Source organism: Physcomitrium patens, chromosome 5, assembly GCF_059467195.1.
Source record: "Physcomitrium patens ecotype Gransden chromosome 5, ASM5946719v1, whole genome shotgun sequence".
In the NCBI taxonomy this organism is placed as follows: Eukaryota; Viridiplantae; Streptophyta; class Bryopsida; order Funariales; family Funariaceae; genus Physcomitrium; species Physcomitrium patens.
In genome coordinates this window covers 17,377,485-17,449,573 of record NC_143414.1, presented here as the reverse complement: position 1 = coordinate 17,449,573, position 72,089 = coordinate 17,377,485, and the positions used below count along the sequence as shown (strand labels likewise).

The window sequence follows — 72,089 nt, the reverse complement described above, 5'->3', positions numbered from 1 at the left end:
ACATTCGAAAGTAGAGGATATGCAAATTGATGCAGTACGTTTCAAACCTCTTACTGAGCAAGAAAAGACTCGTTGTCGTCAAGAAGGATTATGTTTATATTGTGGAGAACCAAAGCACACTGCTCAATATTGTCCAAAGAAATGACGCAATCACAAAACGAGGAGTATGGTTGTGAAAGAAGATAATATGTCAGAAAATGAATTTGTCCAGCTACAATAGGAACCGTGCGGCTGGAACCTTGCACAACTTCTAGTAAAGGTCCTATTCTCTCCTCAGAGCCCTCTCCTTGTTTTATATTAAATGTTATTTTAGGACCTAAATATTACAAAGTCTCTGCCTTGTTAGATTCAGGAGCCTTAGCGTGTTTTTTAGATGAAGAATTTACTAAAAGACATAGCATATCTTTAGTAAAGAAAACTAAACCTGTTCATGTAGAAGTCATAGATGGTCGTCCATTATCTTCTAGAGATATTACTCACAAAATCCTTCCTATAGAAGTAATAACCATTGGTCATAATAGTTTTGTAGTATTTAATATCATTAGATCTCCCTCTAATCCAGTTATTTTAGGTTTATCGTGGTTAAAAAAATACAACCCTCAAATAGACTAGATTTCTTGAACTCTTACTTTCTCTAAAAGTATAACTAACAGTGTAGTTAAGCAAGTAGAGAGTCATAAGTCCAGTTCAATTAAACCCATATTTATAGGTGCAAAAGCTTTCTTGCATGCTGCTATCAAAGAATCACCATACATTATTTATGCTACACTCGTTTCTATTGATGAAAAGACTTCAAGTGGCATTCCAAGCCAATATCAAGAATTTCAAGATGTATTTGAAAAAAAGAATGCGGATACACTCCCGGAACATCGTCCCTATGATTGCTCAATTGACCTTCAAGAAGGAGCACAACCGCCATTCGGACCAATCTATAGTTTATCACAAAATGAGTTGGCTGAACTCAAGGAGTATATTGAAGAAAATCTAACCAAGAATTTCATACGCTATTCTAAATCTCCGGCAGGAACTCCAATTCTATTTGTGAAGAAAAAAGATGGAACATTGTGGATAAGTGTTGATTATCGAGGACTCAACAAGATTACCATCAAAAATAGGTATCCACTACCTTTAATATCTGGACTTCTTGATTAGCTGAATCAAGCTAAGATCTATACAAAAATAGATCTTTGGGGAGCATACAATCTTGTACGCATCAAAGAAGGAGATGAATGGAAGACTACGTTTCGAATTAGGTATGGACATTTTGAATACAATGTCATGCCTTTGGACTTGCAAATGCACCAGCAGCTTTTCAACACCTAATAAATGATGTTTTTTGAGAGTTTTTGGACGATTTTGTGGTATGTTATCTAAACGACAACTTGATCTATTCTAAGAATCCAAAAGAACATGAATTTCATGTTCGTCGTGTGTTACAAAAATTAAGAGATGCAGGACTCTATGCCAAGATAGAGAAGTGTGTATTCCACACTACTCAAGTCGATTTATTAGGTTACATCATTTCAAATGATGGACTTATGATGGATCCTAAGAAAGTTCAAACTATTATAGATTGGAAGATCCCAAAAACGGTAAGAGATGTCCAATGTTTTTTGGGATTTGCCAACTACTATCGGATCTTCATCAAAGACTTCTCTCGAGTTGCAGCTCTACTTACACGTTTGACTTGTAAAGACAAACTCCAATGGAATCAAGAAGCAGAAGTTGCTTTTGAATCTTTGAAGATAGCATTTGTTTCTGCACCAATCTTGTATTGTGTTAATTTTTCCAAAGCATTCTTTATGGAAACAGATGCATCGGACTTTGCTCTGGGTGTGATTTCTATCACAAATGGGAATAGATGAAAAACTTCATCCAGTAGCCTTTCATTCAAGAAAATTCTCATCAGCAGAAATCAATTATGAGATCCACGACAAAGAACTTCTTGTAATTGTGGATTCTTTTCAAGAATGGCGTCATTATCTAGAAGGCGCTTTTAGTCTAGTCACAGTGTATACGGATCACAAGAACCTCGAATATTATATGTTAGCACGTGTATTAAATCATCGCCAAGCTCATTGGAGCATGTCTTTATCAAGATTCGAGTTCATCATCACTTATCGACAAAGAAAATAACAAGGTTTATCCAATGCCTTGTCTAGACATTCTTATCTTGCACCAAAAGAAAGAAATGCAGCTTTTGAGCAACAAAGAATGGTTCTCTTGAAGCTGGAGCAATTTCATCTTCGAGCAATAAAATCAACATTGACTGTTGATTTAACTTTCCTTAAGCAAGTCCAGTTAAGTATGTCTTCAGACCCTCTTGTTCATGATATCAAGAACAATTCTTCTAAATCTCATGATCTATCTAAATTTGAATTCAAGAACAACCTACTCTATTTTGAAGGACGCCTATATGTTCCAGAAGGAGAAGCATGTTTACGTGTTCTTCAAGTTCGTCACGACTTCCCAGCAGCAGGACATTTCGGATATAATAAGACTTTGGAGCTGATATCTAGGGATTTTTGGTGGCCTCAAATATGGAAGGCAGTTAAAGATTTTGTACAATCATGTGATATTTTCTCAAGATCAAAAACTCCTCATCATCGACCTTTTGAACTTCTTCAGCCATTACCCATTCCAGAACAAGCATGGTCTTCTGTTTCTATGGACTTCATCACAGATCTTCCAATCTCAAGTTCTTATGACTCTATATTCGTGATAGTAGATCGTTTTATCAAGATGGCACATTTTGTACCATGTACAAAATCTATCACAGGTGAAGAAACAGCTAAGCTCTTTCTTGACAATATCTATCGCTATCATGGATTATCCAAGGATATTATATCAGATAAGGGAACTCAATTTGTATCAAGATTTTGGCGGACTCTTTTCAAGATTCTTAAAGTGGATATAAAACTATCTTCGACATTCCATCCTCAAATTGATGGACAAACGGAGCATGTTAATCAAGTTTTGGAGCAATATTTAAGATGTACCATTAATTACCAACAAGATGATTGGACAACTCTTTTGCCATTGGCAGAGTTTGCTTACAATAACACGGTACACTCTTCTACAAAACAAACACCTTTCTTTGCTAATTATGGTTATCATCCACGACTTGATACTTTTGACTTTTCAAAAGTTGATAATCCTGCTGCAAAAGATTTGGCAATTCATTTATCAGAGCTACATGCAACGATGAAGGCGTAGTTAAAAGAGGCTCAAGAACAACAAAAGGCTAATGCGGATGTCTATCGAAAAGAACAACCATCATTCGTCTTGGGTGATAAGGTATAGCTACTTCATCACAATATCAAGACCACTCATCTTTGTGACAAGTTGGACTATCGAAGGTTGGGACCATTTTCTATTTCTGCACAAATCAATCCAATTACATATCGTTTACATCTATCGGAGTCAATGAAAATCCATCTAGTATTCCACGTGTCTCTTCTTGAACCATACAAGACAATGGACATACCAAGAAGATGACAAGCTCCACCTCTTCCTATAGAAGTGGACAATAATGAAGAGTTTGAAGTAGAAGAAGTCTTAGATTCAAGGCGACGCCGAAATAAATTAGAATATCTTGTCCATTGGCACGGATATGGTATTAGTGAACGCACATGGGAGCCAATAAAGAATCTTGCAAATGCAGCAAAGGCGGTGGAGGCTTTTCATCAACGACATTGATCAAAATCAAGATGAAAACCTTCTTTATAAAAGAAACAACATTTAGGCAAGATAACATTCTACTTTCAATTCTTGTCTGTAGCTTCATTGTAGTAGTGGTGCTGATGAGATGGAGAACCAACAATCAGCGGATTCAACTCAAGAGCCTTTATTTGCTAATCTGTCGGATGAGACATTACGATTGTCACAACTTTCAAGACGATGCAACCGAGATGAAGATCTTCAAGAACGACATGTTCTTCCTCGAATAGATGGTGAGATACAATGCGTTTGGTATCACGATTTGGGAAGGGACTCCCGATGTTTGGTGATTTTGCTAGAGGTAGGAACAACTCCTGATGGTGTTCCAAATATTCTATTCGAAAGAAGTTACGAAGGCCTCAACAATGATCAAATAATTGGGTGGTCTTCCAGCCCTGGTATGGGACACTACCGATGGTTGAGAGGCCCTATCAATCATCTTCGAAGAGAACAGAGATCAGAGTATGTGGCGAATACAATTCGTCGCATCATAGATTTTCTCAACATATGATGACCGCTCCTCGTAGAACTCGTCTCTAGAAGGGGGGGTTATGTCATGGCCATAATCATGTAAGCTAATAATTACATATAGAAATATGTAGAAGTAAATAAAAGTAAGTAAAAGTAAGTTAATTCTATAATATTTAATATGAAAGCTTCCTAAAAACTTCCTAGATGCTGCTTTGACTTCATTGGTGTCTTTAATTGACTTTTTGGATTAGAAACGTGGTCAATAAGTTGGCCATGTACCACAGATGTTGTTAGCTTGAAGATCAAGCTAACTATGTGGCCCACACGTAGAAAAACTTACCTTGTAAGTCAAGGCATGTGCCCTACAAAGTCAACACATATTGGAGGTCCTATAGAACGTCGCCATGTAGCCCCTAGTTAGATAGTATATATAGAGACAAGAGTGAAGGCATCTTCACTCTTGTCAACTCCTTTCTTGCTTCTAGTCTAGTTTCAAGGGTCTCTAGTTTTCTTGTCTTTTGGCAATAGCCATTCTAGTTTCTCTTTCAATATATATACTTGTTTATTTATATTTTGTTATCTTTCTTTGAGTGAAGGCTCACTTATCTAAATTGCTTTTTCATCAAGTTCTTGTCCTTGTCACATGGCTTGACTTATTTCTCTGAAATCAAATCTTTGTTTTTGGCATCTTTTAAAAAATTGATTATTACATATAATAGTTTGAGCAATAGTTTATTTTCATGAATCTGCTCTCAACATTATCAACAATAAATTTTTGATATTAACTTTTAATTTATTTTAAAATTTATTAATAAGGATTTTGTGATTTCATTTCATATTAGAAGCCAAATTTTCGAATTCAACAACATATATGGTGGCTAAACATAATCTTTCTTAAAGATATATAAACTTGATCTCTATTATCTTTTTTTAATAATTTTTTTTAAATATAGTCATAAATGTTTATAAAAATGAATTAAAATTATAGAACAATTATAAATCCATTTTTATTAAAGGTACAAATCAAGAAATGACACTCTTAGAAAAAAATTCTCTTATGAATCCAACTTGAATAAATCTCTCAAGATATTAAGAAAGATGCAAATTTAGTCAAAACTTTAATATTCTAAAAACCCTTGAAACTTTGATCTTATTCCATCAAACTTTTCAAATATACTTATTCTTGCTTCTCTTATATTTATAATAAATAAACTTATTGGATTTAGTTTTTAATTTGATCTACTTCCTTCTCTAAATTATATAATTTCTTAATGTAAACTTTGAACTTTATTATTGACTTCTTTCATAGGCAAAGAAATAATATCTCAATGATTTGTATGACACCCTATTTGACCTTAGGTTATTATTTTGATGGCTAGAAGTTTGATTTTGACCTTGTCTCAGAAACAATTGATTCTTGAGTACCAATTTAACCTATTCTAGGAGTTTTTTAATCCAATCTTATCCTCAACTTAATTGTAGTATCAACTATACTATTTATTTACCTTTTTTAATCTGATTTTATCAATTTATGGTCTTTTAAAGGCAATAAAAGAGTTTCTACAGCCTAGATTATAAAATTATTAATCAATCTTTAATCTACTAACTATTAAGACAAGAAAACTAACTAAGAGGCTTTTATAAAAGCCATATTTAAATATATTGAATTATTATTGAACCAAGATAATTAAATATTAATTAAAATTTTATTTTTTATTATATTTTTACCATGTGGTTGTATTACATCATCACATCGAGCACCTAGCTATAGAAGGTCGAATAGAAATTACAATACTAAAATCTAATTTCTAAGAGAATATTAAATAATTTTAAATAAATCTTAATGATACTAAGCAAGCTTTAATAAAATTCAAAAGAAACCTTAAAAATATTACAAAAGAAATAATAAAAGTAAATCCTAAATCCTAAATCTTAAATCTTAAGCAAATCTTAAACCATAAATCCTAAGCAAATTCTAGATCTTAAATCCTAAATCAAATTCTAAATTCTATTCCAATCCTAAATCCTAACCAAATCCTAAATCCTAATCTAATCTTATATCTTAACTAAAACTTAATTAAAATTTAATCAATTCAATCTAATCCTAGTACAATTTAGAACCTTAATATCTATTGATTAAATTATTGATCTTACTTTAAATTTTACTCAATTTTCAACAATTAAGTTGGCAAGAAGTACACAAAATTTGAAAAGAATCAAATCTACTAAATAGAAAAAAAGTATCAAAATCTGCTTGGGTATTAGCCAACCTCTTTCTTTAATCTTGATGTTGGTCTTCTAGTACCAATATCTCCTTTTTATACCATTCAATTGTTCTTGAAATTTATCTTTGTATAATAAATCAAGTCTATTACTTTTATACAAAAATTTCACTCTAATCCAACTAGTAGGTTACCAAAGATCCTAGATATTCCAACTATCTCTCAAAGTCCAATTTTTGAGACCTCAACCTACTTGAAATTCAATAATCGTTAGTTCAACTATTTGATTAAGCTCAAATTTATAGCATAAACTTTAAACAACTATTTTCATAAGTCTTCAAAATTTGAATTGTAGATCTATGACCAAACTTACAAAAAAAATTGTCATCTGTAAGGTATATACTTTTTCCTTTGATTACCTTAGTTTTAATCCCAAGTTGGTCAACAATTTCAATCAAGTTGTAATTTTTTTGTAAAGCCACAATCTACAATTATACAATATGGATTATGTCTTAATTATCTTATTGGATACATTAATTGATCCTATTAATAGTTATTTGATGCCATACCATTTATTTTTGAGAAACAATAACTATTCCTAATACTAGTCTTTAACACCTTTATTAATAAGCCCCATTTTTTTCATCCATCTTATTATAAATTTAGTGAAACTTGAGACTATAAATCTACTTGCATTTGTTGGTGCTTGAATTTTGATGTTTTAGAAAACTTTGTCATCTAATAGCTTAACTTTAAATAATAAAAATATAATTTCTTTTGGGTAATATTTGATGTCTTTGTGGTGTCAATGATTCTTAGAAGGCATCAATCTCCATTGGCATTGGTTGTTATGCCATAGTATTAGATAGTGGCATAAGACTTTATGCTATAGGTCGTACTCTATAATTTCTAAAATTTATAGCATCGACCCTCTCTGCAATCCTAATTGCATCTTCAAATATTTATGGATCTCTTAGTTCCACCTCTCACTTGCTCTCATATTTCAATCCTTATAGAAATTGATCGATCATCTCTGCCTATAAAATATTTTTAATTTCAAGACATAGGAACTTAAATCAGGAGACATATTTTTGCACCAACCTAGATTGTGTAAGATTTTTCAACTAATTGCATGCTATCTTCTCCCTATTGATGAGCCAAAATTGATTCTTAAACTTAGTTTTAAACTCCTCTTAATGACAAAATCCACCTTACACTCCATAGCTTTGAACTCAATGTCACCACCAAATGATTGCTGCATCTTTCAAATAATTGATTACATATATAATTCTTTTAGTGGTATTTGTCCTAGATAGTTGGAGGTATTAATATATACTCAAGAGCCATTGGCATACATCTTCTTACCTTAAAGTTCTACAATATGTACTAAACTTACTCAATTTTAGCCTATCAATTATCAACTCTCTTATCCTAGAGGCTTCTATTTGCCCTTACAGAGTAGCAATCTGACTTAGGATTTATTGTATCTGAGCCTCCATTTAAAATTACTCCACAATATCTTCTATGCTATAATTTCTCTATTGGACTCTATTATTGTAATATCTTCTTTCTTTCCAGCTGATTTCTTAAGAGTAATTCATGGTAGCTTCAATACAATACTCAGTATGACAACAACAAGTGACCTTGAACTAAGTAGTGGCTATTGATATGCTACTAAAGAATAGTCTTAATTTGCTTTGATATCAATAAGATAGAACTAAACTATCTCAAAAATCTAAGATTTTTTTTAACCCATAACAATATAAATCTCATAATAACATAAGACAAAGCAAACTACCACAAAAAATAAATAAAATAGAATAGAATTTTAAAAAAATCAAAATCAAACTTTACTTAGAAAAAGGATCTAAAGCTATATATGACCAAATGTCCAAATGGCCCTACTTATTCCTATTTATACTTTATTCAACTATCTTGGAACTTTTTAGAATGTTCTTAATGATAGATTCCACCTAAATAACCATCCTAAGCTCTTTTTAGAATATTCTATGGTAGATCTTATCTAAATAACTGTCTTAAGCTCTTTTTAGAATGCTCCGTAGTCGTTCCTATATAGTCTACTAACCTAACCCCAATTCTAGAAACTTCAATAAACTTTTCAAACATGGCTCCAACTATCTATTTCTATGTATCAATAATATAAATATCTTATCTATATTCCATTACAATCTTTCTTATATTGTAGTTCTAAATTTTTATGTTCCAATTTATACTTTAAAACTTAGTTGTAATAAAAATATAATCATGTTTCTATAATAGGTTACTTCATAGATGATTATAGTTGTAAAGATTTGTAAAATACATGGTAATACAATAGAAATTGTAAACTTCTATTGCCATGGCAAAGGTAGGAATGCTCCAAAATATTGTCAACTGCATACTTCTATTGTTTATCAATTACAACCGATAGTGGTAGTAGTGATTAGTATTGATCTGAAAGCACTTTGATTCAATGTAAAATCCTTTGAGCTATGAAACATGGATGATTAGATGGACTCTAATATGTGGCAAAAGCTTGAGGCGATATATAACATCAGAAATTATTGTAAAAATATAGAAAGATCCAAGCTATTGAAATACTAGCTTATGAATTTGGATTGATGAAGTAAGTAGAAGTTTGGCATTAGAGAGTAATACTTAGTCCAGCTCCTGAAAGATCTTGTGTTACCAATGATTATCCGCATATAGCTTCTGTTAGTTTTGTGTAGTAAAGAAATGATATTGTGTCTCTTACAAGGCCATTATAAGCTGTTGTATAAATTCTTCTATTAGTGGATTGTTGGTATGAATGGAATAATCGAGAGTTGCTAGCATAATCAAATGCTCGTGGATATTAAAGAAGAATAGTGAATAATTAGTATTTGCTTCAATATTATTATTATAGGCAAACTCTAAAGACATCAAATATTCATCTTAGTCATTATAGTCAATTGTTTTGAATGCATGTAACATATCTATTAGGATCTGATTTGCATATTTTATTTATCCATCTATTTGAGGATAGAAGGTCATAGACATAGCAAGTCTTAAAATAGAAGAAGCTATCATCAAAATGATAAATTTGATATTATATATTATCCACCTTCAATTGATCAATAATCATCTTAAAATAAGCATTAAAATACGTAGTCTATTTTTTATTTTATTCTTTTTTTTAAGTCTAAAATGATATTATTAATAATAGTAAATTTTACCTTCTCATCTCATTCAGATTTTAAGTCAGATCTAGATGATAAAGCATCTGATATGGTATGTTCTTGCCCTTATTTGTATTCAAGCTGAATGCCAAAGGGCTACAACTACTCTTCCTAATAATAATGTTATGATTTTATATTTTTTAAATACAAATTGTATAGCAAGAATCTGAGGTTAGTCCAAATAGTCATTGGTTTTTTCAACAAATAATGTCGCCCCACCTTTGTGGCATATGCAATTGCTAATTGCTCTTAATCATGTACAAAAATAATTACACTTTCTCTTTTTGAGCTTGCAGAATTCATATGCTATAGGTTGAAGGTTCCTACCAAAGTCCTATTAAAGAACTATACCAATAGCAAAGTTGGAAGCATCAATGTAAAGTATACATGAAAAGTTGAGATCATACAATTGCAATATTGGAGCAATAATTAGTGCTTCCTTCAATTCCTTGAAAGCCTTTTTTTGTTCTAGTTTCTATTCAAATAAAGCATCCTTCTCCAATAAGCTTATTAATAAGGTAGCAATGTGTACAAATTGCCAAACCAAGTGGCAATAATATCTAATAAGGCCCAAGAATGAGTAGATTTTAGAAGAATTCTTAAAAGTTGATTAATCTTTTTTTGCTTTTATTTTATCTTGCTCTATGTACCTATCTTTAGAAAATACTACATGCCTTAAAAAAGTGACCTCTGTCTTTCAAAGTTCATACTTTGATTGCTTGCAATAGAAGCGACTATCATGTAACTAGTATAGTGCTTCTCATAGATGTTGCTTATGCTCTTCAGAGGTTTTACTACAAACCAAAATATCATCAATAAAAATAACTATATACTTATTCAAAAGGTCCCGAAATAATCTTTTCATGTAATCCATAAAAGAGGTTGGAATATTATAATCCCAAAAGGTAATATAAGTCAAAGTATCCATAGCATATACAAAATTCTATCTTTTCTATATCCTCTTTGGCAATTGGTGTCTGCCAATAACCACTTCAAAGGTATAATTTCCTAAAGATGGTTAGACCTTGAAGTTGGTCAAAAAGATCATCTATATATCAAAAAGAATATGCATTCTTAACACTATTTATTAAGGCCTTGATAATCAATACAAAGTTGAAGTCCACCATCTTTTTTGGGTGCAAAGAATATAAGTGCCCGCTATAGCGATGTGCTTTTTTGAATGAGATCCTTCTCCAAGAGTTCATCTGTTAACTTTTACAACTCTTGAAGTTTACTTGATGTTAGGTGATAAATTGTCGATTTGGCTCCAAAAACTAATTCTATTTAGGAGGTACCTCAATGAGGTGGCATGCGACTAAGTAAATCAGTTGAAAAGATATTTTGATATTTTTATATGAATTATTCTATTTATTTTCTTTTTTTTGTTATCTTTTTTGCCATTAAGGTAAGATTCAAAACCACCACATATATCGATTGTTTATGTTGTATTTGTTTCTTTATAAAGATCATTCCTAAAAATAAGCTCTTAGCCATAGATTGTTTTGTTATCCTATTTGATACATAGATACAAAGAGTTATTGTACATCTTCTATCTTTGAAAGAGATTATCCTTGCTTACCAATCAACTTATTTATTCTCTGCCTCTAGCTATGTCATCAAAAATAACATCATATTTAAGCTTTGTTACTTTGAACTTCTCCCTCAAGACATAGGTATCACTTAGCCTTAGAATTTCTTCTTCACTTGTCTCGCTCAATACATTCTCTCAATCATCTGGTAGGTATATACTCCCTCTTTTGATTACCTTTATTTTAATCCCAAATAGATTGACAATTACAATTAAGAAGTAATTTTTTGTAAAATTGAAATCCATAAGCACTCTACATAGCTATCTCTTTAGTCAATCCATTAGACACACTAGTCGACTTTTTTGATAGTTATTCGAGGCCATGCCATTTATCTTTGAGAAACAACAACTATCTCTAATATTGGCCCTTGGTGCTTTTATTGAAGAGCTTCATTTTTTCACTCTATTTCTTCATTAACTTGGTGGCTTTCGAGATTTTAAACGAGCCGTAATTTATTCATGCTTGAACTTTGACATTTTTGACAATCTCTAGTATGATGGTCTGGATCTTGACAATAAAAATGTAATTCTTTTTGTACCAATATTTGTTGTCTTTGTAGTATCAATAGTCCTTACAAAGCATCAATTTCCATCGATGTTGGTTGTTACCTCATAATATTGGCTATTGCCATAAAACTCCATGTTATAGGTCGTACTCTACAATATCTAAAATCTATAGTATTGATCCTCTTTGCAATCTTAATTGCCTCTTCAAATTTTTGTAGATCTTTTAATTTCATATCCTGTTGTATAACAGATTTCAATCCTTGTACAAATCAATCCATCATCTTTGATTCTAAGAAATTGCTAATTTTGAGATATATGGACTTAAATTGAGAGACATAATCTTACTTTAATGTAGATTGTGCAAGGTTAGCTAACTAATTGCATGCAAATTTCTCCGCATTAATAGATTGAAATTAATTTATAATCTTAGTCTCAAAATCCTTCCAATCACCAAATCCACCTTGAGCTCCAAAACTTTGAGCTTGATGTCACCACCAAATGACTGTTGTACCTCTCAAATAAGTGAAGACATATGTAATTCCTTCACTAGTATTTGCTCCAGATAATTGGAGGTAATATTGCAGGTTGAAGAGCTATTGGTATACATCTTCTTCCCTTGAGGTCTTTGAATATGTATCAAGCTTGCTTAATTTCAACTTAGCAAATATCAATTCTCTTATCTTAGAAGCTTTTATTTATCCTTATATAGTAACTACTTGGCCTAAGAGGTGTTGTATCTAAGTTTCCATCTAGAATTGCCTTGCTATATCTCCCATGCTACAATTTTCTTGTTGAACTTTTTTATTGTGATGCCTTTTCTCATTCCATTTAATTTCTTAAAATATCTAGTTATAGTCCAAAAATAATACCTAATGTCATCATAACAATTGACTTCCAAGTAAATGGTGGCTATCAATATACTACAAAAAAAAAAAAACTAATACTTGCTCTGATACCATTAAAACAGGATTGAATTTTCTAAGGTCTAAAATCTTACCAAATCCATAAAAACTAAGATCTCAACATAATATAAGTCCAAGCTCACCAAAATAAAATTAAAAGTAACTAAATGGAATGGAACTTGAAAGAGAAGACTAAATAGAAGAGAATATAATCAAATAGAATTAAACAAAACCAAATAAAATAGAAGAAGAAAACCAAACTTTACTAAGAGAAGACTAAATAGAAGAGAATATAATCAAATAGAATTAAACAAAACCAAATAAAATAGAAGAAGAAAACCAAACTTTACTAAGAGAAAGAGTCTTAAGCTATACTTGACCAAATGTCCAAATGGCCTCAATTAATCTCATTTATACTTTGTTCTTCTATTCTATAACTTTTAAAAATATTCCTAATGGTGGATTCTACTATGATAATCATCCTAAGCCTTTCTAAAGATTCCATGGTGGATTCTACATGAACCACCATGCTAACCTAAATTCTAGAAATTTCCAAAAAATAACTCCACCTATATATTTCTATGTACAAATAATACAAATATCTTATTTATGATATGTTACAATTATAGTAAGTGTTTTTTAAGAAATAAGCTATGTAAGCTTAATAGTCAAATATGTATTCAAAATTAAGTAATATTATCCTTAACTAATACTATATCTTTCTAGCAATGGTAATATCTACAATATTTTTATCCTCATTGTCTAACTAAATCTACCTTTGGCTCCTACCATAGAATCTTTTGTAATTGATTACATTGCCATGTAGTATTCAATCTTAGATATACCACATCCAATGTTAATTCAAAGATAGTTTCTATTGTATTTTTTAGAATGATGTCTATATAACATTTAATATAGTTTCTACCATATCTTTGAGAAAAGGTGTCCACAAAACTTAATGTATAAATTTATTACTTAATTCAAATAAGATGGCAGTTATAGTACTTAAAGGATTTTTTAGAGATTGCTATTAATTTGGATTGGCAAGTATTTTTTAGTACAAATTATCAACAACAGAGTCTTCATATAATAGATAAAGATGATAAATTGAGGTTGTAAATGCCAAATTTAAATAGATCTCAAACTTGAGCAATAGTACATCTCTAAAGATATCAAATGCCATAATATCTAAAGAGATTGTAAGTTGGTGATATAGAAACAAAAAGACATATTGATTCAATACAATAGAAATCAATTAATTGCATCAACAAGTTTAATTTGGAATTAGAAATCACACCTAATAAGATCTTGCTTATTGAAAGCATAAACTACTCTAATAATATCATCAAGATTTTTTTTATTTAAATACAAATAGTTTAATTGGTGCTGGTTATTTTGGCACAATACAACTTAGTAATGATGTGTATAGAATGGCAATAGTAAAGATATTTTCAAGAGGCTTTAATTTTTTTATTCAAGTTACATATCTGAAAGGAGATCAAGTAGAGTGTTGTTCTACAAAGAAAAAATATATTGTTTTAAGTCAAAGGATGTCAAGCAATAAAGAAGACTATAAAAAATTATTTAAATTATTGAGGAAGATAATAAGTTTTAGATGTTGTTTTTGGAAAATCTCAAGTTGGATGTTTCTAAAGACAACAAGGACATGACAATGCTTACGGACCTTCAAAGATATTACTTAACAAAAAGGTGATAAGTCTAAAGCACTATGTGATATTGGTGATGGATTTCAAAATGACCTATTACATTACAAGAGAATAAAAGGGGTCGTTCTCTCTCAATCACCAAGGTCTCTATGTCAAAACGACATATTACATGAGAAGAGAGATTAAGACCCTTTTTATTTTAATTTTAAACTTAATTAGATGTTTTAATAAATTTTAAGGCTATCTAATAGTGTATGGATTAAATACGTAAATGTGTATAGATTTATACATGCCTAATATATAGCATTTGTTATGAGACATTGTCTTCAATGACTATGGAAGACCTATAAAGCATATTTTTTAATGTATTATGGATATGTATTTTAGGTTGGAGTGATGTAATTGGATATAAAAATATATTAATAACTCAAGTTTAAATTTTAATTTTAAATCACATTTTATTAAAATTTTAATGATTAAATTTTTTATAATATTAAAAATAGGGATTTAAAAAATAATAATAATTATTATTCTATATATATAGTAATAAACTATTAAATATAATCTATATATATATATATATATATATATATACTTAAATACTCATGAAATGTACAAGAATTCATGGAAACTTAGAAAATACAAGAGAATGTACAAGAATCCATGGAAAGTTGGAGAATTTACAAAAACACAGAAGAATACTTTCTTATGCTCAATAGCATGGATTTTTACTTCTCTATATATGATTAAGATATTATATCTTGAAAATAATGAAGATGAAAATACCACCATAAATGTAATTATTTTAGTTGTTGTAGTAATTAAAAATTATATTTATCAATTACACTCAATCTAAATGCATCATTTTTTTCATTTCCATTCTTTTTTTTATCCTATTATTTGAAAATTTTATAAAAAAAATTAATATATTTCTATTCATGAACTTTTTTCTACCAATATATATTCAGTTTTGCTTATTTAATTTGAATGTAAAATAAAATGATGTAATGAATAATAATAATAATAATAATAATAATATCTAAATTTTATCTGCTTTCTATTTAATTCTTCTTGTGTATGTCTATTAACATATTTATTCATGATTAATTTGTGCCTTTTTAATTTATGAATAAATATAATATTATTTTATAATATAAAATATAAGTCATTCAAATCTACTTAAATCTGATGGTTTGAAGTTCAACAAACATATTAAAACATTCATTATTATTTGAGCATGTGTTATGTTTTGATTTAATACTTTCACTACTTTGATTCAAATGATTACCTTTTTTAGTGTGAAATTCAAAACCCTTAAATAAAATTACATCTTATACAACAAAAATACAGAATGTATATGTTGAATTGTTTGATACATCAGAACACCAACATTGATAATACTTTAACACCCATGTAACAACCAATTTTATACAAAAAAGAAAAAAAAGAAAAAAAAGAAAAACAACACAAAGAAGTAAACCAAAATTATATATTATCAACACGGCAATTCAATGAAAAAAGAATGAACAGAAGCATTCGTGGATGAAAATCAATCAGATTCCCTCAACCTTGTTTAAAACGAGGCTTGGCACCAAGGTACGTGCGAAGGCAAGGGAACGGGGGTTTTGGGCGTTCGCAGTTCGAACGATAGTAGTGAACGCGGAGGGGAACGGAGCAGAGGGGGGTGTGTGTGTGCGCGGGGACAGGGAGCACAAGTAGAACGTCTCGTCTAGGAGGGGAGAGGGGGAGTGATGAGCACAGACAGTGTTGCAGCGGCATGGTGATGGCGATGGCGATCATGTCCCCCATTATGGATTGATTGAGCTCTCCCACTTGTCTCACGTATCGTCCCTCTTCCCTCCTCTGCCGCCGTCTCTTCCTCTCTCGGATTCCTGTACCCTTCCTCGTCTCCGTCTAGCTCTTCTTTTGCGATTCATTTCAATGCTTTCCATGACGAATTTGGTGCCGTATGTCGTCGGCAGGGCCAGGTGAAGATCATGCCTCAATTTCCTTACCGGAATTATGATGTTTTTCGAATTCTGGATTTTTTGTTGTTGTTGTGTTGTGTTGTGTTGTGTTTTTTTTTTTTTTTTTCGTGGATTGCGATGCTGTCGTGACGAGGTTTCTTGACTTGTCGTAGGTCATTGCGGCAGGTTTAAGGATGTAGAGGTTATCCCTAGGCTCGTGGTTACTGTCTTTGCAGTCCTGGTTGAATGCGTGGTGTGGTTTGTGTAGAGAGGCGTGTTGTGAATTTGTATCGCTAACATGAGGACCAAGGCATCGGCAATGGCCGTCTCGGAGAAAGGGAGGGGGAAGGGGATTAAAATTGATGACTCGGACGAGAGGAGAAGAGGTGTGTCTGGAAAAGGGAAAAAGGTCGTGCTCGGTAAAGGAAAGAAAGTCGTGTCAGACGATGACGACGAAGGTAGTGTGAATTTGTTTTGTTTTGTTTTGTGTTTGTTTTTGTTTTTTTGTTCTTCTCTCTCGCTGCTTCTGTACATCTGCAGTGTTTTTCGTGCATTTCCTTGATCCTCAAATCACTCGCATTTCCATGTTCGTGTTCATTGATTACGCGATTCTTATTTTTTTTTGGTGTTTCTGGTGCAGAGGATTATGATAGCGAGGAAAGCTTAGCTGACGAGAAAGAAGAAGACGAAGCTGAGCACAGTAGCGGGGATGACATCAGGATTACGAGGAAGAAAATGCACAAGAGGCTAGTCCTTGTTTACTCATGTCTGCGCTCGAATTCTGAAGGACATTACTTGAATGCTAAGCTGTCAATGTTCGTGTTCGATTATTGTGTGAGGATTTCGATTGTATGCTTTTCTTTTTCTTTTTCTTTCTTTTTTTTTTCTTTTTTTTTTTTTTTTTCCCCTACTTGACACTATCTTTGAGATAAATTTGGCAGAGTCAAGGAGCAATTTGAGCTTGACGAGGATGATTACGATCTACTTGAAGAAGCAAACGTGACTGGCTTTCGTCATCCTTCAAACCTGGTGAGATCGCGACTTTCATTTTCACCGCATTCGACAACGAATATGGAGTCCACCTGACAACTCTTGCTCTCTTTTAAGCTTGTCACAAACTTCGCTCATCTGTGTTTGTTCATAAACATCGATTCCATTGTCCCAAATTACCTTGACATAAAGTGTTCGCAGTTCGCTAAATGGATTGTTTCTTTATTGAAGCACCAGTTTCTCATATGAGCAGGGAGGTAAATTCAAGCGGCTCAAGAAAGCTGATCATGTTCATGGTAGAAAGGATTCAGGTAACACAAGTTATTTCTTTTATCCTTGTAATTCCCTTGAAGAGGAATTCTCTTCGTGAAGTTGCATACTGAATTGAAAAAATCTATTCTCCTTTGAATGAGCACTTAGGTGATACTATCTGCAGTGTAATCAGTATAATCCTTGCTTGAAATGCAGTGCAACAGTTAGAGTATTGCTGTGATTTTTTTTCCGAACATTAGGTGCAGCAGTTGAGGAGATGTCAGAGGACGAAGAAACAGAAGAAGATGAGGATGGGATGGTTGATGAAGAGAATGAGTTGGAAGATGAAACTGGGGTTGACGAAGATAGGTCATTTTTCAAGTAAGTTGTTTCTGGTCTTGTATGTGACCTCGGTCCTCGGTCACCATTTAATTCTCTTAAGAGCCTACAATCGGATAAGTTCAAAGGACACTGCTGGATACCATATGGTGTGAGTGGGAGGAATGGAACTGACTCTGCAGGTTTTTGGGATTTAGGTCGAAAAAACTTAAGTTGAACTTCTCTGGTTATTTGATTCTTTACTCTAGGTCGTGAAATCCACTAATAAATCTTGTAGAATTCACTCAAGTTGCACAGCGTCTATCATGGTTGGATATATTTGTTGACTCTTGTCTACTTGAGAGTAGTCACAAGCCTCACAGCATTTCGATCTAGTTTGTCTTTCGGAACTCCATGTCTGTATCAGCTCGCCCTTTTCCTGAACGACTACTACTTGCTCCTGCTTTGTTATTTTGCACATTACGATGTTCTGGATTATTGTTGTCGAACACAGGTATGGACATTTGCAAAAGAGGAGGGCCAGAAAAGTCCAATCGAAGAGTACAGTATTCCAAAAAGGAGCTCAGTGGATATATAAAGGTTCAAGACCATCTGTGGGGAGCAGAAGAAAACGAGATAGAAATTCATCGGCTGTTATAAACGAGGAGAGTGACGATAGTGACGAAAACGATGGTAACGATCAAGAAACCTTGGCTCGAAAATTTCTGGAGAAACAGTTTGAACCGAGCCCGCTTGAAGCTCATAATGTGATAGCAAGAGATGACCGGCTGCGATCAACCGATATCCCAGAACGAATTCAAGTACACAGCTAGTTTTTTTTTTACCTCTGCTTGTTTTTGGAGCTTATTTTTGGAGCTCATTTTGTCCTCAATCTAGTGGGATTGCATTAAAAAACTTGGGCTACTTTCTGAATCACTGTAATAACATCAACTAAATTCACTGGAAACCCCTGTTTCTGATTTGCAAGCGCTGAAATTATGAACGTATCTTTGAAACGAGAAAGAGTAATTGTTTGACTGCAGATTTCAGAGATCTATCGCTTGCATTCATTCCGTTATGTTTAGAAAGTCATAGTGCACATGCTCTCCATTAAAACCTTGTTTCGCACTGCTGGTTTTCCTATTTTTTTAAACTTTTTTGGTTCAACATAGATTGCAGCCACTAAAATTATTCAGTTTTGAGAACAGGTGTTGGAGGAAGTTGCGGGTCCTTTGCCTCGATCAATTGTTGAATTGAGGCGAGCATCCGAATGGATTTTCGACAGAGCCTTTGGCCATCTTTGTCTGTATAGTCGTTCGGAGTTTCAGCATCTTTTGAATATGGACAAGTATGAAGTTGTGAAGCAGATTGCTAATGTTCTGCATCTTGTCCACAACGAAAAATTGGAGGTGTGTGTCTCAACTTATGGGTAACGTACCTAACTCCACCATTATGAATATGGTCTAAGTTTAGATAGGTATCAAAATTTTGTTCTTTGTCTCTAGAGGATTCAAAGCCGATTCACTAAATTGTAGATTTGAGTCTCAGTTGCACTCACAGAATTGCTACGATTTCGCATTCAACAGATTCCTTTTATTGCGATGTATCGACGGGAGGAGTGCTTAGATCTTTTGAAAGAGCTGACAGACGAGGTTTCACATGAAGATAGACGAACGATCTATCGGTTCGAGGTTCGCTCCTGTTTCTTTTCCAATTTTTTTAATTAAGAATCGTTAATTATTTGCAATGACACAGCATATGTAAGTGGTGCTTATTAGGGCGAGTTCAGTTCATGTAATTTGGTTCATTGATGATATAGTAAGAATCAGCAGCTGCAGCAATTGTACCTCTAAATAGAGTCTGCGGGACATGCTGTTATATACGTCAATTGACTTTCATAGGGTTGGTATTGCCCAAAGACTTGTACAGCCAGCAGCGATTTCGCGTGTATTGGTCAATGTTAGATGTTGCATGACTCATCTGTTGCAGCCTTGGTCGAATCAACTTGGTATTGTTGCAGGCGCTGTGGGCAGTGCATGAATGGAACAAGAAGTGGTTGATTCTTCAACGCAGAAAGTCTGACCTGCAAGATAGTTATGAGATGCGGATTCCAATTGGCATCATTGCCATTCCTGAAAAAGACAATCTTTTCAAGAGAATTCTTAGATCTCTTGCAGATGCTGAATCTGAACAAGCTGTGGGTGATTGCGAAGCCCAATTCAACCTTCACTTTCCTACAGTTGAAGTGGATATGGTAGATCGTGGATTTAAACGACCTAAGTGTCGGTCATCCTACAGCTGCGCTCACGATGCAGGTTTAGGATCTATAACCAAGTACTTTGGATTGACCTCAGAGGCTTTCGGGGACAATTTGAAAGCTGGGCATAAGGTAAATATTGATGTTCTGCTCCTAGTTCTGCAAGGATTTGTCGGTGCAGCGCAAATGAGCACAATACGTCCAGTTGGCTTGACTATTTGGGCTTTGCTAGTCTTGTCTATTTCACAACATCTGGCCACTTTGGCCGTTGTTACATTGTATCGAACTATTGACTGTGTACCTGTTAAGAAATATGGGCTTGTTTGTGAAACCATACAGCCACATGTTAAGGGTAGACCTAGGAATTAGATTTGATCCTTCACATTCCTCCACTTATGGTTATCCAGCATGTTAGGCGTCTCTAATCGGAATTTGTTGATGTATACAGCAGATGCTTTTATTCGTAGGTGAATTTCAGTTACTACTCCATGGGTCGATTTGTTGTAACGTGTGAGTTGGATGAATCGATATTAAAGATAAAGAGTAAAAAAATAAAAATCAATCGACGTGAATCTTGAAGTTTGTTCCATGATTCCCTGATTCTATGGGATATCATAGCATAATGTAATTGAGTTGGTTGCTTCTCATCCTCGTATTAGAACTGGTATGTGTGAGAAGTCCATTACCTAATGGTACATTTACTGCTACTGGCGTTCACTATCATTGAATTTGGTTTTGATTCTTGATGTTTGCAGATGAATGAGATATTGGACGAGGCTTTTTTACCAGATGATATCGCTTCCAAATTTTGCAATGAAAGCGGACCAACAACTCAGTTTCGGGACCCTGCATCTATTCTTCGAGGTGCCAGGCACATGGTACGTGTACGACAGTTCAATCTAGCCAATTGACTCCTGTTTTAATACTCGCATGGCCACCCGGATCACATCCAAGTTTGTTTGGCTCCTTGAATTGGTGTTCTCTGGTTGGTAACATCTTTGATTGCTAAAGACTTCTGGTTCCATTGAGCAGCTGGCTGTGGAGATCAGCACAGAACCTTCGGTACGGGAGTGTGTTCGCATGTTCTACTCAAAAAACGCAACAGTTAACACAAGACCAACTCCAGCGGGAATGGAGATAATCGATGCTTTCCACCAATTCGAAGGTGTGAAATTGATAAAGGACAAACAAATTAGTGCGTTTGATGATGAGCAATGGCTTCTTATACACAAAGCTGAAGCAGAGAAGCTTATTGATGTTACAGTTGGAGTATCAAAAGAGTCAATTGATACTTTTCTTTCTGAATGTGAGCCTCTGTTTTCAAGTGATGGATCAACCTGCACATCCCAACATTGGAATGAGCAACGGAAGCAGATTTTACAGGAAGCAACTGTGACAATTTTGCTCTCAAAAATGGAGAAGGAGGCCCGCATGAATCTGGTCACCAATGCTAAGCGAGTGGTGGTTGCACAGTGTGTCTTGCAGTTATGGAACAAAGTCTCTATTGGCCCGTATGATCCAGCTAAAGGTTCTGGTAGGAAATGCAGGTGCGTCGATTTTCTGGCAACCTTTTGTACAATTTGTAAACCCTACTGTGTAAGATTGAATGGTATTGGTATTCTAAAGGTACATCTTGGAGACAAAACGGTGTAGGTTTTAGGCTTATCACGCTGATGGCATCGTGTCTTGTAGTATATTTTTCTTTCCACACTCTTAATTCAATCTGTGTCTCCTGTCACATCTTAGATGGGGGTTCCTTTTTGAGTCATATTTGGGAGGAAAAGGATCGTCAAGGAACTCATTTTGAGCTGTTTCACATCTTGTTTCTACTCTTACTTTGATCATTGTGGAGCTCGGCTAAGTCATCCTTCTCATCTGATAATTCTTGTTGGCTCATGTTAACGATGGTTGCGAATGGAAATAATGCAACAGAAATGAAGAGGGTTCTGCACTTCGTGTTCTGGCTTGCTGTTGGGGCCCAGCTAGTAAAGGAACGACTTTTGTGATGCTCGACGCTGATGGGGAGATATTGAACATTTTACACACTGGATATTTAAGTACCAAAGTTTTTACTCCTGAACAAGCTCAGCGCAAGGAAAATGACCAATCACGCTTACTGCAAGTGCTAATAGATTTCAAGCCTCATATCGTCGTATTGGGGGCTGCAACTGTTCAGTGCCAGTATCTCTACCGAGACATTTCTGATGTAAGCAAAGACGAGTACTCCCATTGAAAGCCTTTTAAGGACTACGGCTTGAATTGGTTGATAAGCAAAAGCTTCACTTGTACCCGGTGTCAGAATAGACGGAAAGAGTACTATACTGTGACTTGTCAGAGCTGCCTAGTTTAGGGTCACGAATTTGAATAGAAGAGCATTATCATCCTGAAATCCAGTCTTCGCAAGCTTATCTATGTTTTAAAGTAGAATCATTTGAAGAAACCCTAGATTCTATGCACCTTTTGACATTTGCTGCTTTTCATGGGTAATTTGTTGAAGTATAAGGATTTCTTTATCTTTTAGAAGTGTGCATTGCAATATTTTCATGGTGCTGATATTGGTGGTTGCTTGTTTTCTGATTCAAAGGTCCAGCTTACAAAGATCTACCTCGTGACTTCATACTCATTTTGTTAATTAATTTCAGTGTGTATTTTTTCGCCGAACAGGTACTATTCAGAGTTGTTGAGCGGCATGCTGGAGATTTGGCTGGTAGACAAGGCACGATTAAGTTGGTGTATGGAGACGAATCTATTCCCATTCTATATGAGACATCAAGAATTTCCCAGATTCAGCTTCCGGGGCAACCAGGTACGGTCTTGTTTTCCTGTCTAGTCATAGTGTTTCTTGACATTGCGATACTGCATGAAGTTTGCAGTTGAAATGTTTTTCACTAATAAATTTCCAGGTGCTCCTATTTAGCATGTCAACTATCTAATTGAATATTCACTAATGTGATTCTTCGCATGTATCTAACCATTAGTTGATCTTCACAGGTGTTGTTAGACGAGCAGTTGGGCTGGGTCGGTATCTTCAAAACCCTGTGGCAATGCTAGCTTCATTGTGTGGCCCAGAAATGGACATCCTTTCAGTTAAATTTCATTCACTGCAGAGTTTTCTCAGCAATGAAGAACTTTATGACGTTATTGAGCGCGTCATGGTCACAGTAACGAACCAGGTAGCATAATCCACCTGCATTTAAAAGGATTTGAGTATCCTAGAAGTATTCAAGCGTCGACAGCATTTGTGTTTAAGTTTATTTATTTTAAAAAATGAAATAGGCCAAGAGAAATATCAGGAGTTAATCAGGCATATCATTGGCGCTGTAGTTTTGGGGACATTGTGGGAAATTGGTTTTTAGGCATGCTTGATGGTAACCTAGCTGTAGCCCCTGCATCCGACAACGGCTCTGTGGTTACTTCTCTATGTTATCTTTCAGCTTTTGAATCCATCTCACGGCTGATTCTCTTCCTTGTTATCTTTGGCTGGGGTGGATTACCTCAACAAAAATGCCTTTCTTTTTAGTTTTTAAAGCAGTAGTAATTACGGTGTAAAACTGGGACCACATTTTCTGTCGCTCATGATGTTCGTTGGCACAGTTTTATTATTCTTTCTCTCATCTCCTTAAATTTTCAGGTCGGTCTTGATATCAATCGGGCAATTACCCACGACTGGTTATTTGAGACCCTTCCGTTTGTTGCCGGTCTTGGTCCTCGTAAAGCTGGAGCGATTAAAAGAACTATTCAAATGAAAAGGCGTGTACTTTTTCGAGATGATCTGTATTTAACCATACAGGCTTTGGGCGAGAAGGTCTTCAAGAATTCCGCAGGTTTTATCCGTGTGCGACCGATTGAACAAACATCTTCCGAAGTACATCATCTGGAGCCTCTAGACAATACCCGTATTCATCCTGAGTGGTATCAGGTATGCTTTAGTAGAACGTGATTTCTGAGCCTTAACTTAATTTATATTTACTTGTGTCTCTGCTGTATATCAATGTTGTGGCGAACTTCTTGGTCTCAATACGTTTGTACAAATCCATTTTCTATTGTGTGGTTGTTCTTAAACAGTTTAACATAATGTTCTGCTATGCTAGTGTTGATGCATGCTGTTCCAGACGTCTATGCCCTAGAACTCTTATGATGAATGTATGTATGTGTCATTTTAATGTGGAGATCTACGTTGTTGATCTAGTTGTACGTTTACACTATCTTTATCGCAACAGACGGCGAGGAACTTCGCTGAAGCTGTCATTGAAAAGGATCCCAAGCGGAATGATGGAGAAATTGATTGTGATAGTCTTAATATGGCAGTAGAGCATGTAATGAAGAACCCTGACCTTTTAGATACGATGGTTCTTGAAGATTTTGCTGAGTGTGTCCAAGATGATGGAAATAGCAATAGCATACAGACACTGGAGTTGATCAAATCTGAGCTTCAGCACGGGTTCCAAGAATGCCGAAAGGTATACTTGGAGCCCTCTAAAGAAGAGTGCTTCTATTTGATGAGTGGTGAGAGGGAAGAAACTCTCTTTCCAGGCCGAATTGTGCAAGCAACAATCAGAAAAGTGCAGGACAATCAGGTCATGTGTGTGTTGGAATCTGGGTTAGTGGGATTTATCTACAAGGAAGACCTTTCAGATCATTGCGATGCCGAGCCGAAAGAGAGAATCACCGAAGGCAGTTTAGTGACATGCCGCGTGAAAAACGTGAACATGGAAAAATTCTTGATCTATTTGACATGCAAGTGAGTGGATAGATATTACAAATTCTTTCTGAACTGACCTTTGACGCTCTGACGTGAAATGTTATCCTCTTGTCAGTGTCTAGTTTTATCTAGAGCATTTTTTAAGACGTTATTATATATATATATATATATATATATATATATATATATATATATATATATATATATATATATATATATATATATCAGCAGTTAAGATGTTAAATGGTGTCTGGGACTGATAAGTATCCCATATGCAGAGAAAGTGATTTCCGAAGGGATTTTTATGGTGATCTTCACCATGATGACAAGCCTAAAACCACCTTGCTTAGTGAACAAGAAAAGATTCGCAAAGAAAATGAAGATCAGCATAAGAAGACGTTTAAACTACGCCCAATTGTCCACCCTAAGTTTCAGAACATTTCTGCTGACGATGCAATCAAGGTAGCAGTCTGCATATTTTTTAAGCCATCATCTTCTATGCTTCCTTGCTTTTATAACCTTATTTTTTTTTATTTTTTGATTTGTTCTTGACGGTAAATTCTCAATTAAAAACAGTTTGGTTACAACGTATAAATGGGATGCGGCGAGCAAGCCACAGAGAGGTGATTTCAGCTCACGTTAGATTGAGCTCTCAAAGTAATTGCTGACAGAAATTCTGGTTGTTTGCAGTCACTTGCGGAGAAAGATGTGGGCGATTTCACAATTCGTCCGAGTTGCAAGGGCCCAGCACACCTCTCAATTACACTAAAATTATCTGATGATCTGTTCTCCCATATCGATATTGCTGAGAGTGATAAAGAGCACTGGGACCTAAATAGCTTTTTACGCCTTGGAAAGACTCTCACTATTGAAGATGAATCCTACAAGGATCTTGACGAGGTGCAGTTGACTTCAACTGATTGTTGTTTCTAAGCTCTTTTTTCTTTATTGAGCGCTGACTCCGAAGGCTAAATTGTGTAGAGTATAAAGAACTGCATGCCTGTCAGTCTCAAATTGCCGTTGGATGTATGCAGGTGGAAGTCAAATATGTCAGTAAGTTAGTGACTCATCTGCATGCAATGCTGCAATTTCGTAAGTATAAGCAAGGAACCAAAGTAGAAATTACTGATGCTCTACGTTCCGAAAAGACGGAGAAGCCGAAGTCCATCCCATACTGTTTCTCCCTTTCACACGAGTACCCTGGAGCCTTCATGCTTTCCTACATGAAAGCTACCACTCCTTTTCACGAATACATATCTCTGTTCCCAAGTGGTTTTCGCTTTCGTAAAAAGGTATTTGATACTATCGACAAACTTGTTGTTTACTTTCAAAACCACTTTCACGATCGTGTACCTGAAGTTTCCAGTAAAATGAGAACTTGGGGAGAGGAAGGAAGAGGCAGAGGAGGGAGGAGGCGTGATGATCGCGGTCGCGGGCGGAATAGTCGCGGACGTGGAAGGGAAGACTCTCATTTGGACAACTCTGGTGAGCTCAAATGGAGACGGCCACTTATATGCAGGAGATGTTACGAGGAGGGGCATAAGTCGATGGATTGCCCTGACAAAGACACGCCGTGCGAAAAGTGTGACTCTCTGAAGCACCGGACCGTAGCATGTGGGGTACGCTGTGGAATCTGCAGCTTTTGGGGACATTTTGACAAGGAATGTACGAATCGTCCTACAGGAGAACCAAGCACCAACGATGCAGACGGTGGCCATGCTTCTCAAGATGATGGTGTTCCAAGGAGAACTCGAGTAGGCCGTGCTTCACAGAACGATTGGGAGGGCAGAAATTGGAATAATGGTGACGGAAATGATAACTTGGGTGACGACCATGGTACTGCACACGAAACTAATGGAGGAGATACCTGGAACGACCGAGAAAATGGACGAAATGCTGCTTGGGGGATCAAAAGTGATATTGTGAGCAACAAAGAAGGAGAATGTAATGCCTGGAAAAATTCTACTATTGCACCAGGAGGGGGAGGAGATTGGGATAGCTGGAACGAGCCACCAGATGGAGTGGATGCTGCAAAAAATGCAGGAAGTAGGGGAGAAGATGCTGGTTGGGGGCAGAAAGGTGAGAATGCAAGCGACATAGATGGGGAGATTAATACGGAGGAAAAAGTAACAAATCCAGCAGGCAGGGCAGATAGGGAAACCGGGAAAGGAGAAAGTGACAATGTTGAAGGTGATAATATCAAGTCTGCTCGTAGTGATGGTGCTTGGGATTCTACAACAGAATCTACTGGAGGAGATGATGGAGGGGTTGATGTGCCAGCATCTGTTGGTGGGTGGGATGCTGTGGAAGGAGGGCACAATGACTTTTTCGGTAATCAAAGCGGAGTTCCAGACGAAGACCGTGATGTTAATTTGGGAGGTGGAGGAGAGAGGACGAGACGCTGCATGTCCGACCTAAGTTCATCACCTGCAAGGAGACCTGAGTCTATTATTTGGAAAATTAGTGAATGTACATCTGATATAGATTTCTCTGATAATAATCAGCGTGGAGGAAAATCTGCTAGCGACACCACCACTACGGATTGTGCTTGGGGTAGCGCGACAGATGCAGCAGGTAGTGGGATAGACGGCGGGTGCAACACCGTACCCGAATCAAAATCAGGCAGTTGGGATGCTGTGCAAGATAGTGAAAAGGGAAGATTCGGCAGTCAGAATATAGGCGCAGCTGAGAACTGGAACCAAACAGGTCGAGACCATAATGTCGCACTAAGTGAAGAGAGATCTACCAGTCCAAGATGTGATTCGTCACCAGCCGAAACATCGCACATGCCCGTTCAGAACACTTGGGAGGATCAGAATGGACCTCCGGCTTCAATTGGTGTTGGATGTAGTGAATTAGTAGTAAAAGAGCGTGATGCGACAGTGGTCAGCGGAGGAGATTCTGGATGGACTGAGTCAACACAGAAAATTGCTAGTGGAGAAGATTCGGGGTGGGGTGTTCTAAATAACGAAGCAACTGAAACAGCTGGTGCCGATTGGAGTTCCGTTGCTGATCCTTGGGGTTCTGAAGGATTTGGTGGATTAGGCCAGAAAGAAGCAGCAGCAGGTATGGAGGCTTATCTTAACTCTACTCGTAGTGTGAATTGAGACTAGATATTAGACGAGGTTCATCCAGGTGTTCTCTTGACTGGTGAATGTACATTGTTGTAGCATATCGTGATCTTGGGCATTGATCATTTTTGTTTTGTGTTTTTATATTTTGTTATATTATGGTTTGTTTTTGTTACTTCGCATCGTCGGAGCATGTGAGTGGCTATTTGGTTTTTGCTTTCCAACCTGCTCTCTTGTATTTCAGATTTTCATTTATGAAGTCAAGTTCTACTCTGCTTTATTCTTACCATCGTATACTTTTCCTTTAACTATTGAAGCAGAAAGTGGCAAAATATGCAACGATGAAGGGTGGAATTCGTCACAAACAAGTGACGGACAAGGTAGTAACATTGCCCATGGTAGATGGGCAAATCAAGAGAGCCGTGGCGCACAGAACAATGGCGGTCGATGGGAAGGTCGAGGAGGCCGTGGTCCACGTAGCGATGGTGATGGTGGGTTCAAATCAAGAAGACCACTTATATGCAGGAGATGTTATGTGGAGGGGCATAAGGCGATCGAATGCCCTGATAAGGACACACCATGCGGGAAGTGTAACCGTTTGAATCACCGCACCATAGCATGCGGAGTACGGTGTGGAAGCTGTAATTATTGGGGACATTTTGACGAAGAATGCACGAGTCGACCTTCAAGGGGGGTAAGCACCGATAGTGCAAACGGCGGCCGTGGCTTTCAGAATGATGGTGATGCATGGCGAAGTCGAGAAGCCCGTGTCTCAAAAACGGTTCCTAGAGGCAATAGTAGTGGCTGAGACTAATTTACATGGTGTATGTTAATGATATTCATAGAAGCTTGGCAGCAGTAACTCTTTGGACAAGACGTGAGGCACTCTCAAGCAGTGGAAGACCGAAATATTCTATGACCCACTCTAACATTCAGTATTCAGTGGCAACATCGATGTGAATACCTGAGGGTGCGTCCTCTTTGTAACACGCCTGGTCTACAGTTTTTGTGAATGTACATACCAAACTTACAAATACCTTAAAGTATGTACACATGAAATAATAACTTTTGAAGTTGCAAGTGGAGCACAAGCGTAGGATTGTCATTCAATTCTATACCACATGGATATCAACAGTTTCTATCATCTATTGATCAAGTCACTAACGACGTTTTCATCAACAGAAAAAGCCAAGACAAAAAGAATATATAGATGTTCCATCTGCCTTTGGAGACTTTCTTTGATGTAGCCGGCTACTATGGACAGAGAAAAGGTGATCAAACCACTCAACCGTTTGGGTTAGACTGTGCTATTCAGCAACCTCCCATCAATTCCTTCCCAGATCAGCACATTAAATGGAGACTGACTAGGATAACACCTAAAGTGTAGTTCAATAAGGACATAGTGAAGGTTAAAAGTTTAACATTGATGTTTGTTGAAGTGTAATGCTTGCAGAATTCTCAGGTGAAAATGTTACCGTTCACGATGGACATACTCGAAAACTAGAGGTTGTTTGCTTTTTCAACAGTTTCCACTACACAATTTTCTTTTGTTTTTCTATCCAAATGTAGTCAAATACTAAGATTGCCATTGTTGTTAATATTTACTTCAATGACTATACTGAAATACATTCACATATGCTTAAATTTTGGAGTATTAAATAATTTTGGAGGTTAATGCCATTTTAACATATAGACAGTTGTAACATATTTAATACATTTTCTATGATTGGTTATTTATTTATTTATTTATTATGAAGTTTATAAAACAGAATTTTATCACATGCATAGATATGTTTACATACATCAAAATAATATCTAAATACCCAAATTTGCATTAATCTAAAATTTAAATAAGTTTAATAACTTATTTGATATATATATATATATATATATATATATATCTAGAGAGAGAGAGAGAGAGAGATTTTATTTTTATATTTAAATTGAACAACTTAAAAATATAAGTAGGTACTATGTAAAGAATTGGTAAGTAATAGTCTACAAAACGAGATTTTGTATTTTAACTTGTTTGTTATTGCAAGGAAAAAAGAAAGTGGAAAAGACTTTGTATCTTAACTTGTTTGTTATTACAAGGAAAAAAAGAAAGTGTAAAATATTTTACAATGCATAACATAGAAAACAATATTATCATTCCATGTATTTTTTTAGTTTAATTTAATATTTTTTGAAGAATTAAGATTTTATTAAAGATTGCTGAAATTATATGATCGAAAAATTCCACCTTATTGTAGGATATTAAGGCCTCTTTTTGCTTAAATATATATATATATATATATATATATATATATATATGTTTATATATATATATATATATATATGTTTATATATATAATGAATGTTTCAAATTTATTGGTTTGATTTAGAGAGCATACTACAATATTTTGTCTTGCATTTCATAAAATAAAAGTATGCTATTAAAATTAAATATTGATACTTTTTTTAATGGCATATACATATAATTTTTTAAAGTCTAATATGAATTTAATATTTTTTTTATTATTTTTTAAAGAAAAATATAACATTCATAAAACTTTTTGTAAGGCATTGATTCTTGAAAATAAGGCAAAATTATTCATATTTCTTTATTTTTAGATTACAAATAGTCCTAAATTTCAAGATAATTATTAATCATAAAATACAGGTAACATCTAATTCAAAAATTGGCTTCTGAAGTATTTCTCAATTTATTTTTTCAATTTGTTTCTAAGAAAATTATAGTTTTTTATCTAGTATTTTTATTGTGCTGACTATTCAAAACATTTTGTGGTTACACATTATCATAAAATACATATTTAACATGGTAGTTTTTTTTTTTTTTTTTTTTTTTTTTCATAAGAATTATTTAATTAAAAAATATGAAAAAGAAAAAAAATATCTTGCTCTCTCTCTCTTTGTATATGTGTATACATACATACATACATACATACATACTGGTTCAATTTTATCTTTCTTCAATTTTGTGACCAAATTATCAATAAATAAATAGATGTACTTAAACATTTGTGATTGAAATTTCAATTGCTTATAATTTTTATTAGTATTTATATAATTCTATTATGAAAAAAATGATATTTAGAAATTATATACAAAGTTTAAGTTAAAAGTATATGCAAGTGTGTGTGTCTATGTATGTGTCTATGATATAATAGAATTGTGTTTTTTGATAAATCACTTTTTGTTGACTAAGATAATATTGTCTTCTCATTGACCAAAAACTTATGTTGCCTTTTCACAATGTATTAGAAATGTATGTTGCCTTATTTTGTGTTAATTTTTTTTTTATCATGTTGCCATTTCTCAAATATTACTTTATTTGGTATCAAATTTTTTTAGTGCCTGATTGCATAATATTTTGCTATATATATATATATATATATATATACATATATTGGCATTAAATTTCTTTGTTTCACTTTATAAGAAAAATAATAAAGCAATGGGGTTGTGAAAGAATTATAAGAAAAGTAGATATTAATATCTATGGAAGATTTATTTTAAAACTAGAATCACAACAAAAAAATTAAAATAAAAAGAATGCAAAATTTCTGTTACAAAGTGGATAACATATAATAAAGTTAAAGCTTATGGGATGTAATTCCTGGTATCAATCTTGGATATTGAGTTTGTGTTTAACTTTTGCATTTATTGAGACACTTAAAAGTGCCGAGTTTTATAAAATATAATCTCAGAGGAATTCATAGATGGACAGATGCATAAATTTAGATTCAATGTTATATGTAATCTTATTTATTTGTCTACTTCGTTGTGAACATAATAAAACTCTTTGAAATAGTTACATGTAAAAAATTAAATTTAAATATTATTTTATTCATATTATATATATATATTTTAAAATAAACAATAAACATTTATATATATATATATATATATATATATTACCTATGAGCAAATCCGCATGACACACAACTATGGGTTCAGAGTGAGGCCCATGACCGTGGTAGCCCAACCAGGTTCCCACCAGGCAGACAACCCACCCACCGCGGTCCCCCTAGAGCCGCAACCTCGGGGCGCCCCTAAACCCGCGAAGACATTCAAACTTCAAACTCCACTTTGGGTGGGGAACGGGATCGGGAACGCAAGCCTGACGTTGGAGAAGGCGCAGGGAACGGGGCGGGGTACGGCGAGAACGGGCACCCTGTAATAGGGCGGAACCGCGCAGGCCCCGCTTCCCATTCATTCGAGAACTCTCGCGGGAAGGGAAGCGGGACATGTGAGAAGGCCATTTATCTATTTTATCTGTTTTATTATGATTTTATTTATCAATGCCCCAGCCCATTGCTGCGCTCGCTAATTGTTCGATGCTGATTTGCGAGTGCACTTGCGGATGCCGTGCACCACAATCGCGAAGCTCGCGCCGCGTTGCCAATTGCCCGATCTTTTGAGCCGCTCCTCGTCATTTTTGGTTCCCGGTGGAGGTTTCTGCATGAAGTTTCGGTGCTCTGGTGGTGGACGAGTTGTCGGGGCGATTTCGCTAATGTGAACCATCTCTCGCTCCCTGCCGTTGTTTGTCGACGTTTGTGGTTTTTTTTTTTTTTTTTTTTTTTTTTTTTTTGTAACGAGGGGGACGAAATGAATTTTCACGTTTTGCGGTGTTTCTTGCAAGTTGTGAGAGGTCGGGTGTTGTTAGTTAGTTTTTTTTTTTTTTTTTTTTTTTTTTTTTGATTTTTATTTATTTATATTTTTCAAATTAGTGGAATGGTCGTAATTCTCATCAAGGGGATAAGGTATAAGTCAAGAAAGCATTGTGCGGATTATTTTTAATTTTTAATTTAGTTTTTTTTTATCCTTGTTGTTGTCGTCTGTTTGTTCTGGATTGTTTTTGAGTTTCTCCTTTGCTGGCAGTGAGTAGCTATTATGTGGCACCTCCCTTTACCATTGGTTTTGCCCGGTGTATATGTTCTTCGCTCGACTCCCCCCAGTGATTTTCACTTTTTTAAGTGGCACAACATATTCGGCCTCCGAATTTGATCTCTTATCTAGCTCCACGTTGCATAATATATTATTAAGCATCGCCACGCACCCGAAAGACAATGTATAGTCTGGAGCCCCTTAATTTCATGGTATAAATACAGTACATCGGATACTCCCTTGATTTTCTTAAAAGTTTATGATTAGAGTGCGATTTAGGGTTACGTTATTGGCATTCCAGGGGTACGAGTGAGGCATCGAGAGTCGAGAGACAGATGAGAGAAACGCCAATTATAATTGGAAACTCCCGTTTGTTAGAATCTATTCACTACAGTAAGAAGTTGAAAGGACTTGAAGGAGATGATCGAGACACAATTGGTGGAGAGCCATGGTGTGAGTTAGTACATAAGGCGACGAGAGACGAGTGCCTATAAAATAGTTCCATAAACAATCTCTGAGCATGAACCAGAAGTTCAGGAGATACCATCGGTACTGTAGTTCTGTCGATGTTTGTTGTTGTTGTAGGGAGAAATTCCTCGTTAATGCATCCCAGTAGGTAGTTTTAGGATAAATTCAATCTATCTTCTGGTACTTCATGTAGAAGATTCAGTGAACATCGTATTGTACCCATCTGTGGACATTACTGGCGGAATAGTCCTACGATTATTCAGCACTGGACTCTGCTTGGAAGAGAACGTGTATTGAGTTTTGATGACATTGGGTTTGTTTCTCCTAACTCATTCCTAGACTACCTATCAAACATTTAGCGTGATTGCAATATTTGGACGTCAATCAAAAAAGATTGCTATGTTGTGGACGTACGTTACTTCCATCCAGCATTTAACGTTTATGAAATGTCTGCAAGTCTGGCAGATGTGGGCGATTCATGTAGAGATGCTCTGTTCAAGAACCGTGTTATAGCGACTATCTCGACAGGAAGCAGGATCTTGCAGTGGTTCTTGAAGTCTCTCTGAAGACACTGGTCTAATATGATCATGCCCGAGTTGTCTCAGCGCTATCGGAGAGAAGCACTTGGGAGAACTTCGCCGAAGAGGATGACGAGTTAGACATGAAGGGTACAATAGGAGTATGAATGTTGAAATCAAACAATGGGATCTCCCGACACAATGGGGAGCTTGTAGATATGGGAGGCCCATGCCGGATTATGGTTGGCAGGGAGGTCGGTAACACCAATACCAAGGACCTTCCTCCTATCGATGACAAGGCAGCTGCAAAGAGCCTATCTTTATATCAAAAGCCTTATGAGCTGTATCAAAGCATTCGTCAACGTTTTGAAGAGCGGGTACCGAATTTAAACTTATTTTGTGCTTTGCGTCACGAGGCTTTACTCTTGTACTCTTTCGAGTATTCTACGGTTTCTTTGTACCCTTGTTACTGGAATTACCAATCCAGACGATTTCGTGTCAAGAACTCTCTGGACCCTATCGTTGTGATGCGTCATTTGTACCATTTGGTTTGTTGTTTTTCATGGGATCGAGATCGGTTTCTAGTTGTTATACCCTCTTTTTAAGTCTTTTATGTACTGTTATGTTGTTGATTTTAGTGTTGTAGGCTCCCCTGCATTTAGGCTTAAGGCTGTATCTTTTTGCAGCGATGAAATTTACAGTTAGGGGGCTCAAACTTAGCGTTCTGCATAGTTATCTGTGAAACACATGCGTATTTAGTCTTTGGCAGAATTATCGATGGAAATCAAATGTTGTGCGATTTGGCCAGATCATTACTCGAGTTCTAGTCGTATCTGGGCCGGCGGATCTTCTGTTTTTTCATTATTAAAATTTTTCGTTACTCTGGAGGCATGTGTTTAAGAATAGAGAGGATAGCCCACATGTGCTCTTATGATTTTGAGGACTAACGTTATCCCTTTTACATATCTTTGCTGAAGTGTTTACAGTTCTAAGTGACAGTTGGTGATTTGCGATGCAGCCAGTCTTTCTTCAAAGATGTCTCAATTACAAAATTCAAGCCTTGCGACAAAGGCGGTGAGTGTGAGTTTTACAATTGGTCTGGGAAATAACTTTGTGGGGAACCGTTCGCATAGAGTGTGAATTTTTGAGTGGAACATATTGGAACTTATCACTTAATGCTATCATATTCCAACACGCCTCTTGTCCTGTCATTATTTTTTCACCTCACTTGCATCTTTGTTTAGAAATTCCTGCACTGAAGAGTTTTCTGATTCTGGTTAGGTTGAAGGCAACAATTCAGCTGAAGGGACCTCTCTACCTACCCTGCCTTTCTCAATGGTACAATCGCAGGGGGCAAGTGGAGCCTGGTTCAAGCACCGCAGCCACACATCAGTATTTACCTATGTTTGTGATGGTTTCCAGCCAGCCAAATTCTCAACAAGAGGTACTTGGTGTGCATTTCAAGTTCGTATCTAGCTATAGATTCAAATAGATGACCATTAACTAAATTCTTTTGATTTCAAGTTCGTCATATCTTCTTGAGATTGCGGCTCGTTTTCAAGCTTTATGTTATCATGCCAATCGTTCAATTCGATTGATCGATCATACTGGATTTACAGAAGAACATTGCTTACTTGAGGCTGCGTCGTGGATGTGCTACAGATGTTTTCATTAAGTAAAGTCGTCAAGGTGGCAAAAGTACCTCTTCTTGATGATGGTGCGCTAAGTGCTTCAGTGACGTTTTTGGTACCAGACCTGGCGAAGCTGTGTGTACAAGCCAAGAATGGCCATCTTATCCTTTTTTTCGCATTTGGCAAGTCAATATATCCATTTTGTGATCATCATGTGTCTCATCCATAAGTTTTTTGTAGTTCGCGTTTTGTTCATGCGTATGATGTGTTGCATTGCCTTTTGACATGAGTATTGCGCCTTAACTCCACTCTGTTACGTATTTTTTCTGACCTCTTCACAAATTCTCCCCTGTAGTATCGATGATGAAGTGAATTTCTGGGAATTTCTAAAGTCCACATGTCGGTTTCCTTGTAGTAATCAGTCGTTAGAGTCTTCCTAGTATACTGTGGCAGGTTCTTGTGCAAAATGTTTTTATTTTTGTTTTTGTTTTATTTTTTATCCCCTTCTCTCTCTTAATTTATTTTTATTTTTATTTTTATTTTTATTTTTTATAATGATAATTTAATAGTGATTCATCAGTAACTTGATTTCACGTTGAATCCTTGTGTGACTGCAGTTGATCCTGCTGATTTATTAAATGCCGACACTGGGAATATGAAAGATCTAGGTAACTTATGACCTTTTGACCGTCGGATCAACATTAGTGTTTGTCTACTGTTTCCTTTAAGATTATCATGGTCTTTTGATTGCGAAAGGTTTTCGTTCAAGGCCGAGACTTGGTCATCACTTAGTATGGTAGGAACTTTGGTGTGCATGTAATCTAAACTCTCTCGTCCTGAAGTAAGGATTTTGAGTTCAAATGTGGGGAAAGAGAAGACATAGGTTAAGATTCCCTTCTTTTGCAGAGGATTGCAGTGGTCGTGTGGTTTGGAGCAAGCTGAGCATGGCATCACTTTGTCGCCAATGGCTAAAAAATATGAACGGGGGTCCGTCACTGATAGGTCTTAATGGTGTTCCTGTTGAGACTGTGTGTAGTCTGGACTTTGCCCAGAGCAAGCTGCAGGTACTAGGCACATGGTAAAATATGTGGGAAAACCTCATCTTTTTGCAACAATCGATTTCAGTGCAATACATGGGAACATGTCCAAAACTTTCAAGGAGAGACATGATCTGCATTTAGTTCCGCACTTCGTGATCCGTCGATTGTTCATATGCTTGAATTGACTAGTTGTTGCATGAGATGTTACTTTGGCTTTTATTTCTAGCTTATGAAGTAGTCTTGTTTGCTCAAGTGGTACATTATTTGTATCACAGAGGAACGGAACAATATGATGTTTTGGTTTTATATGGTCTATTTTTTGGTATGCAGCATCAGGACACTGCACTTGGGCGCATGGTCTGCATGCAACCTCTTTGGGAGCTTTCAGTGCGAAGCGAGGTACAGTTATGTCTAGTTCGTTTACAAGGATACTGTGTGTTGTGTCTAATCGTACGTGTAGATTATAAATATTCTTTAATTCTAGTAGGGTTGCATTTGTACTCGTGCACCCTGTATTGGCATACTATTGGGTAAATTATCTCTATTGACAAGTGTTCATTATATTAGGGTGTTAATGGTAAGGATTGACTATTTTTCATTGCCACTAGGGTCAAGTGTGACTTTTGGTGAATCTAAGAACTTACTAAAGTGGATTTCACAGATGAAACTGCAAGTGCACGCTCATGCTGTTGAGATTAGGCATGCTCATATAAACGGCTGTACATCAAATGGAACGTCTCTCAAACGTATTTCCTCCTCGCCCTCTCAGGCACTTAGGTACTAACTGTCTCGAAATGAGCCTTCACCTACTCGAGTTTAGACACTACTTGTACTTCGTTTTTTATGAATAGTTTGTAGGAATCCTGTGGTTGTTAGGGGAGTTTGTTCATATTGTGTATGAAGTGCCGGTTGGTCGTCTTTTCTATTGGAAAGTGGTCCTAGCTTTAATGCAGATTGAATCGCTGTTTTCTTGTCAGATGTGACAGGACAGAGAAGTCTTATATTTATCTGATGTTTTGGACAGAAATCCCTTGGGCAATGTGGAATTCCATTTTCGTTGGTACTTCAACCGATTTGAGAAAAAAGAAGGTGAGATGTTTTCTGAATCATGAACGTTACGGATGAAATCATGACGCCCCGGAGACTCAGTTTAGACTCTAGGAATGTTCCGAGTTGCAAAGAATAGGGTTTCTTGTCTTCTGAATTCTTAAGGATGTCTTTATGATGTGGGATACTGAGTCTACTTGTGTTTTGGCATTAGTATTTGAGTGTACCTTCAAAACGCAGCTCAATATGGACCTTTTTTACTTTTTTATTTTTTTACAGTGACGGAAGAATTTTCATGCCCATTTTGCTCTGTACGATGTTACACATTTAAGGTAATTTATTTTGTCGCACAAATAGACTCAAGCTTTATCTTTCAAATAATATTCTTTTATTCACTTGATATAGAATACTTGATGTATTTTTCTTTGTTTAATCTATGGATCTTACATTCATGTCTACTTGGAACATGGTGCATTCTTGAGAGTGACTATCGAACTTGTGCTGATTACTCCTAGCTTTCATTTTGACGATTTCCTGTTAAATCATATGTTATCCGTGAGTCGTCTGTTTTATTTTTTCGTTCCACATCTTTTACATCTGCATCCATCTGTTGGTGCAGGGTTTACGCTGTCACTTGAAATGTTCACACGCTTTATTCAATTTTGAATACCTGGCAAGTGCTATTTATCAAATTTTTAGAATTAGTGCTGTCCATGCTTTTCCTCAATAATATCTGGTTAGTGCTTGTTAATAGTTAGCTTTGTGCAAGTCAGCTTGAATTGCAGCTTAGATTTTGGAGTTCACCTAGTCTCTTTGCTCCTCTGGTACTTCTGTGAAGTTTTCTGTGTCTTTAATAATAATTCAACATGGATGAGTGTCGTTGTTTGGATGCTCAGCGTGGCATCGTAGCTTCTACCTGGGGTTCCTAACTGGAGTTATCTCTTGATCGGGTTTGTTTGGTGAAATTGCCTTTTTCTTTTTTCTTTTTTCCGAAAGAAGAATATTAATTTTTTTTTTTTTTTTCTTTTTCAGCGAACTGGAGACATACCAGTTGTAAATGTTACCGTTCGTACCGAAATGCTGGGATCTGAGGTAAGTTTGGTAACATCTCTCTTAATCGTCATTATATATTAACCTTAAGCTTTTGGTTGACCGTACTTTGATTAATCTTTATAGATGCCCTCGTTTCAGTACGACCACATGTTACAAGATCTTGCGTTTCTTCTACTTTGAATGGTGTATTGTATGTATGCACTACCTGGCTCTACCCTTGCTGACGAGCATAGACTGCTTTAAGACATTCAAAATGAGATCTTGGTAAAATATAGTGCCCCACACCATGTTGCGTAGCTTGATTAACGGTGTTTCATGTATTCTTGACTAGGATTGGTTAGAAACGATGAGGGTTGAGTTTTTGACGTGCGAGTGTGCTCCATGTCGTCCGTTTTGCTGACAGGGTAATATCTTAGATTCAGATCCAGCTCTAAGGACAAAAAGTTGGATGTTTTGGTGAGCTTCCCAATTTGTTTGTACGTTATTGAAGGATGCTTCAAATCATAGGGACTGTTGCCACATGTTTTCGACTTTGAGTATTTGTTTGTAAAGAATAGATTTCTTATCCTCAAGTTTATTTTTTCCTCTCTTCATCCAGAGCTTTGCCTCTCTTTCTTTATTGAATTATAGTACGCAGATGACTTTAGAAGCTAACATGATGCGGGCTAGATATGATCAGTAACACATATCTGATACCTGATTTTATTTATTTATTTATTTATTTATTTATTTATTTTTTGTATCCGAATCTTCTTCACATTCGTTGTGTTCCACTTTTCACCTTTTAATGGGCTTTTAACGCAGTTCCTGTCTTAAGTGTAATAATGAAGTTGGCCATCTTTATGAGCTGGATCATAATTACCTCCTGCAGGTCACGTAGGCCATTTTCGAAGATTTATGGCAATACAACAAAAGTCCACCCCTTACCTGGGGATGGAGGCTACCTTCCTGGTCCCATCAGTGAAGACCACTCCCATGGAGTTACCAACACTGGTCCTGCAAAGTCAAGTAGTGACAATTCGCAGATGGTTCAGAAACAAGTCATGAAGGGGGAAAGAAGGGATGGAAGGTCACCTGGCCTCTCACCTTTAAAACGTCAGAGGCTTGAAGAATGTGATTTCGCTCAGAAGGAGAATTCCAGAACTGGAGTCTGTGCTACAGCATCGGCAGCCCCTGTTGATGAAATTAATGCTCCATTGACGACTGCCACCTCTATTCGATTGCGCCCTGAGAAGAATCGACATGGAGCAGCAGAACGTGCAGAAAGGGCCGAAGCTCGCAAGTACGTGAAGTTTGACCTTTCTCTGTAGATCCTATACCTGCAGTGAGATTGTGTTTCGTTTTCTGTAAAGATGCGCGTGGGTGACTTGCAGTTTTCAAATGCTTGTCAAGATGAAAAGTGTTGACATGATTGAGGAAGTTTCTGCTCTGGCCTACTAGGGCAACTCATATAGATCCTGAAGCTGGTGCGTTTGGTTTTGCTAGGCTGTAAGCTATTCTGGTGAAAATTATTTTGGATGAAGGATTGAATAGGGCTCATTTGAGAAATAGGGAAATAATGTCAGAAATTTCTAATTTGGGGTGAAATGTTAATTCTGTCCTGTGCTTGCAGTCGGCTGCTGCTTCAAAAGCGAACATTTTTCCATTCTCACACCGCCCAGGTACAACTGCAATTTTTTATTTTTATTTTTATTTTTATTTTTTTTGCAAGCTTTAATCATCCATGCATTGTCCTGGTTGTCTTGTCATCTTTAACTTGGTGGATGTGTGTGCACTTGGATTTTATCTATGTGGATGATCAATAATATTTGAGGCTATGATTAGTGACTGAGAAGTTCAGGAGAGTCTTGTATTACCTTGGGAATCTTTTGTAATGAACGATTGATATTCTTTGTTCATTTTGAGCAGCCAATGGGTCTTGAGGAGCTGCTCTCTGACAGGGATAGTGAAGATGAACTGGATGAGGATCTGGCCACAGTTGAAGATCGCCGGGTATTCTACTTGATGTTTGTTATTTTGCTTGGTCTCCATGATTGCTGTCAGTCAGGAAACAGGATTGATTAGCTTTGATTCCGTAACACCATAAACAAGTTTACATACTTGGTTTCTGTTTAAGACCTGTGCTGGAATCTGTTTTTTGAATGATTTCGCTTATGCAATTACAGATGCTTGAAGATTTTGTGGACGTTACCTCGGATGAGAAGGATATCATGCATCTGTGGAACTCATTCGTGCGAAAGCAGAAGTATCATTCTATTACCTCATCCAACTGTGCATCAATGAAGTTATGTTAAACGCCTTGTTGATGATAAGCATTTAATTTTGCATTGCTAATATTGGTTGCTCAAAATGTGAGTTGGTAACCATTTGTGCTTTCAAATGCAGATTGTTTGCAGATGGTCACTGCTCATGGGCCTGTGAAACGTTTTCTGTGCTTCATGCGTCAAGATTCTCAAGCAAACCGTCATTAAGGAGGTTTGTTACTTGAATCATCTTTTATCCAGTAATAATCAGAAATGACGAGTATTTTCTAGTTGGTCAATTACTCTTGAAGTGGAGTATTGAAATACCCATTATATCTACATACTGTATCATACATTTGACGCACTTGTTGGTAGATTCAGTAATGTCTTTAGAGAGTCACTTCTGAAATAAATACCTCTCTTAATATTATGTATGCAGGTGTTTCATGCTGTTTCTTATTAAACTTTGGAACCATCATCTTGTGGATGGAGCCACAGTGGACAAATGCCTCAGAGTGGTTGACTCGTACGCGGAGGCAACCAAACCGCAGATGGAAAGAGCCATAGACAATAACGGTTAATGGATTTGGGAGTTTTGTGCTGTTTTCTAGACAATAAATTCTGTTATCACCTTTAGCGTCAATTTTCATTTGTATTTGCGAGAAATGATCTCGTGCGGATCTTTCTTCTCCTTCAGAGATGGAAATATAGGTTCAAATAGATCGATACGTCCTAGGTGCAGAACTTCTGATTTCGTTCTCAGGATTAGGGTTAGATTCAGGGTAGCACTGATTTTAAGACCAATACCATTGATGTTGATGTGGGGGCCGTCCCAAGGGTCTCTTTGTTCAGCGATATTTTTTGCCGGTTGTGAGGAGCAAGGAAGCACCATTCTTTCAAGTAAAAGCTTTTTACATTCTTTGGACGACGTGGTTCAATAACACTTTTACAGTGCCAAAAGCTTTTCCAGTCTTTTACAGTGTTTCTCAATATGCAGCTTTGCACATCAGTACTTGATATCACTATGATATTATTAAGCGTATCTGCTGAGCACATTGATTCACTGTAAAATTAGAACCGGCCTTTTAATTCGAGCAACTCAGGAGTTAACATCAGCCTGGGAAGTCAAGTCGTACACTGCATTGATTGTGGTACTCCAATACTGTCACCAATGTTTGATTGTGTTGCATATCTCTTGTACTGTCAATATCATCTGAGCTTTACAGATGTACATGCGCATCAGATTTTGCACCCACATGAGTAGACTGTGAGTTTAATAATTCCTAACATCGTTGTTTGTCCTAGGGCAGCTAATTGAATGAATTTATTCTTACATATGTTAGAAAACATGTCACGTTCTTTTACAAAGAGAATAAAATAGCATGATACGTATCGCTGGTGTTGGTCGGCACCCACAACACATCTCAGACTGGCCATTCTGCATTCTGCAAGAATCTACGATGCGCTTGATTTAAGAAATCATATTTATGCAAAGCAAAGCCGTTGCAGGTACTCCAAATCATTTTCCTCAATTAATTCTAACCTGCAACTCAGAAGAATAAGAATTAGAGTTCTCCAGCACATCGCGAACAGGGCTTACAAAATTTGCATGGTACAAGATTGAGAGGTTGTGTCACGGAACAACATGCGTGTCTATGTAATCAGTGAAGCTGCAAAGATTTTCAAGTGGGTCGAAACATTTCATCTGTTTCTCAAACTTTGGCCACTTTCGCTCTATTTATGTTTATAATTTTGTGTCGACGTTTGTAAAGTCTTGGCCAAATGTTTCAACATTTATTGATTTCCGATAACTCGATGAGCTTCCCGACACTTTCGACAGGATATTACGGTTCTCTTTCTACACAGAACCTTACCAAGGATGACTTTGATTCAATGACAAGTATTCTGGCGCTTGTCAGAATAGGATTGAAAATTTAGAGGATCTCAAAGCTAGATTGCGTTCATGCGATTGTGATTGAATACGATATATAATTCGATGGAGCCTGTGACGAGTCTTGGCAGGTTGCATCAGTGCATGATTGTGTAGTATTGCATCTCGTGCTTAAGTCCTTTTTCGCGGTGTACATTTGTTTCTATTATATGTCTAGATATTTGATGTATTCCATTTTCTTTGTGAGGTGCGAGTTTTCGTCACAGGAAAATAAATAAATAAATAAAAAGAAAGAAAAAAAATCGGATTGAAATTGTAGCGTTAGTTAGCGAATTTTGATTGCAGAACCAACATTCTGCAATTTTTTCAAAAATATTTTTTTTTAAAAATGAAATTTAATCCTAGTACTGGGTAGACCATCCTGTTCTGCAGATATATAGACAGCGAGGAATGAAAAAGTCGCTTAAGACTTCTTTTTTCTGGGACGTCCATTTTAAAGTCGCTTATGAATGTATCATGACCAATGCATTGTTCCAGTTCAGGTAGAGGCAACAACATAGGGCACAGAAAGTGAATTAAAACGATTTGAAACCTTTGATTCGTCTTCAAGATCTCACTGGAATGTCAATGCCCGTTACAAGGTACGTGAATGATAGATTTTAGTGAGGATGACGAACGTAGTCTAGAGCGATCTACTCGTGTACTTCAAATGATGCGAAAACATCACAAAATGGTGTGTTTACTTTAAACGATTACTGGGAAGCTAGGACTGGGAATGTGGACGTGGTGAATGCAATTCTATCATGTATTCATGAAGAGATGGCGAACATGTCTACGTGAGCAGACAACATAATATATGCTTGAAGTTAGTGAGAAGAGACAACTGCGAGCATTCTGTCGGATTGAATATGGGAGTATCATACCAGTACTACAATATAATTCAGCAGTTTGAAACTGTCACTCCATGTAGAGTTACAGTAGACACATCAGAGAGTGTTTAACCATGACAAAAAATTGTATTGGAAGCTGAAACCAAGTATGCTCATCCCTCAAGTGCAACTCATTCGGCTGTTAAGCGAAATTAGTTAACGAGGGTAGTGAGAATAAGGTACAAAGTTTAAATGCTCCGCAGGTTGGACTTCTAACCAGCCATGCCGCAGAAGATGCAAACGTCTCAATCCAAAAACGCCAACGCTGCAACAATAGACTACACCAAGGGGACAGCTTACACAAACTTGTCAATGTGTGACTAGGGGGACATGGATCATGGGCCTGACACGCTCCAAACCCATGTGTCAGATAGCATGTCGCATGCTACAGCTTTTAAGAGACATGACATGTTGGCATGTCATTTATGGTACAAGTTCTCAGAGAAGTGGAGGGAACTGAACTACTGAGGCCACCGTGTTCTTCTCGCTCGCCAAACCTGCAACTAGTATTGCGCATCCGTCTCTCGACTCAGAGCTAGCTAGCAACTGGGGTCGATCAGTCTATCTACAACTCATGTCAGTGCCGCCTCACTATTGGTTGATTCTATCGCTACGATATTCTTCGATGCTGTGAAGGTAACAGTTACAGACCTGAATGCCGCGACGATGCAATCCGCGATCCTTCAGAGGACTTTTGTCGAGGGTTGATTCTGTTGCCTGCCGAATTTACACTCTCAATGCTACTTGCTCATTTCTCAATGAGCAGACTCTTCGGAACTCCGCAGCTACCTGCCAGGGAATGATTCGTTTCCTTCCTCAAATTATTCACTTCAGCCAAAGCTCGACCAAGACCAGCTTCATCAGATACCGGTTGGTTCCTTCCACTGGTTGACATGTCTCCTGAACAGAAAAATGAAGAGCTACAAATGCATCCCTCGTTGCCGAAGACAAACCCGGCGAGTTTGTCATGTGAGAAAGAACGAGTGAATATTTTCAAGCGAGACCGTGTTTCCTTCAGCTGACGGCGAGTACCCACTTGAGGGGGTTCGTTGCCGTTGTAGAGGTGGCTGGTTGGCAAGCTGAGGGGAGTTATTGAGACAATCAAGGAAAGCCTGGGACCAGGCTGCGGTGCCGGGGGAAAGTTCAGGAAGTCCGGCAAACAACCCCGGGGAAAGAAATCCTGGCGACGGTAAGGGGGAGTTCATATCGATACCATGATATGAACCATGCTCGGACTGCATCGGAGGCCTCGGAAGACTCGATGGCCTGGGCGGCTTTGGAGGCTTTCCCGAGGCTGGTGTGACAGCCGAGGTGCCTGCAGGCCCAGTGGTTGGCTGAGAGCTAAGGCCGTCTGAGAAGAAGTTGAAGGAATTATCGTTGAATGAGAAAGAGGGCTCTGCCTTGACGTGCGAGAAAATATTAATCCCGGGGGACGTGACCGGCTCGAACGGCCTAAGAATGTCATCGTTGTCGAATTCGTAGTTTGAGAGCGGACCTCTCGGAGAATTAGACTGCTTCACGAGAATGTCACCCCCGCAGACGTCAGGAGCCAGGAAGCTGGCAGAGTCTTCAGAGCTAGACGGCGATGCACAAATGGCATCCGACGCTCCATTCGATCCTGCAATTGATGAAACAAATGATGTATGCCAGAGCCATCATTAGAAGAAAAAAAAACATCCATTCAACTGGAGACAACACCACGAGCATTACGAGACATTTTCATTGATACCCGATCGGCACGACCAACTTTAGATTGATGGTTGCATCGTAAGTTACATTCTTTCATACCTTCTTTGCCGAGAAGTTTGGCGTCCATATCTGTCAAATCCGTACTGCGGCGATCGGTACGACCATTCGATTTAGCGCTTTTCTTCGAAGGTTTTCGCTTGAGGCGCAAGCGAGTGTCACTGGAGCCGGTGAGCTTCTGCACTAGAGACATGAAGCCATTCGGGTCGGTATGGATCACCTTCGGTGAGTACGTGTGGATGATTATCGGAGGCCGGTACTGCACTTGCGGGAGCGGCAGAGGGGGTTTCCTTATCCGGTGCGAGTCCTTGCTGACCTTCAGTGCCGTCACACTCACCTTCTCCTGCTTCCGAATTCCAAACTGAAAACTGGTGGGTTTCCCCCCTCTGCAGATCATCGTCGATGGCGCCCCCAAATCGCCCTCGACCTTCGTTACGGTATAGCACACCATTCTGCAACTAGGTGATTTTTCTAAAAAGCCCTACGCACTCTCTCAAGGGAGCTCTCACGAATCCTTCGAGTTCGGAGGTAGGAATCAGCTGTAGCTCCCTTTGCTCTCACATCGATCCTTCGTCAATCGGAAGCATGCCAGGTATCTCCACACGGCCGGCCGACAAATCTCATTGATATCGATCAACAACGAAGAGCCTGACGGAAGTCGTCCGTGCTTGGTGATGTACACGTTTAGTAGAATAGTTCCAATGTCAGATGATTCCAGCTACATGGACAGAGTTGGAGGGATCGTGTGCACTTGAAAAGTATGTTATACTAGACAATGCTTTGACAGGAGAGGCAGTTAGAAGACTAGCGGAAACCGCCAAACGGTCGGATTGAGTGGACTTGGAACGTGGCAATGTGATAAGGTGGTTGTATTGGGTCCTTCAACGGATGCTTTCACAAGGAAAGATTTTCCGCTAGTGTCTCAATGTATTTTATGGTGATTGGTGTATTTTTGAGACTTCTTAGAGGTTCGATATCCCTGGCTGACAGTGTATGTTTGGTGGAGACGTTCTACAATGATAGTATGTATTCGGTATGTGAACGTTGGTATCAGTATATTTTATGCTTAGGAACCCCAAGGGGTATTTTAATGCAAAAGTCTTATTCTATTCTTGATATGCTCTGGCTTCCGTATTACCGAACATTTCTGGAAAGGACCGGTCGGTGCTGAGGAACGGTACTACAACAAAGGTGAACAGTTTCGCATGAAACTATTGCCGCACACATGACTCACGAATGCTCTGAGTGGCTATGTTTCGAACAACTAAAAGAAACATAGTTAACAGTGCTTACCGGCCAAATGTTCTGTGCCTTGCGCATGGTATTTCGGTAAAGGAAACAACCCACTTAGCAGCATGTTAAATTTTCGGTTTCTTTTATTTTAAATTTTGAGTTTCGTACCCCTCACAAGAGAAAGATGATTTTTGTTGCCATTTTCACTACATAAAAGGGCCTGCAAACTTCGAAAGAAATCGACCTGCAAAGAAATAGGTCGGGAATCTATGCCTAATAAGATACCAGAGCTTTTTTGGTTTTAAGACGGAGGTGTGGAAAAGTTCAGTGGGAGGCAATCACCCGCCTCTATGCATCCAAGTTTCGTGATTTCATCCCGACATGAGTAAGCCGCAACATTAGGTTTCAACAGTCTTTATGCTTGCTTTTCGACAAGATTGTCACCGTTTGGTTAGAATTACTGTGGCCCAGAGTTGGGAGGAGACATTTAAGAAGGTTGCCTTATTTTTCTCCTTGTTACACCACTAATGCGAAGTGGCTATCTAGGTCATCAGGGTTATAAGACAAGTAAAAAATAGTTCTTTTGTGAGTTCTAGTTTGTTTATGATATTATTTTTCCTTAATTAAAAAAAGGTGTTGGCTTTTAGATACTTTAATTTATTAATGAAGTTCCCTTTCTCTTCACATGTACTTATGACGAACTGTTCTCTAAGTTGTTTTTTTCAAACCCACACCCAAATTTCACCCAGAAGATTACGTGAAGGGAGTTGGAAAACTCACCTATTCAAGTTTTGTTTATCAAACCAAATACTGAATTTCAACTAGATCTTCCTCAAATGTAACACCAACTAAGGAAACGCTTGAAGTTTTAGTAGGACACACTCAATTGGGTGGGAACAGTTTTTTCGATCTCCGAGCGTCCCCGCGTCAACTTTCTTTATGCTCAAAACAAACTCTCTTCCCTGGACGGGAGATAGGGTTAAAATTCAAAAAACGTTTTTTCACATTCAACCGTGGTACACCTTGCAATCTCGTCTCCACAGATTTCGATTCAAGTTTCAGATTAGGAAGAAGATCTACGTAGACCCCTGGGACGCTCAGAGACCAGGGACTCTAGAACAGTCTCAGATTGTGTCCAGATTTTGTCTAAACATCCACTGTTACACACCAGCCACATCATCGCAAAACCTCACATGCGAAACCCACCAAAGAATTCATGGTACAACCACAACGTTTCTAGTAACATCGCGTTGCGCCACTGCACACAAGACTTATGGAGCAGTAACGGAAACGCCTATTCGCAGCTCACATTCACGACATAACGGTAACTAATTTATGGTCCCTAGGTAGACTAGAACCTTTTTCCGATTAGCTATCCGTTGCAGAACTGGAGAGGTTCTGTGAGCGTGTAAAAATGGCACCTCGGCGCTGCATTACTAGGCCCATCCTTGTTAACCCAGGCCAGCAATACCCTCCTGTCTCACCTCGCTTAGGTCCCGCAACCAGCACTTATTCGGATGATACAAAGCCCTTTCAACGGGTCGTAGCACGCCTGCCGCGCCTGGGCTACACCGAGGGGGCCCATATTCTCGGTACCACGACGTCACCAGATAGGATTTCACCCAACTGGGTGACACCACAGAATTTGTAGCTGATGGCATTGTTTGTCTCCCCCTCCCCAATTACAGGATCTGCGTATGGTGTAACGGCCTATAAGACGCGAGTTCCACCACCACTGGTGGGGACCACAGGGATCGCCACCCCCTGGTATTCCCTCGCACCACCAAAACGAGACGAACATCATGTCCATTCTCTGCGCAAATGTTATCCAGCCACTCCGGCTGCTACAATTGTGCTGTAGAGTTTCTCCGATTGTGCTAGTTTGGCGTAGTTTTATCTAGATTTGTGTCTAGATGTGTGTCTAGATATCTAGCGTTGGTCAAGTCCTCTCGGCGCAGTTCCGATGTGTCCGCTGATCACTGCAGCTTCTCATCTCTATTTGTTGTATTATTTTGATTCGTTCCTCTTCTTCTTCTGCTTCTTCATGTTGTTTTCTTGCACAATTTTGATCTGTAGGGGTGCAGTTTGAGTGATCTGACCTTAGTGCGTATGACTTTGTGTTTTGACATTTATACAGAAGATGCATTATATTGGTTGGATGCATTTATTTATTTATTTATTTTATTATATTTTTTATTAATGAAGGTGGTTGCAACTTGGATCAAAGGATTTCAAAGCTTATGGCATATATTCAGAAATGATTTTTTATCAACCTTATTTTGGAGATGAGAAGATATGTTCTTAGATTAGCTCACTACATAAAAATGATATATATATATATATATATATATAGTGAGAGAGAGATAGAGATATTAAATCATTACATGTAAATATTAAATCAACCTATTTTTATACTTATTACAATTATATTAAAAATAAAAAATATTTTTAGGCTTTATATTATCTACAATTAAGATTGTGTATGTGAAGCAATGCATGCAACTAAGAATAGGTTATCTAAAAATTCTTATAGTAAATTTTTGTTAATTTTTTATTGTGTTTTTGTTTTATTTCCATTTATTTTTTTTTTATTTTTAATGCATATTCTTTAGAGCCTCAATACAGAATTTGCCTTTAATCATTTATAGATTTGTTTTTATAGCAAGGATACTTCATGTTCTATTGTTGTAGTTTCTTAGTGATAATTTTGAAATTAAGTAGTATTTGTAATATTTGTGTCATGGACATATACATTTAATACTCATATTATTATGTAGAAGAAGATAAATTTAGATTAATTTCATAATATCTTCTAGAAAAAGCTTTCTAGAAGCTTTGTAGATGTGATTTTGACTTTATATGTATTTGTAGTTGATTGATAGATTAGAAACTTGATCAATAAGTTGACTACATACCATACATATTGGTAGCTTGTAAAACAAGATAATTATATGGCACACATATAAATAATATGTCTCTAACAAAGTCAACATATGGAAGAGTTATAAAAGATCGTCATATGGCTCTTAGTTAGAGAATATATGTGGAAGCAAGAGTGAAGCCTTCTTCACTCTTGTTAACATCTTTCTAGTCCATAGTCTTGTCTTGAGACTTTTTAGTCTTCTTATTTTTGGCAATAGTCATTCTAGTTTAATACTATATCATCTTTGAGTGTTTTTTTAGTTCTTTTGAGTGACACAAGAATGTATTAAAGATTTTTTTTTCCCAAGATTCATGTTCTTGACATTACGACAAGAATACTAGCTTATTGTTCTTAAATTGTTTTAGAAGTGAGTGGATTACCCTACTTCTATTATTATATTTTTAAGGTTGTAGACTATCTATCTATAAATAATTTAATTTTTTAACATTGATTTTTTCTTTGAAAAAAAAGTAGATTATTCTTCTTTGTGGAAACTTTCATTTGATATTAGAGATTGTAAATTATTTGCCTCTAATTTAAATTTTTGAATTTGTTTGAATTATCTATAAAAAAAAAAATTATAGATGCTACTTTCAACAAAAATAAGAATAGATTTGCAACTATTATAGATCTTCATGAACTTGTCAACATTTTGAGAGTAGAAATCTTACGTATTTTCAATGTGAATCATAGAGGTACTATTCCTACGACCATAGAAGAAGTCAACAATGAAGTTTAAAGTTTCAAGTTTAAATTTTAATGAAAAATTGTGCAATTAAGAAAAGCAAGTAGAACAAGAAAAATAAGTTTGCAATTGAATTTGAAGAGTCTTACTACTAAAAGTATAAGAGAGGCAAGGATAATTATGCTTGACAAGTTTGATAGAACAAGATCAAAATTTCAAGGAATTCTACAATAAATAAAATTCTATCTATCATTGCATTCTTTTCAATATCATGATGGATTTACTCAAGTTGGATTCATCAAAATACTTTTTTCTGAAAGTGATGTTTTTTGATTTGTACCTTTAATAAAAAATAAATTATAATTATTTCATGATTTTAATTTATTTTTCAAAATATTACGGTTATATTTAGAAGAAGTGATTGAAAAAAGATAATAGAGACCAAACTCATATTGTTACAACATGAGACTTATTCAGCCACCATATATGTTATTGAATTCCAAAATCTTATTTGCAGTGTGGATTGGAATGACAAAGCCCTTATCAATCAATTTTAATATGGGTTGAAAGATAATGTCAAAGATTTATTGTTGATAATATCAAAAGTAGATTCATTAAATTAATTTTTTACTTGAGCCATTGCATGCAATAATCAACTCTTTGAAAGATGCCACGAATAAAGATTTAATTAAAAAAATATGTATCAAGCCATAATAATATTTTTTAAGTTTTTGAAAGCTTACTTGTCTAAACCAAAGTCTATGTAAATTGACACAGTATGTTTTAAACCTCTTACTAAGCAAGAAAAGATTTGTCGTCATTAAGAAGATTTGTGTTTATATTGTGGAGAATCCAAACACACTATTCAACATTATTCAAAGCAACAATGCAATCTCAAAATAAGAATTATGGTTGCCCAAGAGGATGAGTTATCAAAAAATACATTTTTCTAGCTACTATAGAGATTGTGTGATTGAAATCTTATATAATTCTTAATAAAGATCTTATTCTCTCTTTAAATTTTTCACCTTATTTTATAATAAAAGTTTATTTAGGACCAAAAAATCACAAAGTCTTAGTCTTTTTAGATTCAAGAGCCTCAACTTGGTTTATAGACAAAGACTTTGCTAAAAAATAAGATATTGTCAAGGACAAGAACTCGATAAAAAAATAATCCAGACAAGTGAGCCTTCACTCAAAGAGAGGTAACAAAATATATATAAACAAGTATATATATTGAAAGAGAAACTGGAATGGCTATTGCCAAAAGACAAGAAAACTAGAGACCCTTGAAACTAGACTAGAAGCAAGAAAGGAGTTGACAAGAGTGAAGAAGCCTTCACTCTTGTCTCTATATATACTATCTAACTAGGGGCTATGTGGCGACGTTCTATAGGACCTTCAATATGTGTTGACTTTGTAGGACACATGCCTTGACTTACAAGGCAAGTTTTTCTACGTATGGGCCACATAGTTAGCTTGATCTTCAAGCTAACAACATGTGTGGCACATGGCCAACTTATTTACCACGTTTCTAATCCAAAAAGTCAATTAAAGACACCTATGAAGTCAAAGCAGCGTCTAGGAAGCTTCTAAGAAGCTTTCATATTAAATATTATAGAATTAACTTATTTTTATCTACTTTTACTTACTTCTACCTATTTCTATATATAATTATTAGCTTACATGATTATAGCCGTGACATTACCTCCCCTTCTAGGGATGAGTTCCACGAGGAGCGGTCATCATATGTTGAGAAAATCTATGATGCGACGAATTGTATTCGCCACATACTCTAATCTCTGTTCTCTTTGAAGATGATTGATAGGGCCTCTCAACCATCGGTAGTGTCCCATAGCAGGGCGGAAAGACCACCCAGTTATTTGATCATTGTTGAGGCCTTCGTAACTTCCTTCGAATAGCATATTTGGAACACCATCAGGAGTTGTTCCTACCTCTAGCAAAATCACCAAACATCGGGAGTCCCTTCCCAAATCGTGATACCAAACGCGTTGTATCTCACCATCTATTCGAGGAAGAACATGTTGTTCTTGAAGATCTTCATCTCGGTTGCGTCATCTTGAAGGTTGTGACAATCATAATGTCTCATCTGGCAGGTCAGCAAATGAAGGCTCTTAAGTTGAATCTGCTGGTTGTTGGTTCTCCATCTCTTGAGCGCCACTACTACAACGAAGCTACGAACAAGAATTGAAAGTAGAATGTTAACTTGCCTAAATGTTGTTTTTTTTATAAAGAAGGTTTTTATCTTGATTTTGATGGATGTCATCTATAAAAAGCCTCCATCGCCTTTGCTGCATTTGCAAGATTCTTTATTGGCTCCCATGTGCTTTCATTAATACCATATCCGCACCAATGGACAAGATATTCTAATTTATTTCAGCGTCGCCTTGAATCTAAGACTTCTTCTACTTCAAACTCTTCATTATTGTCCACTTCTATAGGAGAAGGTGGAGCTTGTCGTCTTCTTGGTATGTCCACTGTCTTGTATGGTTCAAGAAGAGACACGTGGAATACTAGATGGATTTTCATTGACTCCGGTAGATGTAAACGATATGCAACTGGATTGATTTGTGCAGAAATAGAAAATGGTCCCAGCCTTCGATAGTCCAACTTGTCACAAGGACGAGTGGTCTTGATATTGCGACAAAGTAGCCATACCTTATCACCCAAGACAAATGATGGTTGTTCCTTTCGATAGACATCCGCATTGGCCTTTTGTTGTTCTTGAGCCTCTTTTAACTACGCCTTCATCGTTGCATGTAGCTCTGATAAATGAATTGCTAAATCTTTCGCAGCAGGATTATCAACTTTTGAAAAGTCAAAAGTATCAAGTCGTGGATGATAACCATAATTAGCAAAGAAAGGTGTTTGTTTTGTAGAAGAGTGTACCGTATTATTGTAAGCAAACTCTGCCAATGGCAAAAGAGTTGTCCAATCATCTTGTTGGTAATTAATGGTACATCTTAAATATTGCTCCAAAACTTGATTAACACGCTCCGTTTGTCCATCAGTTTGAGGATGGAATGCCGAAGATAGTTTTATATCCACTTTAAGAATCTTGAAAAGAGTTCGCCAAAATCTTGATACAAATTGAGTTCACTTATCTGATATAATATCCTTGGGTAATCCATGATAGCGATAGATATTGTCAAGAAAGAGCTTAGCTGTTTCTTTACTTGTGATAAATTTTGTACATGGTACAAAATGTGCCATCTTGGTAAAACAATCTACTATCACGAATATAGAGTCATAAGAACTTGAGATTGGAAGATCTGTGATGAAGTCCATAGAAACAGAAGACCATGGTTGTTCTGGAATGGGTAATGGCTGAAGAAGTCCAAAAGGTCGATGACGAGGAGTTTTCGATCTTGAGCAAACTTCACATGATTGTACAAAATCTTTAATTGCCTTCCACATTTGAGGCCACCAAAAATCTCTAGATATCAGCTCCAAAGTCTTATTATATCCGAAATGTCCTACTGCTGGGAAGTCGTGACGAACTTGAAGAACACGTAAACATGCTTCTCCTTCTGGAACATATAGGCGTCCTTCAAAATAGAGTAGGTTGTTCTTGAATTCAAATTTAGATGGATCATGAGATTTAGAAGAATTGTTCTTGATATCATGAACAAGAAGGTCTGAAGACATACTTAACTGGACTTGCTTAAGGAAAGTTAAATCAACAGTCAATGTTGATTTTATTGCTCGAAGATGAAATTGCTCCAGCTTCAAGAGAACCGTTCTTTGTTGCTCAAAAGCTGCATTTCCTTCTTTTGGTGCAAGATAAGAATGTCTAGACAAGGCATTGGATAAACCTTGTTATTTTCTTTGCCGATAAGTGATGATGAACTCGAATCTTGATAAAGACATGCTCCAATGAGCTTGGCCATGATTTAATACACGTGCTGACATATAATATTCGAGGTTCTTGTGATCCGTATACACTGTGACTAGACTAGAAGCGCCTTCTAGATAATGACGCCATTCTTGAAAAGAATCCACAATTACAAGAAGTTCTTTGTCGTGGATCTCATAATTGATTTCTGCTAATGAGAATTTTCTTGAATGAAAGGCTACTGGATGAAGTTTTTCATCTATTCCCATTTGTGATAGAAATCACACCCAGAGCAAAGTCCGATGCATCTGTTTCCATAAAGAATGCTTTGGAAAAATTAACACAATACAAGATTGGTGCAGAAACAAATGCTGTCTTCAAAGATTCAAAAGCAACTTCCGCTTCTTGATTCCAATGGAGTTTGTCTTTACAAGTCAAACATGTAAGTAGAGCTGCAACTCGAGAGAAGTCTTTGATGAAGATCCGATAGTAGTTGGCAAATCCCAAAAAACATTGGACATCTCTTACCGTTTTTGGGATCTTCCAATCTATAATAGTTTGAACTTTCTTAGGATCCATCATAAGTCCATCATTTGAAATGATGTAACCTAATAAATCGACTAGAGTAGTATGGAATACACACTTTTCTATCTTGGCATAGAGTCCTGCATCTCTTAATTTTTGTAACACACGTCGAACATGAAATTCATGTTCTTTTGGATTCTTAGAATAGATCAAGTTGTCGTTTAGATAACATACCACAAAATCGTCCAAAAACTCTCAAAAAACATCATTTATTAGGTGTTGAAAAGCTGCTGGTGCATTTGCAAGTCCAAAGGCATGACATTGTATTCAAAATGTCCATACCTAATTCGAAACGTAGTCTTCCATTCATCTCCTTCTTTGATGCGTACTAGATTGTATGCTCCCCAAAGATCTATTTTTGTATAGATCTTAGCTTGATTTAGCTGATCAAGAAGTCCGGATATTAAAGGTAGTGGATACCTGTTTTTGATGGTAATCTTGTTGAATCCTCGATAATCAACACACATCCGCAATGATCCATCTTTTTTCTTCACAAATAGAATTGGAGCTCCTGTCGGAGATTTAGAATGGCGTATGAAATTCTTGGCTAGATTTTCTTCAATATACTCCTTGAGTTCAGCCAACTCATTTTGTGATAAACTATAGATTGGTCCGAATGGCGGTTGTGCTCCTTCTTGAAGGTCAATTGAGCAATCATAGGGACGATGTTCCGGGAGTGTATCCGCATTTTTTTTTTCGAATACATCTTGAAATTCTTGATATTGGCTTGGAATGCCACTTGAAGTCTTTTCATCAGTAGAAACGGGTGTAGCATAAATAATGTATGGTGATTCTTTGATAGCAGCATGCAAGAAAGCTTTTGCACCTATAAATATGGATTTAATTGAACTGGACTTATGACTCTCTACTTGCTTAACTACACTGTTAGTTATACTTTCAGAGAAAGTGAGAGTTCGAGAAATCCAGTCTATTTGAGGGTTGTATTTTTCTAACCATGATAAACCTAAAATGACTGGATTAGAGGGAGATCTAATGATATTAAATACTACAAAACTATTATGACTGTTGATTATTACTTCTATAGGAAGGGTTTTGTGAGTAATATCTCCAGAAGACAATGGACGACCATCTATGACTTCTACATGAACAGGTTTAGTTTTCTTTATTAAAGATATGCTATGTCTTTTAGTAAATTCTTCATCTAAAAAACACGCTGAGGCTCCTGAATCTAACAAGACAGAGACTTTGTAATATTTAGGTCCTAAAATAACATTTAATATAAAACAAGGAGAGGGCTCTGAGGAGAGAATAGGACCTTTACTAGAAGTTGTCGAAGGTTCTAGCCGCACGATCCCTATTGTAGCTGGATAAACTCGTTTTCCGACATATTATCTTCTTTCACAGCCATACTCCTCATTTTGTGATTACGTCGTTTCTTTGGACATTGCTTAGCAGTGTGCTTTGGTTCTCCACAATATAAACATAATCCTTCTTGACGACGACGAATCTTTTCTTGTTCAATAAGAGGTTTGAAACGTACTGCATCAATTTGCATATCCTCTACTTCGGAATGTATGTGTTGAAGAGATGTTGGTGTTGCCATTAAATTATAGTAACGTTGAAGTCCACTTGTAGGGTTCTCAGATCGGAATTCAAAAAAGCGATTGTCGCACTTCACAGCAAAGTCAATTGCTTGACTCAATGTTTGAGGATCAGGTAAGTTGAGCATTAATTTTTTTACCTCACATTGTAATCCATAGAGAAATTGGCTAATAAGTGCAGCATCATCCCACTTGATATCAGTTGCAAGTTGTCGAAATTGTGAAGCATATAACGTTACTGATCGATTGCCTTGTCGTAAAATACGGATCTTATTGGTTGCAACATGAATTGCATCATGTTCTCCATACATGGATCAAAACTCTGCCAAAAAAGCCTCTAGATTATCCAATATTGGATCTCGTCGTTCAAGAAAAGATGAAAGCCACGATAGTGCCGAACCTGAAAGAAGCGTACCAATGAATCTAACTTGTGATCTTGGAGTTGGATAGCTTTGGGGTTGAAGTTCAATCACAAGTTGCACTTGATTGATAAATCCTCGAAACTTGGATCTGGTGCCATCAAACTTCTCGGGTAGGGCAATTCGATAAAGAACATTTGAAGGGCGTTCCACCATAGGAGAAAGGACATGGTTTGATGCAGATGTTGAAGCAGCTCCAACCATTTCTATATCTTCACTTCCTGCCAATCTTGTTGCTCCTTGTAGTGGTAAATTGAGTTAATGCATCGCAAGCATTAACTCCCTCAATTGCTCTTGCATTTGTGCCATTGCACTCTTCATTTCAAGAAGTTCTGCCATGATAACACTTAGAAGAGAGAAGATGTCTGATATCGCTCAAGACAAATAGAAGAGAGGACTTGCGGACAAAGAAAATACTAAAGACAATATCAGTTTAGAAGAGGGTAATCCACAACTTCTAATATACTTATATCTTATCAAGAAAAAGGGGTAATCCACTCTTAATCAAGATTAGACAAAGCTCTGATATTGTAGGTGTACTCTTGTCGATCTGTCAAGGACAAGAACTCAATGAAAAAATAATTCAGACAAGTGAGCCTTCACTCAAAGAGAGGTAACAAAATATATATAAATAAGTATATATATAGAAAGAGAAACTGTTATGGCTATTGCCAAAAGATAAGAAAACTAGAGACCCTTGAAACTAGACTAGAAGCAAGAAAGGAGTTGATAAGAGTGAAGAAGCCTTCACTCTTATCTCTATATATACTATCTAACTAGGGGCTACATGGCGACGTTCTATAGGACCTCCAATATGTGTTGACTTTGTAGGACACATGCCTTGACTTACAAGGCAAGTTTTTCTACGTGTGGGCCACATAGTTAGCTTGATCTTCAAGCTAACAACATGTGTGGCACATGGCCAACTTGTTGACTACGTTTCTAATCCAAAAAGTCAATTAAAGACACCTATGAAGTCAAAGCAGCGTCTAGGAAGCTTCTAAGAAGCTTCCATATTAAATATTATAGAATTAACTTACGTTTATCTACTTTTAATTACTTCTATCTATTTCTATATGTAATTATTAGCTTACATGATTATAGCCATGACAGATATGTCTTTAATTAAGAAAACCAAACTTAGTCATGTAGAAATAATAGATGATTGTTTGTTGTCTTCTATAGATATTACACATAAAAGTGTTCTTTTAGATGTAATAACTAAAAGTCATAATAATTTAGTAATATTTAATATGATTAGATCTCTTTTTAATTTAATTATTTTAGGATTATTTTTGCTAAAAAAATATAATCCTCAAATAGATTGAATTTTTTGTAACCTTGATTTTTTCATAATTTAATGAAAGATTTTGTTAGGCAAGTAGAAACTTATGAGATTTATACATCCTAACTATTATTGATAAGTACGAAAGCTTTTATGCATGTTACAAAAAAGGGTCAACTTTTGCTATATATGCCACATCTATTATTGAAAAAAAAGATTTCAAGTGGTATTTTAAGCTAATTTTAAGATTATTAAGACGTTTTTAAAAAACAAAATGAAAATATTCTTCTAAAGCATTCTTCCTATGATTATTCCATTGATCTTCAAGAAAGAACTCAACTACCATTTTGACCAATCTATAGCCTATCACAAAATAAGTTGGCTGCACTTAAGAAATATATTGACAAGAAGTTGGCTAAAAATTTCATATGTCATTCTAAATCTCCAACTAGGGCTCTTATCTTATTTGTAAAGAAAAAAGATGAATCTTTGCAGATGTGTATAGACTATCAAGGACTCAAGAAGATCACCATCAAGAATAGGTATCTTCTAGTTTTAATTTTAGAACTTTTTGATGAATTGAATCAAATAAAGATCTATACAAAAATAGATCTATAAGGAGTATATAACCTAGTTTACATAAAAAAAAAAGATGAATAGAAGACTACTTTTTGAACTTAGTATAGACATTTTGAATATAATGTTATGCCTTTTAGAGTCATAAATGCACCGACTACTTTTTAACATCTTATAAATGATGGTTTTTGTGAATTTATTAATAGTTTTATTATTTATTATTTAGATGATATTCTAATCTATTCTAAGAATATAAAAAAATATAAACTTTATGTTTGTTATATATTACAAAAACTAAGAGATGTAGGATTGTATGCCAAAATTAAAAAAAAAGTGTGTATTCCATATTACTAAAGTTAATTTTTTAGGATATATTATTTCCAACAAAGAGTTAATAATGGATCCAAAGAAAGTCTAGACTATCATAGATTGGAAGATTCCAAAAACAATTCGAGATGTATAATTTTTTTTGGAATTTTTTAATTATTATAGGATCTTTATCATTTTTTAAAAAAATTTTAGCTCGTCTTATATACTTAATATAAAAGAAAAAATTAAGCAGAATAAAGAAGTTGAAGCATCTTTTGATTTTTTGAAGACAACATATATTTTTGTACTAATTTTATATTATATTAATTTTTTTAATGTATTTTTTTATGAAAATAGAAGCATCAAACTTTGCTATTGGTATTATTTTGTCACAAAAAAAAGTAGATGAAAGGCTCCACTTGATAGTTTTTTATTCCAAAAAATTTCAGCAATTAAGATTAACTATGAAATCCATGCCAAAGAACTCCTCGTAATTATAGATTTATTTCAAGAATGGTGTTATTATCTACAAGGTTCTTGTAGTCCAATCACTATATATATAGATCACAAGAACCTCAAGTACTTCATATTGGCATGCATTTTAAATCATTGCCAAATTTATTGGAATATGTCTTTATCAAGATTTGATTTTAAGCTCATTTATCAATCAAAAAAAAATAAGGTTTGTTAGATACTTTTTTTAGATATTATTTCCTTGCACCAAAAGAAAAAAATATAGCTTTTGATCAACAAAGAATGATTGTCTTGAAGCTAAAGCATTTTTCATCTTCAAACAATAAAATCAACATTGATTGTTGATTCAATCTTTGTTAAGAAAATTTAATCAAATATGTCATCTAATTCTTTTGTTTAAGATATCAAAATAATTCTTTTAAGTCTCATGATACTTTCAAGTTTGACTTCAAGAAAAATCTATTCTATTTTAAAGGAAAATTATATATTTTAGAAGGCAAAGCATAATTATGTATTCTTCAAGTTTCTCATGACTTTCTAATAATCAGACATTTTGGATACAATAAGACTTTAGAATTAATATTAAGAAATTTTTTGTAGCAACAAATATAAAAGGTAGTGAAAGACTTTATACAATCATGTGATATTTGTTCAAGATCAAAAATTCTTTGGCATCAATCTTATGGACTTCTTTACCCATTATTTATTTTCAAACAACTACGATCTTTTGTTTCTATGGATTTTATTATAGATGTTTAAATCTCAAATTTTTATGATTCTATATTTATGATAGTAGATCATTTTACCAAAATGGCATATTTTGTATCATGTACAAAGTCTATTACATGTAAAAAAATGACTAAGTTTTTTTTTTAACAACATCTATCACTATCATGAATTGCCTAAAAATATTACATTAAATGGAAGGACTCAATTTGTATCAAGATTTTAGAGAACTTTTTTCAAGATTTTAAAGGTGGATATAAAGTTTTTTTTGGCTTTTCATTGTCAAATCAATGGACAAATAAAACCAATGAATCAAATTTTGGAGTATTATTTAAGATATACCATCAACTATTATCAAGATGATTAGACAATTCTTTTGCTATTGACAGAGTTTGTGTACAATAATTTGGTATATTAGTCTATTCAATAAAAAAATATATATATTTTTTTTATCAATTATGGTTATTATCTATAACTTAATATTTTTTACTTTTTAAAAATTAATAATTTTGTGATGGAAGATTTCACAAATTGTTTGTTAGAGCTACATGCAACATTGAAGGTGTAGTTAAAAGAAGTTCAAAAATGAAAAAAGATCAATGTGGATGCGTATTGCAAGAGACAATCACAATTTATCTTAAGTAATAAGATATGGCTATTTTTTTGCAATATCAAGACTACTCGTCTTTATAACAAGTTGGACTATCATAGGCTAAGATCTTTTTTTTTATTTGTGAATAAATCAATTCTATTGCTTATTGATTATATCTATTGAAGTCTATGAAGATCCATCCTGTATTTTACGTGTTTTTTTTTGAACCATATAAAATAATAAATATCTCGAGAAAGTGACAAATGCTATATCTTCCTATAGAAATGAATAATAATCAAGAATTTGAGATAGAAGAAGTCTTAGATTCAAGATGATATTAAAATAGATTGAAATATCTTATATATTGGCATAAATATGATATTAGTGAATGCACATGGAAACCAAAAAAAATCTTATAAATATAAAAAATAAAGTTGAAGCTTTTCATTGACAACATCTATCAAAATCAAAGTGAAGAATTTGAAGACCTATGAAAGATGATAATTGCTCTTTATAAAATTTTTCTTTAGAAGAAAAGATAATATCACAAATATATATATTTATTCTAATAGTTATTTATATAATTAGATAGAAGTGGTTAAATTTAGATTAATTTCATAATAATTTTTAGAAAAACTTCTTAGAAGCTTTATAGATGTGGTTTTGACTTTATATGTGTTTGTAGTTGATTGACAGGTTAGAAACTTGATCAACAAGTTAACCACATACCACACATATTGGTAGTTTGTGGAATAAGCTAACTATGTAGCACACATATAGATAACTTACTTTACAAGTTAAGACATGTATCTAACAAAGTCAAGACATGTTGGAGGTCTTATAGAATATTGCCACATGGCTCTTAATTAGAGAATATATATAGAAGCAAGAGTAAAGCCTTCTTCACTTTTATCAACACCTTTCTAGTCTTTAGTCTCATTTCAAGACTTTCTAGTCTTCTTATTTTTGGCAATAGCTAATTTAATTTAATACTATATCATCTTTGAGTGTTTTTTTAGTCTTTTTGAATGACATAAGAGTGTATTGAGGATTTATTTTTTCAAAATTCATGTCTTTGATAATTTATTTATAATAATTTTTACATGAATAGGTTTAGTTGATACTAATTCTTATTAAAAATTTGAGTATGATGTATAAATTTAGATTTATGATATATGAAGAAAATAGTGTTGGACAGTGTCTTCTATCGCATAGTGGATTGTTAATGTTTTGGTTGTGCAAGACACTTTTTTAAAAGAAATATGAAGTTAAATTTGACTTGCAAATTATGAGTCATAACATGAAGGACCATGTTGATTTGGTTTAGTATCTATTTTGTATCTACTTTAAATAGATTAAAAATAATAATAATAATAATAATAATACCGTGTACAAGTGCCATTAAACAAAAAAACATCACATTTTGGTCTCTTCTATTCTAAACCAACTCATATAATATGCATTATGAAGAAAAATATTATACTTTTTAGAAGGCATACCAATGTGAAGGACAAGAATACAAAGAATGTAAATACAAAATAAGATACTTTTCAAAAAAAGATGACAAAAGAAAAATAAAAAAATATATACATTTTAAAAAAAATTAGAATGGCTATGTGACAAATATAAGATTTTTATTCTTTTTGAGGATAGATGATGAATCCCTTCAACTATTAGTAGTGTCTTATACTAAGACAAGAAGACTACTTTGATATTTCATTATTATTGAGGCCTTCATAACTTCCTTCAAATAAAATGTTTAAAATATCATAAAGAATAATTCCTTCATCTAATAATATTATCAAATATTAAAAATCTCTTCCAAGATTGTGATATCAAATGTATTATATTTTGCTATATATTCAAAAAAAGACATGTTTTTCTTAAAGAACTTCATTTTTATTACATTATTTTTAAGACTATGATAATTCAATAAATAATAGCTCTTGAATTGAATTTGCTAGTTGTTGATTTTTTATCTCTTTAGTACGAAAAATATAAAAAAATAATGATCAAAGATAGATGATAAAATATGATATTTATTAAATATTATTTTCTATATAGCAAAGAATTCATTAATTTTTTATCTTAAATTTAATGGATATTATCTTTTATTTATAAGATTATTAATTTTTGAAAAGAAAAAAGTAAAAAATTATAGATGATAACCATAATTAATAAAAAAAAGTTAATAAAAAAAAAAATTTGTGTTGTTTTATCCAATTTCTATTAATAAAAAAAGAAGTATCTTATTATGTTGATGGTAATCGATCATATATTTTAAATACTACTCCAAAACTTAATTCACTTATTATATTTATCTATGATTTGAAGATAAAAGCCAAAAATAGTTTTATATCTACTTTCAATATCTTGAATAAAATTTTCTAAAAACTTGATACAAATTGAATCCTTCTATCTAATATAATATTCTTTGGCAATCCATAACAACAATAAATATTCTTAAAAGAAAATTTTAGTTGTATCTTCACTTGTGATAGTTTTTGTATAGGATACAAAATGTGCTATTTTTATGAAGCAGTTGAAGTCTTTGTACAATTGTGTGATAAGCTCCAATAGACTTAATGATGATTTAAAATATGTATAAATATAAAATATTTAAGATTCTTATGATCCATATATACAATGATTAAACTAAAAGTATCTTTGAGATAATGGTACTATTCTTAAAATAAATCCACAATTACAAAAAATTCTTTTTTATGAATCTTATAATTCATACTAGCTACTAAAAACTTTCTTAAATGAAAAACTACTAAATAAATTTTATCATCTGCTCTTATTTATAACAATATTATACTAAAAGCAAAGTCCAATATATATATATATATATATATATATGTATATTTATAAAAAAAATATCTTTAAAAAATAGATGTTATACAAGATTAGTATAGAAATAAAAGTCATCTTTAAAGCTTCACATGTTGCAATAATTTCTTTATTCAAACATATAAGTGGAATTACAACTTGAAAAAAGTTCTTGATAAAGATCTGATAATAATTAGAAAATTTTAAAGAGTATTTCATATTTTTTATTATTTTTTAAATCTTCTAATTTATAATAGTTTTAATTTTTTTACGATCCATCATAAGACCATCATTTGAAATAATATATCCTAACAATAAAACTTGAATTGTATAAAATACATATTTTTTCATCTTATCATATAGTCTTGCATTTCTAAGTTTTTGCAACAAACAATAAACATAAAATTTATGATTTTCTTTACTCTTAGAGTAGATTAAAATATCATTTAGATAAAAAATTAAAAAAATCATCTAAAAAATCTCAAAAAACATCATTCATAAGATGTTGAAAAGTAAATGGTACATTTGTGACTTCCAAAGTTATAACATTATACTTGAAATATCTATACTTAGTTTAAAATATAATCTTTCATTCATTTTTTTCTTTAATGTAATGCAAGTGGTATGCTTTTTGTAGATCTACTTTGATTTAGCTCTTTGTTTGATTTAATTGATTAAGAAGTTATAAAATCAAAGATAGAAAATATATATTCTTGATGGTGATCTTGTTAAGTGTTCAATAACTTACACATATTTTTAATTATCAATCTTTTTTATTACAAAAAAGATATGAGCTCCTACTAATTTTTTTGAATAGTATATGAAATTTTAGCCAATTTTTCATCAAAACATTTTTTAAATGCAACCAACTCATTCTATGATAAGCTATAGATTGGTCCAAATAGTGATTGACTTCTTTCTTAAAGATCAATTGAACAATCATGTAGAAAATATTTTAGAACAGCATTTACATTTTTTTTTTCAAAAATAACTTAATAATCTTAATATTGGCTTAAAATTCCACTTCAAGTCATTCTTCTATTAGAATTGGATGTAGCACAAATTTCAAAAGATGATTTTTTTTTGCAGTATACATAAATATTAATGTACCTACTAATAAAGGTTTGAATGTATTATAAAGATGTGGATTAAATTATAAAATAAATCAAGATTAGAAGAAATCTATTTTATTTTTTATAGATAGAAAAAAAATCCTAAAATATTTGAATTGGAAGAAGATTTAATAATCTTATATATTATTAAGTTTTTATATCTATTATATGTTATATATATAAAAATATTTTTATGAGTAACATCTCTAAAGGCCAATAAATAACTATTTATGATTTATACATATATGTGGTTAGTTTTTTTGAATAAAAATACTTCTTATTTTTTAACAAAATATTTTTCTATAAAACAAGCTAAGGCTCTTGAATCTAATTAAATAAATACTTTGTAATTTTTTGGTCCCAAATAGATACCCATTGTAATGTAAGGTGAAATATCTAAGAAAAAAATATGACCTTTACTAAATATTGCATAAGATTCTTATTGCTATTATGATATAATATGGCTAATGAATAAAAGAGAGAAAAAAAATTATATTATAAAAGATCTTATTTTAAAATATTATAGAAAATTAATTCAAAATTATAGATAATAGTAAAAAAGATAATAAACAAAAAGGTATTAATGCTGCCTTTTTACAAAATATGCTTCTACTTATATTGTAGGGCCATAAATAATTTAAAACAAAGTAGATTAAAAAATTAAATAATATAGGCATGTATAGGAGGAAATTAAGAATATATTTTAGAAAAATTTATTCCAAGAAGCTAAGAATTGATACCTGGAGATGACCAATTATCAATCTGGATCAAAATTATATCTAAAGGCACAAAACTGTGCACCTATAGCAACTCTAGGATTTTTTTGGAAGATCAAAGAGAGAGATTTGACAGAAAAATTTTAAAGAGATTTTTTGGCATTAGTTTTATATCAATTAAATTAATATTTAGTTTTGGAGGGATTTTCAAAGTTAATGATGTTTTTGGTTGCTTTAGATTTTAAGAAATAAAATTGTGTTTACACATTTGATTGTTTCTTCTATTTGATAAATGAAATTATCTTCAAATTTGTTGCACTTATTTTTAATTAAGAAGTTGAAAGATGTATGATTTTTTAAGTAAAATAAGCAATTTAATCAATAGATATTGGAGTTCTAATCTACCTTAGGATTAATTTGAGTTGATTAGTTTTTGGTTAGAATTTGATTTAGGACTTAGGATTTGTCTAAGATCTGATTTAGGATTTATTTAGGATTTTTTTTAGGATTTAAGATTTGTCTATGATTTGATTTAGGATTTAGGATTTAGAATTTGTCTAAGATTTTGTTTAGGATTTAGAATTTGTCTAGGATTTAATTTATGATTTAAGATTTGGCTATGATTTGATTTAGGATTTAAGATTTGTTTAGGACTTAGGATTTACCTAAGGTTTGGTTTAGGATTTAGAATTTAAGATTTTTCTAGGATTTGATTTAAGAATTAAAATTTAATTAAGATTTGATCTAAGATTTTCTTAAGATCCATTAGGATTTTAATTAGGATTAAAATAGGATTTGATTAGGATTTATTTAAGATTTATTTAATATTTCTTTAATATTTCTTTAGAATTTATTGTGAAGATTTTTTAATTTTTTTAGTATTTCTTTAAGGTATGTTTATTATTTCTTTATGATTTCTTTATAATTTCTTTAAAATTACTTTGAAATTTCTTCATGTTTCTTTTGTAATTTTTTAAAGATTTCTTTTGGATTTGATTAAAATTTGATTAGAATTATTAAGATTTAATTGAAATTTATTTAGGATTTTATTATAATTTTTATGATCTTTTTGTTATATTTTTCCTTTTACCTTTTATAGTGAGGTGCCCGATGCATTCTCAAGCAAGACTTCATGTAATACGATACTGCATGGTTACCATTATAGATAGAAAAATTCATTTTCGAACACATTATTTTCTTTGGCAACCATGCTTTTCATTTTGTAATTATGTTGCTTCTTTGGATAATATTGAAGAATGTGCTTAAATTCTCCTCAATACAAGCACAAATCTTTTTAACAATGTCGAGTCTTTTTTTTTGTTTATTAAGCAATTTAAAACATATTATATTAATTTTTATAGGATTTTTCTTTAATGAATAAATTTTTAAAAACTTTGAAATTATCATCATGACTTTACTTATTTGATTTCAACCATATCTTTATTTTTGGCATCTTTTAAAATGTTAATTGTGAATGTAATAGCTTAAGCAATAAATTATTTCAAAGAATCTATTCTCAATATTGTCAATAAAAAAATCTTTGATATTATCATTTCAATCCATATCACAAAGAAAGTTTTAGAATTCAACAACATATATAGTATCCAAACATGATCTTTGTTATAAAGTTAGGAATTTGGTCTCTATTATTTATTTTTAATTATTTTTAAAAATGTGATCATAAATACTTCTAAGAATTAATTTAAATCATAAATCTTTTTCCATCAAAAGCATAAATTAAAAGAGAGAAAATTCAAATAGAAGTGTGTTTACGAATCCAACTTCAATTAATCCATCAAGGTATTAAGAAAAATGTAATCTAAGAAAGAACTTGATTTATTATAGAAACCCTCAAATTTTTTATTTTATTCCATTAAACTTCTCTAATATATTAATCTATACTTCCCTCATACTTATACTAGAAAGTCTTCTTGGATTTAATTATGAAATTAATTTACTTACTTCTATCAATTATACAATTTTTTGGCATATATATTGAATTTTATTATTGATTTCTTCAATTGGCATATGAATAGTTGTCAATGACATAAATCTCAAAGAAAGAAATCCTCAATACACTCTTGTGTCACTAAAAAGAACTAGAAAGTCATTTAAAAATGATATAGTATTAAACTTAAATAGCTATTGCCAAAAACAAGAAAACTAAAAAGTCTTGAAAGAAGACTAAAGATTAGAAAATTGATATAGTATTTATCTAAAAAATTTAATTATTTTTTAATATTAAAATAATTTATATTTAGATATTATAAAAAAATAAAAATCATTTTAGTATTTTTTAAAAATATATATATAATTTATTTTAATAGATTATATACTAATTTTGATTTTTTCTACAATTTATTTTGAAAAATGATAAAGCAATCAAAATGTTTACTAAATCAATTTTTATGTTTAAACCATCATTGTACTCTTTTAATTCCATCCCTGTTCCTAGCCATTCCCTTGTTTTCAATGGTCGCCCCCATTCTAGACGTTCCCAATCTCCCACCTCCATTCTTAGCAATGGTTGGAAATAGGGAATGGCTGAAAACATGGATGGAGGTTGCAAGGGTGCAATGATGGTTAAGGTAGAGTGGATCACTTCAGTAAAAATTTAGGTTGCTTTATCATTCCCTTTTGTTTTAAGAGATCATTCATTGTTATATATCTTAATTTTAAGCATTAATTGTTATATATCTTAAAAAGCGAATGGGGGAGGAAGTTTGCAACAAAAGCAATAAGAAAAGAAAAGAAAGAAAAAAGAAAAAAGAAAAACTAACTGATGATCCACATTTTGCAGCAGAGCTCAGGAGCAACAACCAAGAAGCTGAAGCAGACCAGCTGCCGATGATTGGGAAGCATATCACACACACACACACACGATGTTGTTGTTGCTGTTGCTGCAGCACCTGCTTCAAACTCTCAAGACAATGTGGGTGTGCCGCGTCCTCGTCTCCGCATTGCCAAAGGGCATCACAAGGAAGGCAGTCGGCATCTCCCAGACATCAGGACTCGTCTCTGCACCGTTGCAAGCTTCCCATCCATATCGGGCTTCACATCTACAAACATTGGTAGGGTGACATGCAGTTTCCTCTGATCTACGCACTAATTTGGAGGTTTCGATCTGAGCATGCGATAGCGGCAAGACTCGTATCACAAAGGACTCTTGGTCGAGGACCCCATGTGAGCCTTGCTTTGGGTTGCCGCAAGGAGGCGTGGCTTACCGCCCGGAGACCTGGCTCTGCAACAGACCATTTCCAAGCATATGCTGCGTTTCAGCCGTGTGAGGAGTTAGATACGAATCCACGAATCTTACTATTCAGTGGGAGTGACAGTAAACCCGAGTTGCAGTTTCTGATGTAAATAAAAATAAACGATCAAATACATTAAAATAAAATAAATAATACATTATGGCGATCGCGATCCGGCTTCTACGACCGACCTTGAGCGTCTTTCAGAATTGTATCATTTCTTGATTGATATGAACTCATTTCTGGTTGGAATTAAACACTTGAATTCCAACCAGAAATGAGTTGGTCTTGAAAGCAATGGGAGAGTACCTGATACGAATAATATCGATTTGGATTTGAAGGCCTATGTTCTACTCTTCCTAGTTTTGGGTTCTTGATCAAGAAATGATTTATCATGCAAATGATTTATCATGCTTGCAAATAAAGTAAAATTACATCTATTTATGGAGTTGTTTTTGAAATCAAATAATGTCAACAGAATGTTAAAGTACTTCAAAAGGTCCATTCTATAAAATATCAAGTTGTCTTGTATGTGGCCACTACTTTGGACCAAACCTTTGGTGTATTAAAAGAAACAAAAAAAAAAAATCCATGTCTATTAAATAATAAGGATAAGAGAGAGTTTGGAGCTAATAATTTAATTTATCTATCTATTTACTAACATAAATAAAATTATCAATATTAATTAATTAATTCAAATTTTTTATCCAAAAATTAATCTGTATATTATAGATTGTTATGTAATGTTAAAGACAAGTAAAATTAAACTCTAACTTATAAGTATTGAGATCCTTTGACTACATTAAAGAAAAAAGAATAGTGTCTGTAGTTTATTATATACATGAGATTTAAATTGTATTAGTGATAAAAAAACTTATTAGTCTAATATTAAAAGAAATAAATAATAAGAATTCACAAAGCTATATTTAAAATATAAATACTAAGTAGAAAAAAAAAATAGTTCTCAAGATTATTGAACCAAAGTAAAATAACACAGATTCAATATTCAACAACTTAAAGAAATTCTTTAATTTCTTGATGTACAATTGTAATTAGAAAAATAATATATTTTAATATAATAATAGCAACTCAAAACAAATTTTTATATGCTACAATATTCTAAATAATTAATACTAAGAGTATTCTAGGATGTGTTCCAAAATTTAATAGTCCATAGTATTAAGTATAAAGCAACAACCATTCATAATGAACACAATAAAATAAAACAAATGTAAATCCTACTAATCATGTTTCTAGAAAAGTTGATATGAATACAATTTTTCTATAATGTTGCATTGATATAATTAATATAAACAATTTTGGTATGCAATAACAAAGTATTAAAAAATTAACTAAGGTTATTCTAATGTAAGGTGATGATTTTTTCATTGAAACAATTGATACTAAGAAATTTTATTATGGAAATGTTATCCAAAATGGAGAAGTAGTTGTACAAATGCAACAACTAAACTTAACTGAATTAGCCACATTGTTATCAAAAGATACAACCATTGAAGGCATTTTACTACCAATACAAAAAAGTGATTGCAAATTATTATAGTAATTAAAATCAACTTGATACCACGATTTAGTTTGTTCAATTATTATTTGTTGCAAATGGTATCAAGGTTATTTTTTAAATAGATTAATTAACTTGAAGAAGAATATGACAAACGCACACACAAAACAAAAAAAACAAAAAACAAAAAAAACAAAAAAAAAAAAAAACTGCAATTAAAATTCTACCATGTTTACATTCAAAGTGAAATTACATATATATATATATATATATATATATATATATAACCTTGATACCATTAAATTTTATTTAAATAAAATAACATAAATAAAAAAACAAGACGCGTTTAATTATTACGTCACAGTGACAATACGATGCACAATTAACAAGAAATACCTCAAACATGAAAGACTCACTGAACCCAAAACTAGCAGCACACCGTCAGTGCGGAATCACATTAAAAATGGTTACATTTAAATAAAACAACAACAGCAACCACAAAAAGAGGAGGAGAGAGAATGGCGAAGATACGAGCGAAGCCCTTTCCACAAAGGAACCGTAGCAAAGAATAATCAAACAAACTTACTAACTAACAATGCCAGGAAACAAACAATGCCAACAACACTGTGCACTGCAACAACAAACAGGGACCGAATTCGGCGATTGAAGATGAGTCGCGGCGCCATGGGAGGGAGGAATTTCTAGACGCGGTACCGCAATCCGCAAGATCTAGATCGGCGAGGCGACGTCGCCTTCACGGAATAAGCCTGAGCACACCGCATCCAGTCCATGGGAGATCTGAGCACCTGGCCTCGGAACTCAGACCTGATCGATGATGCAACCTCGTCGACGAGATCGTCATCGCCAACGCCGATCTGAACCTATTCCTTGGCACAATCGGCGTATCTACCCTACTCTAGATCTCTTCCCTACACCTGATAGATTGATCGATCGATCCTCCAGGTTTCTTCTTCCTCAAGGCCGCGGAGAAAGACACGACGACAGGGTGCTTCACTCGTAAGCTTAGCCATGCTGGCCGGTGGATGACGCAGTGTTTCACTGTTTCGCGCGTGGACTCGTGCTACCCTGGGCTTTCAGGGTGGTGATAATCATTCCGCATCTTTCCAATCCTGAAAAGAGTGTATGTTCATACTCTTGTGATCCGTCCGACCTTCAGCGGTGTTCCTGTTCAGGATACCCACATGGTCTCGGTCCTCGAAGTGGGGAACGAACACGAGGTGGCGTGATTCATCGACGTCGATCGGAAGGGTCACGTCTCCTCGAATTCTCCTGAGCTCCTTGTTTCTCGCCCATCCTTGTTTCTTGTGGCGATCCACACTTAGCTAGAGCTGTTGTGATTCTCAGTTTTTTCCAACTCTGTCGGACCTGCAATAGAAGGAATTTCAATGCGCATCATTCCTTAGCTTAAAGAACTAGTATATATCACTTTTGAGGCACTACAATTACCATCGCTACAGCGCACTATTGATTCATGACTGCAACCATCGAAGTTACAAATACTCCTTGTTCTACTGGTGTGCCAAGTTGTGAGCTCATAAAGTGTATAATGCGGTTGCTCTCATCGGCCCCATGAAAACAATGAAGACCCTCGGCAAAGGTCAACTATGTGAAAATGTTTCCTCTTTGGAGGGAGTACTCTAGAGCGTTTTTCAATAAAAATGTGGTTTTTGCCCATCATCATTTAAAAATCACCTACCTATTTAAGTAAACATATAAATATTTTTCACCTAATTTTTTGAATAATAATTTTTTTTCCCTGTTGCAAAAATGCATGGCCTCATTCTTCAATTATGTTAAACTGCGGATCTGGAGCTGCGTCACACAATCATAGCAGAGTCGCAACTTGCATTGGTTTACGTGAAGCTCAATATTTTAGAATTTATTTTGAAAAACATGTGCGCTTCACCTGTGATTAAATCAGATTCTGCCCTGGAATCACCCATGTTCAGTAAGTTAGTTAAGAGGTAGGCTTGACCCACAACCTATTGAGCACACAAGAGGTCACTCGTAGAAATCGTTACCAACAAGGGAATGAGAACGAAAAGCTGAAACAAAAGAATACAGTATAAAATGTGTTCGTATGTGTGTGTGATGATACGTGTTAC

The 72,089-nt window shown here is 34.6% G+C and overlaps 3 protein-coding genes and 1 long non-coding RNA gene across 9 annotated transcripts in view; 2 read left to right on the top strand and 2 right to left on the bottom strand.

Annotated features, from left to right (window-relative positions):
- The first annotated feature begins 16,064 nt into the window (after nucleotides 1-16,064).
- On the top strand, nucleotides 16,065-28,888 carry LOC112282417 (transcription elongation factor SPT6-like). Of its 6 annotated transcripts, none has more exons than XM_073534215.2 (21): nucleotides 16,065-16,283; nucleotides 16,531-16,720; nucleotides 16,903-17,008; nucleotides 17,204-17,291; nucleotides 17,506-17,563; nucleotides 17,765-17,885; nucleotides 18,337-18,643; nucleotides 19,031-19,231; nucleotides 19,409-19,513; nucleotides 19,843-20,211; nucleotides 20,835-20,957; nucleotides 21,112-21,626; nucleotides 22,012-22,285; nucleotides 22,744-22,885; nucleotides 23,071-23,252; nucleotides 23,711-23,998; nucleotides 24,300-24,820; nucleotides 25,060-25,243; nucleotides 25,472-25,681; nucleotides 25,816-27,847; nucleotides 28,173-28,888. In XM_073534215.2, the coding sequence occupies exons 2-21, from the start codon at nucleotides 16,561-16,563 to the stop codon at nucleotides 28,658-28,660; spliced, it is 6,474 nt and encodes a 2,157-aa protein (XP_073390316.1). In that variant the 5' UTR covers nucleotides 16,065-16,283; nucleotides 16,531-16,560; the 3' UTR covers nucleotides 28,661-28,888. The 6 variants fall into 6 exon arrangements, with proteins under 6 accessions (XP_073390316.1, XP_024375736.1, XP_024375739.1 ...); XM_024519968.3 differs by having other exon boundaries at nucleotides 28,170-28,888; XM_024519971.3 differs by lacking the exons at nucleotides 16,065-16,283; nucleotides 16,531-16,720; nucleotides 16,903-17,008 and having other exon boundaries at nucleotides 17,212-17,291; nucleotides 17,721-17,885; nucleotides 28,170-28,822.
- A 3,186-nt stretch (nucleotides 28,889-32,074) lies between these two features.
- LOC112282854 (polycomb group protein EMBRYONIC FLOWER 2) lies at nucleotides 32,075-41,667 on the top strand. Its single transcript, XM_024520948.3, has 20 exons — nucleotides 32,075-32,370; nucleotides 33,676-34,105; nucleotides 34,747-34,802; nucleotides 35,010-35,172; nucleotides 35,391-35,541; nucleotides 35,977-36,027; nucleotides 36,266-36,423; nucleotides 36,730-36,798; nucleotides 37,061-37,176; nucleotides 37,424-37,488; nucleotides 37,726-37,778; nucleotides 38,066-38,119; nucleotides 38,479-38,538; nucleotides 38,903-38,955; nucleotides 39,371-39,781; nucleotides 40,112-40,160; nucleotides 40,408-40,491; nucleotides 40,665-40,744; nucleotides 40,885-40,974; nucleotides 41,182-41,667. Exons 2-20 carry the CDS (start codon nucleotides 33,896-33,898, stop codon nucleotides 41,321-41,323), a joined length of 2,115 nt encoding a protein of 704 aa, XP_024376716.1. The 5' UTR covers nucleotides 32,075-32,370; nucleotides 33,676-33,895; the 3' UTR covers nucleotides 41,324-41,667.
- A 1,957-nt stretch (nucleotides 41,668-43,624) lies between these two features.
- LOC112282197 (uncharacterized) lies at nucleotides 43,625-46,208 on the bottom strand. The gene is made up of 2 exons (XM_024519557.3): nucleotides 45,351-46,208; nucleotides 43,625-45,180 (listed from the first exon to the last, which is right to left on the bottom strand). The coding sequence occupies exons 1-2, from the start codon at nucleotides 45,757-45,759 to the stop codon at nucleotides 44,528-44,530; spliced, it is 1,062 nt and encodes a 353-aa protein (XP_024375325.1). The 5' UTR covers nucleotides 45,760-46,208; the 3' UTR covers nucleotides 43,625-44,527.
- A 24,042-nt stretch (nucleotides 46,209-70,250) lies between these two features.
- The window catches only part of LOC141045434 (uncharacterized), a 1,889-nt gene continuing 50 nt past the window's right edge, over nucleotides 70,251-72,089 (bottom strand). The window contains exons 1-2 of the long non-coding RNA XR_012217584.2: nucleotides 71,712-72,089; nucleotides 70,251-71,349 (exon numbers count right to left, since the gene is read on the bottom strand). The exon at nucleotides 71,712-72,089 is cut by the window's right edge and continues 50 nt beyond it. This is a non-coding gene — a long non-coding RNA (uncharacterized LOC141045434). The remainder of the gene's footprint in view (nucleotides 71,350-71,711) is intronic.

Excerpts from the sequence above, each read along its gene's own strand:
- LOC112282417 (XM_024519968.3), top strand. The coding sequence starts at position 16,561 with ATGAGGACCAAGGCATCGGCAATGGCCGTCTCGGAGAAAGGGAGGGGG. Across the intron at positions 17,564-17,764 it reads TCATGGTAGAAAGGATTCAG|GTGCAGCAGTTGAGGAGATG; the intron begins GTAACACAAGTT and ends TCCGAACATTAG. Across the intron at positions 19,514-19,842 it reads GAACGATCTATCGGTTCGAG|GCGCTGTGGGCAGTGCATGA; the intron begins GTTCGCTCCTGT and ends GTATTGTTGCAG.
- LOC112282854 (XM_024520948.3), top strand. The coding sequence starts at position 33,896 with ATGTTGAAATCAAACAATGGGATCTCCCGACACAATGGGGAGCTTGTA. Across the intron at positions 35,542-35,976 it reads TATCCTTTTTTTCGCATTTG|TTGATCCTGCTGATTTATTA; the intron begins GCAAGTCAATAT and ends GTGTGACTGCAG. Across the intron at positions 38,956-39,370 it reads ACAAAAAGTTGGATGTTTTG|GTCACGTAGGCCATTTTCGA; the intron begins GTGAGCTTCCCA and ends TACCTCCTGCAG.
- LOC112282197 (XM_024519557.3), bottom strand. The coding sequence starts at position 45,759 with ATGGTGTGCTATACCGTAACGAAGGTCGAGGGCGATTTGGGGGCGCCA. Across the intron at positions 45,181-45,350 it reads CAAACTTCTCGGCAAAGAAG|GATCGAATGGAGCGTCGGAT; the intron begins GTATGAAAGAAT and ends CATCAATTGCAG.